The 65512-nt window shown below is 32.9% G+C and overlaps 6 protein-coding genes and 2 pseudogenes across 7 annotated transcripts; 2 read left to right on the top strand and 6 right to left on the bottom strand.

The window, feature by feature from the left end:
- Positions 1-9864: 9864 nt before the first annotated feature.
- LOC106449549 (transcription factor bHLH87) lies at positions 9865-11416 on the bottom strand. The gene has a single exon (XM_013891294.3). It carries the CDS (start codon positions 11135-11137, stop codon positions 10139-10141), a length of 999 nt encoding a protein of 332 aa, XP_013746748.1. The 5' UTR covers positions 11138-11416; the 3' UTR covers positions 9865-10138.
- A 9944-nt stretch (positions 11417-21360) lies between these two features.
- Positions 21361-25777, top strand: LOC125597703 (protein HEADING DATE 3B-like). Its single transcript, XM_048772273.1, has 5 exons — positions 21361-23356; positions 23440-23675; positions 23838-24412; positions 24496-24547; positions 24793-25777. Exons 2-5 carry the CDS (start codon positions 23466-23468, stop codon positions 25564-25566), a joined length of 1611 nt encoding a protein of 536 aa, XP_048628230.1. The 5' UTR covers positions 21361-23356; positions 23440-23465; the 3' UTR covers positions 25567-25777.
- A 12-nt stretch (positions 25778-25789) lies between these two features.
- BNAA05G36680D (glycosyltransferase BC10) lies at positions 25790-27740 on the bottom strand. Its single transcript, XM_013891296.3, has 3 exons — positions 27545-27740; positions 26747-27351; positions 25790-26657 (listed from the first exon to the last, which is right to left on the bottom strand). The coding sequence occupies exons 2-3, from the start codon at positions 27251-27253 to the stop codon at positions 26019-26021; spliced, it is 1146 nt and encodes a 381-aa protein (XP_013746750.1). The 5' UTR covers positions 27254-27351; positions 27545-27740; the 3' UTR covers positions 25790-26018.
- Positions 27741-31732: 3992 nt separating this feature from the next.
- On the top strand, positions 31733-34586 carry LOC125597698 (uncharacterized RNA methyltransferase BH0687-like). Of its 2 annotated transcripts, none has more exons than XM_048772266.1 (10): positions 31733-32188; positions 32263-32496; positions 32585-32746; positions 32819-32928; positions 33132-33240; positions 33358-33513; positions 33588-33703; positions 33802-33968; positions 34051-34181; positions 34266-34586. In XM_048772266.1, the coding sequence occupies exons 1-10, from the start codon at positions 31817-31819 to the stop codon at positions 34371-34373; spliced, it is 1665 nt and encodes a 554-aa protein (XP_048628223.1). In that variant the 5' UTR covers positions 31733-31816; the 3' UTR covers positions 34374-34586. The 2 variants fall into 2 exon arrangements, with proteins under 2 accessions (XP_048628223.1, XP_048628222.1); XM_048772265.1 differs by having other exon boundaries at positions 31735-32188; positions 32254-32496.
- On the bottom strand, positions 34534-35106 carry LOC111215663. Its single transcript, XM_022719544.2, has one exon. It carries the CDS (start codon positions 34880-34882, stop codon positions 34658-34660), a length of 225 nt encoding a protein of 74 aa, XP_022575265.1. The 5' UTR covers positions 34883-35106; the 3' UTR covers positions 34534-34657.
- Positions 35107-35386: 280 nt separating this feature from the next.
- Positions 35387-38416, bottom strand: LOC106446009 (uncharacterized protein At1g51745). Its single transcript, XM_013887675.3, has 3 exons — positions 37932-38416; positions 37044-37840; positions 35387-36551 (listed from the first exon to the last, which is right to left on the bottom strand). Exons 1-3 carry the CDS (start codon positions 38120-38122, stop codon positions 35737-35739), a joined length of 1803 nt encoding a protein of 600 aa, XP_013743129.2. The 5' UTR covers positions 38123-38416; the 3' UTR covers positions 35387-35736.
- Positions 38417-41018: 2602 nt separating this feature from the next.
- On the bottom strand, positions 41019-47344 carry LOC125597699 (annotated as a pseudogene).
- Positions 47345-57903: 10559 nt separating this feature from the next.
- LOC125597702 lies at positions 57904-59458 on the bottom strand (annotated as a pseudogene).
- Between the last annotated feature and the right edge of the window lie 6054 nt (positions 59459-65512).

Below are 65512 nucleotides of genomic sequence, written 5' to 3'. Positions count from 1 at the left end.
CTTTATTCATTTTTCATGATCTGAAGCCACAATTGGTCAAAAATTCGTCAAAAATTCCTGACGGATTTATCTAGTTCGTAGAAATCCGTCAGAAATTTTTGATGAATTCCCGACGGTTCTTGGTTTCGAAAATCCATCGGAAATCGAAAATAAACTTGGATAATTTTCTCTCCAAAATTTTAGTTACCGCTGAACTGAAAATTTCCAATGGATTCTTGACGAATATTTTATGTCAGAAATTTAATGCATATTGTGAAAAACTTATTCTTCCTCATTTTACTATATCTCTTTCTAAAAGAAAAAAACTCTCTTCTCTCACCATTCTCTCCTAAAATCGTCTCCATGTCTCAATTTATATCTAAATCATGTAAGTTTCCATTTTTGATGAGATCGTTTGATTAAAAACATGTTAGATTATCGATTTTATTGATTTGAAAGTTAATTAGGGATTTTGAGTTTAGATTTAAGATTGAAAGGTAGTTTTAAGATTTTGTTGTTTGTGTTAGGTTTTGTTAGTTTTAGGAATAGTATTTTTTGTTTATCAAATTTATAAGATGGTTTTTGAATAAACTGAATTTTACATTTTAAACTAATTATTCTAAATTTAAAAAAAAAATCAATATTAATTTTTATTGAATTAAAAAAGCAATTATCATAAAAACGTGAGATAACTGTTTTAAAAAAATTATAAACTTTCAAAAATATTTATGAATTGTCTTCAAATTTTACAAAACATTTATTTGTTTGTAAGATGTTTAAAACTATATTAAAAAACGTTTTCGATTTTTAAAAATATTTTTAATACTTTGAAGAATTTTTAGATAAGTTTTTATTAGTTTTAGAAATTTTTATTTAACTTTTAACCATCTTTTATATTTTATATATTTTGTTATTATATATAAAATAATAATTTTAAAAATGTGTTTGTTTACGATGTGTTAGTTTTATTTATAATTTTTAAGTTAGGAATTTAGTTTAGATTTTTCATGTTATTTCTATATTTAAAACCTTTTAACATTATAAACATTTTTTTTAATTTTAGTTATATTTTTATATATTTTAAAAATGTTTTATTTATTTTTAAATATACTTTTAAAAAATAAATTACTTTTTATAAATATTTAAAAATTTCCGGCGGACTTCTTTCGGTAATTTCTGACAAAATATTTTTGATGAATTGTTTTGGCGAAAATCTGTCAAAAATATTTCCGACATATTCCTGATAAAAATCCCTGATTGATTATTTTTCAATGCTCTAGACCCGACGATACATATTCGTCAGAAATCCATCGAGAATGGCCTGACGGATTCCCAACGAATACATCCGTCGAGAGTCGAATGTTTTCTTGTAGTGATAATCTTAAAACTTCAAATTCATGAGCTATATATATATATATATATATATATATATTTAAGTTCTTTTGATCGTAAATTTTCTTTAAATTCTCTGTACTTACTATTATCTTTTATAAATCATTTTGGCTTAATTTATCATGTAACTTAGATCTTTTTAAAATTGAATCTAAATAAATTTACTTGTGGATTCATTGATTCCTCCTCATCCAAGATTCACCCCAAAAATCCAATAGATTTTTGAATTATGGGAGATAGTGTACACTGTACACTACAACAATTGATTTAGCTCATAGCACACTTACTCATGAGTCATGCTTACAAATTACAATCTTACATTATACACACGGTTTAACTTTTACAGTTGGTAAACTCTAAACGAAATTAACAACAAACTTAACAACCAGCTAAAACCAAGATTTAAACAATCTCAAAGTTACCATCCAAACCAACTCCGGTTAGTTAAACCAGGATTCCGATGTACAGAACGTCTAATCTGATAACAAATTAATCTCGGGATCAAGAGTCAAGACTTATTAAAATCGAAACATTGGTCAGAAAGCTTACGAAAATTTTGGTTAGCCCAAAACAAAAAAAATGGTTTCCAATCCATTTTCTTTTGTTTTTTCATGGTAATAAATGGGTCGTAGGCCCTGGTATGGTTCAAAGTATCTAAGCTCTAAATATGTAATCAATGGGCCCGAGATGAATCATACCGTGGAGGATAAGAAGCATCTGCCAATCTATACTATTAAAGAAGTATAATTAGGTGTTCAAAAAAAAAAACTATTAAAATATAATTTTTATTAGAATTCTATCCTTATTTTTTAGATTTATTTATAATTGCATAACATTACCTTTTCTATTTTTATTAAATCTATACTATTAAAAAAGAAACATTCTGGAAAAATCTACTTATGCAAAGTTGTTGGACCTTTTCGTTAGATTTAATTTTTATTTTGGTCTTGTTTTATATATTTGTAATACTACCTTACTCAATAATATTATTACGTACATTTATCCCATTTTTACTCCTTTTGTGAGTTAACCACTATAACAACCACATATGTTTTTATCTTTAATTTAAAAGCACTACTGCAACCGTATATATTGCAATGTAATAGACATATTCTCTTATACATATTCCTTCCCTATTCTAAAACATATTATATTCTTCTTAACTCTTTGTTAACACATAATCCTTTTTAAAATATGTTGCATGCGATATATTAATTTAAAACTACGTTTTTATTACATTAATAATATAATGAACTTCTTTGATTAAAAACATATTATTGCATTCTATCAAAAGCAATAAATGACTTTTTATTGATATTCAAAATAGCAATTTATTTTATAATTCATGAATAATTGCATATAGAGTTATTAATTATTTAAAATTAAAGAATTATAGTTTATATTAACGACACACGCAGAATAATACTAAATTCACTTAAGCCTATTAATAAAATTAATATTATACATGCAGAATAATGTTATGCATTCCACATATCCTTTATAAATGACAGATGCACAATAATATTAAATTCGCTTAGACCTATTAATAAAATTAATATTATTCGTACGTCCATTTTAGAAATCATAAATTTAATTTTATTAATAGATCTAAACCCATTGTATGTTCTAAATAGAAAAAAAAAAATTATCTACGTTAAAATTGTAATGTTATTGATCACTGCAAAACCTATAACTTAAAATGCATAATATAAATACGATATATTTACTTTATATGAAAAATAAAATATTTATTTAGTTTCATGTACTATTATAAAGTATATGAAAAGTTTAATCAAATTTTAAAAGAATATTATAAGATTTTTTCTGTATTCTAACGGGTGTTGGTTTACGGGTTAATGCGGGTTTATAGGTTTTTTCGGATTCTCAATTAATAGGTTTTCTTTAAATCTGAATTTTGTGAAAATATATCATTTGATAGAACCTCTGATTAAATGTTATATGAAAAATAGAAACCAGCATTATACACGAAAACCGAATTTACCCGTTCAACCGCGGATCTGGTTCGGATATAAGAGTATTTCTTATGTCTTAATTCGTCTAACCCTAGATATGTACCCACACTAAAAAGAGTTAAATAATTTCTAAAAAAAAATAGAATGCTTTCTTTGCACCATTTAAATATATATGCACTATTAGTCATCAGGATTCATTTTTGGTTCATGTATTTTTGTTTTTGATATTTTGGTTCTAAACATTTAGGAACCGTTCTGGTATTTACAAAGTTTGTTTGATTTCAGTTGGATTATTTTGGATTTTGGTTTCGGTAAAATAGAAAAGTTGGGAAACGGCAAATATGCAAAAATAAAAAAAGGGTCCAATTCAGTTTCGTTCGATTCTGATTTTTTGGGTAATTGCAGATTTGTAGATAAAAATATAGGATAATTTTAGTTTTCAGTTTAGATATCAGGTAATTCGAGTTGTTCGTACAAAGTATCTGATAATTCAGATAATTTTGTAATACAAAATATCCAGGTAATTTGGTGATTCAGATAATTCATAATATAAAATATTATTTTATGATATTTGGTTATTTAAAAATAAAATATAATTAATAATTGTAAGCATATAATTTTATTTTTAAAATTCAGATATCCATTTGATTCCAAGTTTGGTTTCAATTTTCCGGTTTTAAAGATATATGATATGTTATGTTATTTATGAAATTCAGTTCACTTTTGATTTCAGTTTTTTCAGTTTAGTACGGTTCGGTTCGCGTCAAACCTATACAATATCTTATATAGAAATTCATTTTTAAAAAAATATTTAATTTCGAAGACAAATTTAATTTCGAAAACAAACCCGCGCTTTTCAAGAGCGGCTCAAAATCTAGTATCTACCTTTAGTTACAACCAATCAAAAGGTATTTATTATGCTAACCAATTACATGCAAACAGTATTTAACTAGATGATAACCCGCGTGCATGCGCAGAAAGAGTTCTTATAATAATGTTTTGTTTATGAAATAGTTTTAACATTTGGCAACACTACAATCTTTATCGATTATAAAATGACGAATATAAATGTTGGTCTCTTAAATATATCATCGTTGATGAATAGTTAACATATTACATCTCATTTTAATTATTTTTAAGACTTCATATGCACAAAAAGAAATTAAGTTTTGCGGCTAACACAAATCACCAAAACCAAATAGGCAACATCGATTATCAAATGTATAATGACAAAAGGGGATTAAGTTTTCTTCTATCAAGTTGTTTACTATTGGCTCTCCATAAGTGATTTCATTTTTTACCTCTATAGAATTGTTCTTTCGTTCTCGTCTTTGTTTCATTGATATGAGTTAAGTTTTTTTTTAACTTCTTTTTTGAATTCATTGAATTACATAAGTGTCAATTAAAAAAAATGGACATCTGTAAAAATTAGTTTCTCTCCATATATATATCTAAGAATCAAAATGTTGAAAAAAAATCATCGGCAAACTATATTAACAGGATAGTGTTCAAATCTAATATATCAAGTGTTATAGAATATAAGTGCAGACTCGAAATATAAATGTATGTCTAGTATATATTCACCAGCTCGGTCTAAAAGTAACAACTAAACAAATTATTTATTTCACCAGTTTGGATAATATCTGAATCCGAAAGGGTAATATCCGAACCCGAATGAATATCTGAAGATAACCAAACATAAGTATACTTAACCCTACATTTCTAGTTTATTTTTCTCATTTTATTAAAAATATTTATATTAATGATGCTTATTGCTCAAAATTAGATAATGTACATATAATTATGGATAAAATCATTTGCTACTCACTTGAAATACATATCAAGCTCTTGTTTCTTGCATTAACAAAAGTTGCATCTAAAATTTCAAAACAACAACTAAATTAATATCTTTCTATTTTTAAAGTTTTATCTCCAAACCTATTAGTAGTTTAATCTTTTAAAAATTAGAAAACCAGTTAAGTTAATATATATTTTAAATACAAAAACTTAGAAGATGAATAATTTACTTATTTTTTCTTCAAAATGTAAATATCCGAACCCAAGCAAAAATATCTGAACCCGAACATAAAATATCTGAACCCGACTCGAAGTGTAGAAATATCCAAACGGGTTCTATACCTTTATACTGAAATATCCGATACAAACCAAACTTGTATCCGAACGTCCAACCCTATGATATATGATCATTTTTATCTTGCTTGAACAAAAAAAAAAGTTAAACCATTGATCACAACATTTTTAATGTGGGACTTTTACCATTTTTTGGTAATTTGTAGTCGTTTTTAAAAATTCAAAATATAACGTATAAGAAAAAAATCTAATTTTCTTATTATATGCTTACTGTGATTGTTTAATTTCTTTTAAAAGTATAAAATTAAACAAAAAAAAGAGGTTAGAATTTTTTTATCAAATATGTATTATTCATAATCATTAATTGTTATATATATGTTAACCATATTAGGTAATTCTGTAACTTTTATTTAAGAAAATAAAAAAATATTCTTTTGTACTTTATTAATTAATTTGATATTTAGTTTAATAAAAACATAGTATACACTTATATGAACCAACTTATTTTTCTAACAATTGTAAGAATCATTCTCGTGATGACAAGTGGCTACAAAAACATGTTGTAATGCTCGAGGATTAATATATAGGGGATATATTTCCATTTTTGTCACGTTTTAATAACCAATTATATGTAAGTAATATTTAATATAACTCCAACTTAATCACATTCTTTTCTAACCAATTATATTCAAGCACTATTTAAAAAAAAATCAAACTAAACGATACACTAAATTTAAATTATTTAAAATTCACTTTACACCATAAATAAAAAGGTTGATATCCTAAATCACTCAAGTATAACTTTGACCTACACAAACCCTAAACCCTAACATACATACAATTAAATTTTAAAACTTATCATCAAATTAAATTTTAGATCTAAAATTAATAGAAATACAAACTTATCATAAATTATTAATAACAAAAAAAACTAATGGCATATCAAATTTTTTGCAATTTTCTATTATCATTATTTCATTTTTTTCAAATGACATAATAAAAATTTCATCAAAGTCTAAGAAATTACAAGTTTTTTTTTCAATCTTATGTAAGATTAAAAAGTATGAGTTATTGGTTAAAAGGATTTTAAAAATATTATCATTTTTTGGGTATTTAGCGGATCATCCGATATTGGATCGTGGGTTAATAACGAGGTTTATGATTTTTTACAAAGTTTTATCGGATTTTTAATTAACAAATTTTTATTAAAACCTAACCGGATTATACACAGTTCCCGGGTCTATCTGTTCAACCACGATTTGGGTCAGATATGAAAACATTGCTCGGAAATTAAAAAATATAATAGAATAATTTTTTTTTGAAATACTAATAGAATAAATTTTAAATTATTTGTTTGACCTAAAATTTATAAATTCAATCATATTATATCAGAATGTTAAAAATATACATGTATTTTTAAGCATAGATCAAAATCTAGTTTATATTAAAGTGATCTTCTTCTGTACGCGTTCCATTTCATGTATGAAAATTTAATGTCTGTTTATTTCAAGCCCAAATAATATCAACAATGTTCATGCATGGTCATCTAGTTACATTTTTCAGTATTGTCGTGAAATTGTTTTGGTGTTTCTAATTGTCTCAGTCACTAATAAGATAAAGCTATAATGAATATAATTGTTCTAATTATTATCTTACTACAAAGTTTACTTAATTAATTGCATATGTGCTAATGTGCATTAGTTCGATATAAAAGGTTATACTTTAATTTGGTTTATTTTAAATTATCTCATAAAATTTACTTTATGTTGGTATATTGTAGTATTTTTACCTAGTAGTATATTCTGGTAAGTGCATACAAATTTTTAGCGCAAAGATTATCAGGTTACGTGAAATGATTAAAAGAGAACTTATTTTAACATAAAGAGAACTAATATACTATTAATATTTACACCAAAAGAAAACCTATATTGCTTTGAAAAGTTGAAAAATTCAAATTGATTTTCTGAAAGAAGAACAAGTTGAGGAATAATTAATGAAATAGAAATGATGATAATGTAGGGGTATATCATATCGGTTGATGATTGTGGACAACTGGATGCTGTTTTCGTTAATTATAAGCTAAGAAGTTGCCAAGTTGATGGAGTAAGAAATATTCAGCTCTTGTCATCAAGTGTGTGTATATCCTCTGATTTGACAAGATACTTTGTTCTTGAAGTTAATTTTATTTGCCCTAATAATTATAATACTTAATAAGTGGATGGACATGTGTACTCATGAGGTTGTTTGTTTGATTTTGCGGACCATGTCTTTGTACCATAATTTTGGAGGATTTTCTCTTTTGAATTCTAATGATTAGTAGGACCAAAATCTCGGATTTATTAAGTAATTAAGGTTCTATGTTAAACTTTCCGAAAATAGGTTGCTTCAGAGGAACATCTTTGTCTAAAACGTTACACGGAAACAAACAAAAAACCATAACCGTTCAAAGAAAAAGTCAATAAACATGATCGATCTCTCTTATCTCACCAGCTAGCAAACCTCCATCGAATCCTGACTTTTCTTTTGATTATAATATAGTTTTTTTATAAAAATGATTGTGTTCTTAGAGTTTTCCGTTTGTTGGGAGTCAACTTGAATATATGATATTATAATATCTAATGTAAAAAGCATATTTTATCTACCAAATCATCCAATTTATATACTTGACTTAAAATGTTTGTCGTTATAGATAAGCCTGTTTTTCATAACAAGCTACCAAACCAAGTCGGTTGCATCTCGGACTCGGATTGTTTCATTACTTTGATGACTCAATAACCGTTATACACTTAGACTATAATTTCATCGCCGGGTTGCAATAGGCCTTAATTATGGGTCTTTTCCACATGTAACTGCATATAGTGTAGTTTTTTAACTAGGAGTTTGGGTTTGGAGTGTAGTCTCTTCTTGGTCTGGAACCAATCTATGCTAAGACAAAACATGATGTAAATTGTAAAGCATCTCTTATATCAAACACACACACTAAAAGTCCAACAATACAGTCAATACTAACTCTTGCGTTTAACCACTAGCGTACTTCATAGTTCAGTAGTAAATAGACTATATGTGTAATTAGACCGTTTGTGCTTCCGTGTTCTGTTGTTTTCAGTAACATACCTTCTGGATTGAAAGTTTGAAACCAAAGTAGCGATCCAGTCATGATATTAACACAAAGTCACAGACGACTACATGTCACAATCTTTTTCATTTATGTAGTCTACGTTTTATAAGACTGTATACATCACGACATCAGTTTTTCTAAAACATGATGGAACACATTATGTATATTAAAGACCTTATAAGTTACATGCAGAACACATGGAGTTTTCTGGATTTAAACAGATCAAAAGAGTTCCATTTAATTAGTGTAACTAAACCAGACTAGTGCATGGGTTGCGGTTTACCGGTCCAAGTGATCGAATCAGATGGGTGGTGATTATCCGATTTTGACATCCGGTATGACACTGAAAAATGTAAAAATACACCCAAGTAAAAAAGAACACATCCATAAAAGAACAATATAAATAATAATAAACGAGGAAGATGGTGTTTAGGAGATATTAGGGGGAGAAACAAGACAAAAACCAAAAGACAAAAAAGAAGAATAAAAAGAGAGGGTGATAGAGAGAAGCATGTGGTGAGCATTTTAGGGTGTTCGAGTCAGGTGCGAGTTCTATTCTCAAGGCGCACGCCTTCAACATTCTTAAGTCTTTATTAATCTCTAAACAAACTGTTAAATCTCTGTCTTTATATACAACCAAACAAAACAACACAGTTCTGTTAAGATAAATTTAATATAAAGTATATAATAAATTTCTTCCACCAACTAATTCTATTCAGCAATCAGCATATATACATACTGGCCTTTGGCTGAAATTTATCCTGGAAGTAAAAACAGATCTGAAGTCAATTTTTGTGGATCAGTGTTCCTAAGTTAATTTATCCAGGGCTTCTGGTAAAGGGCTCACGGCTGTGAGTTCTGTCACCTGGATTAGAAATTCGGCCACTGGAAAATTTACATGTAGATCTCCCAGCGTCCGAAACTGAAGACCGTTCACGGAGTGCCACATGGTGACATTCTGGCAGCGTCTTTACTCGCTTCGGTCTCTAGTCTGGACGACTACGGTGGGACCAGGATACTCGGTTATATAAAAAAAAGTGCCAATATAGTAAAGAAAAAAGCCTTTAAAATCTTGCAATATAGTTATTGATATTTATATAAAGTTTGAGCGACAGTTTATAGATTACAAGAAAAAGAGGATGAATATTTAATCAGTTATTATTCTAAAGAGTTCTCCAAGAAAAGCTAAAACTTTTTAACAAAATTGTAAAAAAAGATAATAGAGATAGAGGCACTTTCTAAACACTTTTGCTAATAATCATTTCTTCATAATTGCAAGTATCTTACGGTTTCTTTCCTCTAGTAAAATAATAAAAGGGTGAAAAAATGTTGCAGAGACAGTAAATTAACATCTTTAGGGCTCTGTTTTTCACAATTTCAACCCTCGAAATTCCACAGATACTACAAAAAAAAAAAGATAATTAAAAAAAGAACTTTGTATGAAAAGAAATGCAGAAAACAAAGACTGGAAAGTAGAAACAACACTGCCCAACACAACATTCTTGCCTTTTCTTGAGAACTGCTAAAACAATCAAGAAGCTATGATTCTGTTGATGATGATGATGATAATGATGAACTGACATGTTTAGATCTGATTAGGGTTTTGCATGGGAAGAAAAGAAGGGTGGAATAAAGGAGAGGAGAAGGAGAGATTGGTTGGGTCAAGCTTGGGTCTCAAGTTTTCTAAAGCCTTTACTTGCGCTCTAAGGAACTTAAGATAATTAGCAGCCTCATCAAGCATTGAAGCAGTGTCCATCTTAGTCCCACCTGGAACCAATGTCTGTAAAACCCTAATCTTCTCGCTTATCCTCTCCCTCCTCTGCCTCGCCGCCACCGTTTGAGGATCCGTCGATATCTTCACGTTCTTCCTCTTAGGCTTCTCCACGGTCTCCAAACCGAAGTTCACCGGTCTGAACGCAGCCGCTCTGTATATCATCTCCTTCATCTGCGCGATCGCTTCTGCATCTGGCTCGGCATTATCAGACAAAGAAGCTGAATGTCCGAAACTGATGTTGGAAGAACCACCTCCTTTCTCTGTTCTTGGTTTCTTGGATTTTGATTGATTCTCATCGTAAATGAGCTTGAAGCTTCCCTTGTCGGAATCATCTTGAGGATGATGGACAAGACGGAAGTGACTTCCTGTCTCGTCTCTGTTTCTCTTCAAAGACTTAGGCTTTGTTGTTGTCTCTGTAGTGATCTCTCTGTTCTCAGATTCTGCAGATGAGATTCCTCCACCAAAGCTCCAAAGAGTCTGACAATCTGAGAAAAGCGCAGAGATTCCTTCGTCGTCTTCCGTCGAAGTGTTCGTCGTCGCTGATAACAAACACTCCAGCGATGATGGATCTATGGAAGCAGCTCTGTTTCCGACATGTTGTTGATGTTGAATCTCAGCAATGACTCCAAGATCGGACATGAAACAGCTGCCACGATTCGGATTAATGAGCTGGTGAGAGGAAGAAGAAGAAGAACAGAGCTCTCGAGGGATCAGCCCATTGCCTCCCCAGATCAAATCTGATCCTTGATGCTCCATGGTTCGGTTCGTGCCGTACATAGCTTGCGCATAAACCGATTCTAAACCTTCCATTGGAACACAAAAGAGGAAGAAAACAAAGAGAAAGAGAACAAAGAGATGAGTGCAGAGAGGAAACTGATAACGGTTCTGCTTTATAGAGTTACAACCCCCAAAAGGGAAAGAAACAGAAAGAGGATTTGCTCAGAAAGGAAAGAAAGTAATGAAGGCTCTGTTTCTGTTCTGTTTCTATAATGAGCTCTGCTTAGAGTTATAGATGTTTTGCTATAAAGAAAGGACTTGCTACACCTCTATTCATATACCCCAGATTTGTTATGAGCTCATTTGTTATTATGCACATAGGTATATATATATATATATATATATTTTAAAAAATATATATATATATACGTATAGATATTTGTATATTATTATAATTTAAAAGGTCCCAGCTTTTGATGAGATCAATTGTTCCTCTGAATCAAGCACTAGTTCTGTATATTGGTATGGATGGTTAATTTTTAAATTAGGGTTAAGCTCGAAATAACCCATTTGAATTATAATTTTAAAAGTTAACTATATGACCGCCGTCAAAAAGGCTTTAGATAGATAAAGAACATTTGATCCCTTGACTAAACCCCAGATTAGTCTTGCATTTGCTTTGAGGTTTTTTTTTAATAACTTTTATGATAAATATTTGAACATTTGTATCATATTAAGTAGTGTTTTAGGAGAGAAATTCAGTACATTATTAGTTCATCCGTGTAATTATGTGAGTTTGAATCGCGTATGTTACCATAACTATAGAAATATATATTGAAAAAGAAATGAAAAAGACACAATATTTAAGTGGATAAACCTCAATATGAAAATTATATCCACTTTCCCCCCCGCAGATTTGAGAGATTGGGTTCTATAATTAAAAAAAACAAATTAATTAAATATTGTAGCATTAGTACATATACAAATTTTATGGTCAATAATTTGGGATATTTTATGATCAATATTGTGTATACCGGATATTTTTAGAAATATTTTAAGAGATCATAAACCAGGATTAGTCTCAATCCACCTATTTTTACAACGTTCAAATGAGTTCGTTAAATTCCCTAATACTAAATTTCAAAACACCACCGAAAACATAAACTTTTGATTTTAGAACAAGTGTGCAACAACATTCCGAACGTAAACTTGATACCTCTCGTAAACCAGATTTATTCTTTACTTGATCCGAAATTTATTTTAGTTTTCGTGAGTAGCTGATTCAAAATCAATGTTTTACACATACTTTACATCATCACCAACTCACTTTTATAATTTCCTCTAAAATAAAAAATTCTGTTATAAATGTATATTTTAAAAAATATAGGTCTTTGTAATAGATTTTCTCTATTTTTAATAAAAATATAGAGAAATTCTATTTTTCATCTAAATATAGAATCAAAATAGCATTTTCTAAAAATAGAAAAATTGTATTGACCATCTCCATAATAAAATTCTTTTATTTTAGAAAAGAAACATAGAAAAATATAGAAACAAGTCTGAAAAGCTCTAAGATAAAAATGAAATTACTAATGGAAGTTGGGAGATGATCTTAAATCTATACTACTAATACACATATGTATATATATGAGGTTGGTATGCATTATCGTTCCTGGATTCGAAGAGCATCTTTTCGTAACCCTAGAAAACATATACAATAATTGATAAAACTATAGAGAATATGATTATGCACTTGATGAAAAGGGAGATGTAATTTAAAATCTATGAGTGCTTGAGCAGAGAAAAAGGACTGACATCCTTTTAGTATCGTGCGAACTGAAAAGTTTACGGGAAATGTCGAAACGAAGTTGCGAATTAGGGTTTGATTTCATTTTCGTGAATAAAAGATTTATGTTAAAGTACATTTTATATTATATCTAATCATAGGTTTGATCATGATCAAGCTGCAAAAGTAACTTGTAAGTTATATACCATTTCTTATTCTTCTAGCTGTTGGTTTAGTTTACCTTTTCGTTATCATCATGAGTCAATAATGATCAATATAATATCTTCATATGATATCGATCTACATATACTGTACACTTTTTGCAAACGAAAATTATAAAATGTATGTTTAGAACGTAATATTAATTTTTAAAATACTAACGTTTATTCCAATTATTTGTCATGTCATGTAAATATATAACTGTACATGAAATGGTATCAAGTACATAAAAAGTGAAAAGCTTAACCAAATCAATCAAAATGGAAAGCACATTACCAAACCTTTTTGGGAATTTAGTTACTTTTAGTTACAACTTACAAGATATAACGAAAGCGAACGTATATAATGAAAATATCGTAGTTTTACAATGTCATAATATATTTCCATATTTGCGGAAATCATTTTTTTTTTTGCGGAAATAGTAATAAAATGTACAGTAATTGCCATTTTACCAATACGGAAGTGTAAATATACCAAACATCTTCCATTATATATTATCTTCAAATTTAGAATGTATATTTCAGTTTACAAATAATCCAATCAAATTAATATTACCTCAATATTCAAGTTTGAGTCCTCATGTAAAAATGAAAAAAAAAACATGGGGATTTTCTATTAGTAGAATTGAGAACAAAATAAATGGAAATATTGTAGGGGTAAGAAGACACAAATAGCAACATCAGCTGGGAATAAAAGAAGAACTCTGGTTTAGTGTAAATTATACAAAACATCGCAATCTGTAGAACGGTGAGAAAGAGAGAGCAAAGAAGGCGACATGACCTCCCTGCCCAACCACATGCCTTCCATAATCCCACGTACAGCTCATTCAATTTTTTGCTTTTGTTTTTATAATTGTCAACTTTGTTATATCGTTTTATCCCACTGGTTTGCCCTCTCTTACTCATGTTTTACACTTACCATCGATGTTTTCTTCCTCCAGATAAATAAACAAACAAAACGTTGGTGGATTTATAAGCAGGTGTTACGTACAGTTTGAGCTCTCTAATCACACATATATACACAAAAATTTATAACAATTATTTTTTATCTGCTCTCGTGATGTATAAGAGAATAAGAAAAAAAAACCCAACATAATTCAATATAAGTGATTTCGTTATGTACTATGGATGTGTAAAAATATAAGTTAAAAAAAAAGAATCATCATTAATATACTAAAATCCCTTTCTTTCATTTTATAATTATGGTACATAACTTTATTTAGCTAAATATATATGTTAGTGATCACTAGATTATTTCGTACTATCATTTTATTAGAATTAAGTTTGACAACAGTCAAATCCAAATATATATATATATATATATATATATATATATTCCCAATATTTTCAGAAAACACACATATATAAAAGAACAATTTTTTAAGAACGTAATTTATATAGATATAATACATAAAAATTTAATCTCTAATTTTTTTCTTTCTAAACCCTAAACACTCCATAACTGCGTCAAGACTTAAAATCCAAAATTTTTTGTTAAGATCCTATTCATTAAAATTTTATCAACCGTTTTAATTAATCTGAATCAAAGTTTTATACTCCTTCTGTTTCATAAAAAGTATCAATTAGACATTTTTCACATATATTAAAAAACTGATTGAAATTTATTTATGTTTTCATTAATGTCATCTATTTAACCAAAATCATTTTAGATAAATACATTTATTTATAAGATCAATGTATTTTACAATTAATATTGAGCTAATTGTATTAAAATTATAGAACGACATTTTTATGCAACAAGAAAAAAAATGTTAAAAAGTAATAGTTAATGTGAAATAGAGGGAGTAATACACAAAACCCTGGTTTATAATTTTTATATAAAACCTGGTTTAAATAAAATATAATCGAACTCGTTACTTCAAGAGTCCAAGTCTCCGATCATTTTTGTTGACATGTTATGTGTGGATGGATTATAACAATCAGTTCTGATAACAATATTATTATACATAATTATTAACTAATGTTCAATACAGCATACGATTTGATTGATAAAAAGGCGACAATATTTAGATAGAAATGCATTTATCTTCTGCAAATGTAGCTTATTTAAAATGTCTTTCTTGAAATGTCGAATGTGCAAACTAAATATAGAATAATCATCTACAGAAAAATGATCTCTGCACCAAATGCGTATAACCATAGATGGAAGGTAAATGAAGATCAACATCACATTCACAGTTGTTGACATCCTTAGGATACTCATAACGAAAGAGACATTACTTTGTCTATTCATGTGAACGCAATTTTCTTCTTAATTTTTTTTTTGAATAATCCCAAAAACATATATTAATTGGCAGACCCATAAAAAACAAAAATTCTCAAATCAATACTTCTCACACCTCAACCGGGAACCAAAAATGTCGGTCGAGAACAACTTCTCACCTTTAATTCACGAATTTGACTTCCCAAGGTCATGCATCCCATCCAATGTACCAAAATTAAAATCGACCGCGTCGGTTTACTAAGTCAACTTGGGGGAATAACTGCAACACGTATGATCATGAGAAAACATTAATAGACCGGACGTCTTAGGTACATACATAACTGAACAGAGATCATAGATTTGAGCTCTTGATGTTTCTTTCTAAAGAACCATAAGAGATTAGTGTAGAAACGTAATGTAACGTTTTGTCGGGGGCATGTCCATGATTCTGCACCCATGATAAAGAGATCAAGGTGGTCCATTATCTTATATATGTCAAAATATGAAACATTTTAAGAGCAAAACCATTACATTCTTTCTCTTTCAGCTACTTTGGCTCGGTTCGGTACGATTTCAATGGTCCAGACCGGAGCTGTACAAGTAAGCGAAGCTGAAGAAGCACTTGACTCTTATTCACTCTTCCATTATTGATGGCTCACACGTGAACACAACGTTCTCCACATGCACGTGGCTCTGTATAATTGGTTGTTATCCTAGAGGATAGTCGTCCCACGTGGGAAATCAGCATGGCGTCATAATGTAGGGACCCCAAGTTTTTTTTTTGTTTTTGTTTTTATTTATTTTTGTTTTTCCAAATTTTAACTCAATTTCTTTTTCTGATGTATCTAATATTTTCGATGTATCACCCCCGTTAATGTATTGAATATTATCCTGTAGGAATAAATGAATCTTGACAAGGATATGAGTATATTTGGTATCTTCACACACACACACACACACGTACATATATATATATATATATATATATATATATATATATATATATCTATCTATCTATTTAATTATATTCATACATGTAATTCCATATAATTTTGACAATAAACTTATATTTAAAACTATTTGAACAAAAATCGATGGATTGAAATTTAACTTATAATTGTGAATGGAGTTTTATTTTTCAGGTATGTTCACGTTATATTGTTGTGTCGAATAATAACGGTCATTAACCAATGTTAAGCTTGGTTTTTTCTTTCTATTAACACAAAATATTTTTATTAATATATCTGACTATTTAAACTCATAATTGGTCATGAATATGAATGATTAGCTTTCTCCAGTAAAAATATAGAAAATGTAGTTTATTATATATAGAGATTACATAAAAGAGACTAGGTGAGGTCCCATACTTTGTGCGGATATATCTAACGAATTATAATTTTAATGTCAGTATTGTATTTATATAAATTATTAAATTTGACAAAAAATATTAAATCAATATTTTTATTTGTTGAGAGTTTTATTGGCCTTTATTTAACCAAAATTTAATTCCTTGTTGTGTGAATTTTTTTTTCTTATGGTTTATGCAGGATTCTTCATTTTGAAAATATTAATTTTCACTTCAGTGAGTACAAACATTGACTTTTGCGAAGTTTTTTTAAGATTGCAGAGTGGTAGTGTTTGTCTGTTTTTGATTGGTTTGACTCTAGTTATGAAATTTCAGAGCTTTTAGGTCAAATTCATATTAAAAAAAAATATACATAACCATGATACAAAGAATTATGAAGCCATTAAGGTAGAAACAACGGATATGTATAGAAAAAGAAGTTAAGATCACCATAAGTTGTAAGCGAATGAGCTAAGAAATTTTTTATTATCTTGGTGAAACAAAAGTAGGATCTGAGAAATTTCACTCCACATATAGATATCAAAATTGATATTTTAAATAGAGACATTTTCAATTTTCCTTCATATTGTATCAAATAAGATTTTACAGTCTCCGTCGACCATAATTGATTTGAATCTTATGTTGCATGTGTACGTGTCATCAATAAACCTTTAGCCTCAGTTTCCAGTGGTGTGCTTGAGAAACTTGTTTTTTTTCCTGAACCCCAATAAAGAGGTTTCCCTTCGTGGTTGCATATCTATGTCTTGTATCTTTGTTGAACCTACATCGAAATTTCATTTAGCAAAGTTTTTTGTAACCAATGGTTCTCGAGATCTTGATTTGAGGTGTACTGTCTTTTGCTGATCCTATTGAAGATACATTAGCTTGAATGCAGTTTACATGATTTTTATGTTCACTAGAGTCTGAATACGTAGCCACAAAGCAAACAATATCATCCTGAAGTTTCTTGAAATCATCTGAATTTATAAATATATTTATATAACTAAGAGGTGTGTCTTTTTGGACACATAACTTTCGATTGATGAATTCATTTTAACATAACTTCGAACAATATATAACCCATTTTTACCTAAAGAAATATATATTTATATTTTAATGAATGCAAGAAAAAATTCCCTTTTAATAATAATAAATAAGATTATATCATATATTAATGTATACTATACATTCTAATTATTATATTTTTTTTTCAAAACTGTTTATTATTAAAATATATAAGTATTATGAAAATATATATTAAAATTATAAAACTATTGTTTATTCCTAAATTATGGAGAAACTAACAAATAAACAAAACTAATTCTTAAATTATATCATAAGAAAATATATGGATATTTTAATGACATGCAGAAAAAGAAAAGTTCACTTTTAAATAATAATAAACTAGATTTTCACCCGCACAACTGTGCAGGAATATATTTTCACATTTATATATATATAGATATTTGTTTTTACATAATTACTATATATTTTTAATATTACTCACATATTTAAATCATATATATGTTGCTTATTATATATTTGTCCTATTGAATTTGTGTTTGATTACTAAACTAAATTTTTTAATGCATGAAACAACATATATAAAAATAATTTTGTATTTAATTTATTATAATCATGATCCGTAACTCAAATCGCTAGATTTTGTTAGTAATTTTTTAATGTTTATTAATTTTATATAATAAATTACTGTATAATAAAAAGTTTAAGATAAGATAAATTTTTATACATGTATTATATAGTTTACTAATATTAACCCGTTCAACCAACATATTATATTTTTAGCATAAATATTTAATATTTATGAAAATAAAATATGTTAACTTATCAATTTAAAATAATTTTATCATATTTTGTTCAATATAACGTTTTTATTTTAAAATGATAAATATTATTATAAAATTGATAAAATAGGATATAATTTTATTCTTTTAGTAACATTTCATTACTAATTACAAAATTAGTTGAAAATATTTATATTCAATTTATGACAATTAAGATCTTATTATAATTTTTTTAAGAGATTTGTTAGAATTTTAATTTTTTTAAAAAAAATTAAAAGATATAAAAGATATTATGATTAAACTAGTTAAAAATATTATATATATTAGCATTAGTGATATACATTTAATAGAAAATTTAAATGATGGTCCAAATAAAAATATCATTCATCAAAAACATCATAATTTTTATTTTATTAGAAAACAAATTTGAAAAAATTAAAATAGAAATAAATATTATTTCTAACAAAATCTTTAAAAATTATTAGTAAATGTATTTTTGAAATTATTTAATTTATTTTTATTTAAATTTTTGTTTATAAACCAAAACTATATTCAATTTTAATTTCTAATTATATTTTATGATAATTTAAATAAAAGCTAACTAATTTTCAAAAGTAAATTTAAAAAGATTCTAAGAAGATTTTCAAAAGATTTTGTTAGAACATTTTAAATATATTCATTTGTATTTCAAATAAAAAGATAAAAATATTAAAAGATATAATAATGAACTTATGTAAAAAATGATATTTTCTAGGAATGGTCCACACTAGATATAATAATGAACTTATGTAAAATATGATATCACACATGAAAAGAAGTCATGACTTCTGTTTTAATATATTAGATAAGACAGTGTCAAATATTTATGCGGATTATACATATAATTATCATAAAAATTCCAAAATTTGTGATAATAAATTATATAAATATTATAAAAACTATTTATTAAAATTATTAGGACTACTGATTATTTTTAAAATCATGGAAAAGATGAATTTTAAAAAAAAATCACTTCTCCAATAATAATAAAATTATATTTTAATGGCATGCAAGAAAGAAAATTTCACTTTTAAATAATAATAATAAATAAGATAATATTTAATACTTATGTGGATTATACACAAAATTATCATAATCTTTTCAAAATTTTAATATTAAATTATAAGAAATATTTTTTTAAATTATTAGGATTATTGATTATTCCTAAAATTATAAAGAAGATCACAAGTAAGCAAAATCATTTCTTACATAATAATAAAATCATGGAGAAAATGACAATTAAAAATAATCACTTCTCAAATAAAATAATAAAAATATATTATATTTTAATGGCATGCAAGAAAAGCTCACTTAAAAAAATAATAAATATGTTAATATTTAATATTTATGTGGATTATACATGTAATTATCATAATGTTTTCAAAACTTTTAATATTAAATTATGAAAATGGCATGAAAGAAAGAAAATTTCACTTTTAAATAATAATAATAAAAATATATTATATTTTAATGGCATGCAAGAAAGGAAAATTTAACTTTTAAATAATAATAATAAATAAGATAATATTTAATATTTAATTATCATAAAAATTCCAAACTTTGTGATAATAAATTATATAAATATTATAAAAACTATTTATTAAAATTATTAGGACTACTGATTATTTCTAAAATCATGGAGAAGATTATTTTTTAAAAAAAATCACTTCTCGAATAATAATAAAATATAGTATATTATAATGGCATGCAAGAAAGAAATTTTCACTTTTAAATAATAATAAATAAGATAATATTTAATATTTATGTGGATTATACATAAAATTATCATAATCTTTTCAAAACTTTTAATATTAAATTATAAGAACTCTTTTTTAAATTATTAGGATTATTGATTATTCCTAAAATTATAAAGAAGATGAAAAGTAAGCAAAATTATTTCTCACATAATAATAAAATCATGGAGAAGATGACAATTAAAAATAATCACTTCTCAAATAAGATAATAAAAACATATTATATTTTAATGGCATGCAAGAAAAGTTCACTTTAAAAAAATAATAAATAAGTTAATATTTAATATTTATGTGGATTATACATGTAATTATCATAATGTTTTCACATAATGGTGTTTTTAGATTAGAATAGATTTTCGTGAATTTGTATTATCTCTTTTAAAAAAAAAATTATTACCTCTTTTCAATTATTCTTTTTGTAAAGTAAATAAATAATTTATTTATTTTCTAAATCATATAGCCTCATTATTTATTTTCTTTTCTTTCAAATTAAAAAGAAAATAATAGTGATACATACAAAATTGGACAATTTTCTTAAATAACCATTTTTAAGTTTTTGTCACAGAAAACATTTAAAGAGGAAATGACCAAAAACAATTTCATTAAAAGGTCAAAAGACTATTTTACCCCTTGCTTTATAGATATATATGTTATAAAAATAAAAAATAATATGTTTCTTTTATAATTTTGGATTATATGTTTTCGAATTTGAACTTTTGTATATTTCTTTTATAATTTCGGATTATATGTTATCAAAAATAAAATAAAATCGATTTTTTTTTCAAAATATTTTTTTCGAATTTTCTTTTTAAAATTTGAAAATGCTTTTTTCAAAATATTTTTTTCGAATTTTCTTTTTAAAATTTGAAAATGCTTTTTGAAAATATTTTTTTTTAATATTAAAATTTATTAATATTTATAAATGTAATTATTAAAATTTTACATTAAAAAATGATAATATTTATAAAAATAATTATATATTTTAAAAATGTAAAAGTATATAAATGTAAAGAATTATAGTTTTGGACATTTTATATATTAAAACTGAAGTCACGACCTTAATTCATGTGTGATTTTTTTTAAATGGATCTAATGGACATATTACTATAAAGTTATGTTACATTTAATATGTAATCTTATCATTATTATATTTCTAAATAACTCACTTTCTAGATTATAGGAGCTAAATAATATGTTTATAACACAATATTGCTATATTATAGGAACCAAATAACTATCAATTATTTCCAAGAATAAAATGTGATTTGGAAATTCTGTTATCAATTTTTACTTCCATATCTTGTACCATCGTGTTTGAAAGAGACTGCAAGGAGCAAAAATATTTCTCGAGACTTCTACACGTAATCAAGTACATTTTTAAAACTAAACTGTTTTCATATTAATTTGTGTTTTTTATATAGTTCATTTACAAAATAAATTTAAATGTTTTATAAATTCTTTATAAAATTTATACACAAAGCGTTAAGTTTAGTTTTTGTTAACTTTCTTATTTTGTGAAATGTTTGATTATCTTTGGAGATGATAATATTTTAATATTTTCAAAATTATATTTCTATTTATCTATTCAATAATGAAATACTAATCCAAAAAAACAAAAAAAAAATATATAAGAAGAAATAACACATATGAAAGTTTGAAACAATCTACTTGATGAAGAACAATTATACTCTAATATTATTATGTTTGAACAACCTTAGTGTACTCGATAATATAAATTTATGAAGCTAAAAGTTTATTTTTTTAATAACTTGTGAAATTTTGAAATAACCAATTTAATAAAAAAAATATACGGTAAAATTATTATGTTCTAAAAATTAATAGATACACCTCATATATATTATAATATATACCAATTTAGAAATAAAACAAAATGTTTATATAAAAATAAATGAAAATAAACACCCGCGCGGTTGTGCGGGTCGAGATCTAGTATATGGATTTAAGGTGCAATAGATATTTGGTAGAATGATATTTTTGTTTTCTAGTTTTTTATCACATGGATTTTGAAAATCACATGGATACATATAATATTTTGAAAGTTGAGTCTTATGAGTAAAAATGAATAGAATTCATCTCCCAAATAACATTAGATTTAGTTAGAATTATTGAATTAAAAATAACTAACCTTTTTTAATAACAATAGATTTTGAAAATTCTTAAACCAATAACAATGGATTCTACTAAGATTTTTGAAATCGAAGAACCAATAACAATGGAATCTCAAAATTTTCAAAGTTCATGAAAATTCACTTACCAATAATCCCCCTTTAATGTGCAATCTGATGTGATCAAAAGCAACATTCTCTATCTTAGTTCTATACAAAAAGAAAAATTATTTAAAAACCCGTATGAAGTTCTCCCATTGGAGGAAGAAAAATTTATTTGCACTAACAAAGGTTCTTAACAAATCAAATCATCTTATTAACCACTAATTTAATCATAAAAACTCATTAGAGGTACTAATGGATGGACTTGCTCTTACATACGCGCGTTAAATTTGAGAACGCACGAGCGGTTGACTCGCGCGTGGACTAATCGTCCTTTGGTTTTGTGCTAAACCTCGCTTCTGGTCTGTCCCGATCCCAAACCGGGAAAATAGGCTCGTTCCGACCGAACACGCTTCTTCTCTCTCACTTCTGTGTCAGATGATTGCGATCAGAAACAGATATTTCGTTAAAGATAATCCCAAAATAGGAAAAGTTTTGGAAATGATGGAAGTTTTAAGTTAGCCACGCGAGAGATATTGAAAACATGTGGCTAGTGTTGTGCAAAGAGACCGAGTCACCCGAGCATCTTCTCCCTCACGCCCACTCCGACCTAACCAACCAAACCTCGCCACGTTATCTATAATCCGAGTTCCCGTGAGTTAGGGATCTTTACTTGAATGAACCAGACATGACCGCAGAGTCACACACACCCACACACACACAAGTTTTGTCGTCCCCTCGTATGGAATCCATTGTGGGGCGACACAAACATAATATCTTCTTTTGCTTCTGCTCTTCTTGATCTTCTGTCAAGATTCGTTTTAGCTCCCCAAATATATTTAAAAAGAAAAGGTTATAATCATTTGGACGTGGGATTGATCTAAAGTGTTGTTAGATCTTTGATATTCAGAAGGTAAATTCTTCAATAACTACCAATCTTTATTTCTTGAGATTACTTGCAGTGGAAGAAATTGATAGGGTTTGTTGGAAATGTAGGTACACAAAAGAAAGAAGATCTAAAGATGGGAGGAATGAAAGATGAGGCAAACAGGATAACAATTCCTCCATTGTTCCCAAGAGTTCATGTCAATGATACTGGAAGAGGAGGCTTGCCTCAGCCATTTGATGGCAAATCAAAACGTTACCCTCTTCCTTCTCCGACCAACAAGATCTGCGATTCTCCTTCCACACTCTCTCTGTCTCTTGCTCCCCAAGCCAACAACACCCGTCGCGTGAGTTTTCCTTTTCTCCTTAAGTCACTTCTTGATTTTGTGTGTTGTTCCATTGCATACTCTTGGTGTGACACAAAACATTCATGAAAATAAAATAAAAATACAAGGTTTGAATATCACTTTATACTTATTGCCCAATACTTTTTTCCTTGTTTTGAACAGCATGGTCGACCTGAAAAGAGTCAGTTTACACAAATCTGCAACACTTCTCCAGCATCAAAGTTTGAGGGGAAGGTGAATCATCCAAGTGCCAGGGGATCATCAGTTACTAATACTAAGCCTAGTTCAATAATACAAAATGAGTACCATTTCAAGAACCTTACCAACTTGGATTCTCTTAAGGCTCCTCTTGTTAGACGCTCAGAAACAAATCCACAAGCAAACACAGATTTATCACTCCAGTTTTGTACTAGTAGTAGCAGCATAGCTGGAGGAGGTGGAGAAGCTGCTGGTTCCAAGGTTGCCCTGGACAATCTTCAAATTCGAGAATTACTTTTGCAAGATGAAAGCAAGAACAGGTCTCTCAATATGATGAAAACTCAGTTGTATAGAAGAAGAGCCGTTGATGTATCTAACGTTGAAACTCAAAAGAAGCTCAAAACCGTGCCTCCACGTGAACAAGATGTCTTAGACCGTTCTGCCATAGACTCTTTGTCTGGTATGAGTGCTTCATCTAATGATGTTGCAAGAGTGATAGGTGACAAGATGTTTTGGAAGATGAGAACTTATATGATCAAGTATGTATCCTTTCACTTACTTGTCAGTCTCAAGTATATAAACTTTGCCTTGTTTCTTACTTTTGTTCTGCTGATATGTTCAGCCAGCAGAAGATCTTTGCAGCACAAGTATTTGAGCTTCATAGGCTGATAATGGTAAGCTGCTAACAACTAACTTCCTATGTTTTTCAGCTTTCATTTGATCTGACCATTGACAGGCCAGCCCTGATTTTTTTTGGAAGGGGCCGGAGGTGATTTAGTAATGGTTTCAATTTTTTTCTTTACAAAACTAGTGGTGTATGTCTATATAATTTTCTTTAAAATTTTTGGGGGCTATAGGTGAATGTTTCATTTGGCTATGCCTAGGACCGGTCCTGACCATGAACCTTAACATGATACAGGTTCAAAAGATGGTTGCAAAATCACCAAACCTGGTTCTTGAAAGTAAGCTTAATGGCCTAAGAAGTGGTTCAATGGTTGCTTCAAAGGTTAAGAAACCAAACACAGAGAATCACAAACCTGTAACTGAAGAATATCCAGAACATATGAAACCAAAGCTTCCTCTACCTGCCATAACCAAAGAGCTCATGAAGCCAATTTGGCAACAACAGCTACTTCCTCCTCCTGGAAACCAATGGTTAGTTCCTGTAATGTCTCCTTCAGAAGGTCTGGTCTATAAACCATACGCAGGACCATGTCCTCCTCCTCCTTCAGCCTTCATGGTTCCAATCTATGGACAAGATTCGCTTGACACATCAGCATTCAAGTTCCCTGTTTCTACTCAGTTTAGCCACAACTACTTCCCACAGCCGAACGCTAGGACAACAGTACTTGACCAGACAAACCCGTTTGGTCAGCTTCAAAGATGGTCTAGCACATCGAGCCACATGACTCAAGCCATTCCATTTTCTTTAAAGAAGTCTCAGGAATCTAATGACAGTGATGTACATGGAAGTACAGCTTCAAGTCCACCAGAGAAGCATAAATTCGATGTACTTCCTCTATTTCCTACAGAGCCTACTCATCACAATGATGAGCATGAGCAGAAACAGCAACCTCTGCACCGTGCCATTAAAGCCATTCCTCATAATTCAACATCTGCCTCTGAATCTGCTGCAAGAATTTTCCGTTCCATTCAAGAAGAAAGGAGGGACTCAGATCATATGATTAGGTAGTTTTTCTTTACTTTCAACATTCCACATTCTTTTTGCTCTATAATTGCTTCTTTAAATCTAGTTAAGTTTTCCAGTGTATTCTATTTAATCTTCATGTGAAGATGTAACATAAACACACACACACACACACACACACATATACATTGATATTGTATTTGACAAACAGCTAATAAAAGAGAGAAGTTTTTGTTCCATTAATAACAATTCAGTTTTGAAATGTTATGCAAATGCCAAAACAGTATAACAAGATGACTCTGATACTAAAAATATATCAATTCTCTTTTATTCAGTTATCTATAAAGTTAAATTTCATTAGTCATTGAAGTATCTATATTTTTTTGTTTTTGAACGACAAAATAAACATCTATATATAAATGCGGAAGTGGACAATAATGATCAGTTGTGTCCATGCTAAAGCAAAGCTACACTCAAAAGTTCAAAAAGCACATCCATTAGAACCCAAGAACCTTTGGTGCAAGTTTGAGTAATGGCTCCAATGCACTTGGAGCAAACTTTCTTGCAAAGAGATAACACACTTGAGATGTCTGATCATTGTATAAGCAGGACTGACCTTCCTGAATCATCTTGAGAAACATCTCTGTTATAACAGACTTCCCAAAAGTAGTTGGATGAGGACCACCTTTTGACCAATCTGTCCAAGTTAATGTCCTCTTCGCCAGCAAATGAGAATATCTAATAGATAGCATCGTTGGGAAGTAATGTTCGTCCACATAACAAGGAGGTCTACAAAACTCTTTGAATTTGTGATAGTAAATGATGTCTTCAACAATGTAAAGAGCAAGTTCTCTGTTGATTTCAAACCACTGAGACCCTTTTCTCCACTGGCTTAGTTGGACTTCTGGTCCCATTGCATAGCTGTATCTGCCTCTTCCGTAAGGCCCGTCCTCATCAGCAGAACCCATGAAACTATATCTTGATTTGGAGACATAATTGTAGATGAACTCGAAACCGCGTAGAGGAATGCAAGCTTCAGAGAGCAAAACAAACCATTCATTAGAGATATCGAGTAACGCGTTAGCCAAAAGCCTTCTCTCAGCTTCACACATACTCATCTCTCCCCAAGCCACATGCTACATAAAAATAGAGAAACTAAATGAAGACACAAGAAGCAACATTACTAAAGAGAAGTTTTGCTCAGTTAAAAGATTAATGAAAGTACCTGACTTGGGATCTGTCTTCTGTAAAACACAGATGAGCTTGGGAAATCCGATTTATAATCTGGCAATGTGTGAACGTATATTAAGTAAAACCCTTCATGCCCTTTGAAAAACCTTTCCCAAAGTGGAGCAAATGGTAATGGACCTTTGGTGAGAAACATGAATGCCATTTTCGGAACCCTTTTAAAAGGATATTCATATCTCCGTGGCTCAATAGATGCACGCCAAAGAAGCTCGCTGTCATTCATGGAGTGCCAAACACTCGATGGAGGCTTGATAAAGCTCTCCAATGTAGTTATCTCATCACTCGTAGAGATAAATGTGGTAGGTGCTAAAGTTTGAACCTTCAAGTACTTGATCATGTGCATGCTAACGACTGAGATTCCAAGAGCCAAAACAACGAGCATCAAGAAAACCTGAAGCACCCGCATTGGTAAAAGAGTCCTACATTGGTTTGTAGGTTTTAAATTAGAAGCTGGTGTATCTTTGACCCCTTCCTCCTTCCCCATTAGCCTGAGTTTATGGTTTTAGCAAATGGGTTATTTTTTTCCAGAAATGCAAGCAAGCCAAAACGTACGAGAAGTTTCAAACTCCAACCTAGTAGTTCCTGTTAGTCTCCGAAGAACACAGAGAGAGAGAGAGAGACATAAATATCCGACAAACCGTTTTTGTGGTAATATGAGTACATTTTTTTGATTAAAATCTAAAACAAAGCTTCGAGAGTGAGAGTATGGCGAATTCAAGTGTTACTGATTGAAAAAGAACACTAAAAAGATGGAAACTTTGAATAGAAAACGCACCAGAAAAAAGACAAAATTAGTATTTTGTATCTTCTCTGTTACCCATTTGGTTCAGCTGTTGGATTAGTCCATATGTTAGGAGGACATGTTAATGGAGCTTAAATCTTGTCTCATGATCTTAGCCGAGGGATGTTGTCTGAAACTCTCATTTACTTACGAAAACAGAGAGCTTAAATATAAGAAAACTCGGAGAAAGAACATAATAAAAAGCATTAAAACATAAGTACGTTGGTAACTGCTGGTCTTTCTTTGTAACTGATGGTCTTAGTTAGAGACGTTTATTACAATACAAAACGTTTATGACAACTCTGAACGTACGTGTAATGCAGTTTCATGAGCTTTTCATGCCGTCAGAAAAAACGTCTGACGGCGTAGTTCATGAGCTTATCACGCAACAATCCTGGTCTTGAGACTGTCTTGAAGCCTATTGTTCCCTGCGATATCCAATTCAATTACCGAAATAAGATTGTAAAATATGTATAAGAATGTGTTTGTTTATAACAAAAAAAAATTATATGTTTTAAAAGTTATCTTTTAATATAAAGATGTGTTTTTCATTTTAAAAGTTGCATATATTTTAAAGGATTCTCATAATAGGACATATCTTTTTTCTCTTATTTTAGTTCATTTTCGTATCTATTTGATATACATTTAAAGAATATTAAATTTGTCTATAAATATTCAGGTAATTTGAGTTTTGGTAATTTAATTATTTTAAAACATTATATATGTATAAACTATTACAACTATTGGTGATTGTAGTCTTTAGAGACGAACTACTACAACTATGATAAACCATTTCAGTTATGATACTTATTAACCATTGTAATGCTTGGTTACTAACCATTGTAATGGTTGATTATTAAGCATTGTAACCTTTAACTCTCTGTATAAAGATATTATTTTAGATTCGAGATTCAGTAAAAACAAAAGGCAGAAAATATTTCTAATAACACATATCTCTTTTATTAGAAATCATTTACAGGATCTCTTACATACTTACTTGATTCGAATTACACAACTGAACACATATTGATTCTTAATTTATCCACCTTGCTTGACTCAACACCTGTTGATTAATTATCTCAGTTTACTCAGCTATGAAACCCCAAAACTTTTGTGTTTTCCTCTTAGAATTACAATGTCAAAAACTCTAACCTAGTTAGAGGATTAACCGAGATATATATCAAATAATATTTTTCTATTATCTAATATAATATTTTTTTTTATTTTAGCATTATCAAATCTTCTAAATTGTTATCAAATAATGTTTCCTTAATGCTTATCACGTCAAACAAACATATAGAAATGCTTCACATCAGTACATCTTGACGTTTCTTTCCATTCTTTGAAGTGTGTGTTGCTGTGGGGCGTGCATGGTTCCTCCAAATTCATGATGTTGCTGGTGCTTGCGGACCTGAGTATTGATAAGTTTGATCTCTTCCTGTTGCCGTGAACACATTCTGCACGTTTATTTGCGTCACTGAAATTGGTGTCCACAGCATCTTGCCTCACATGTTTAGGAAGGTCTTCAAAAAACTTTTTCATTGTATTAGAGATTTTTATTTATTAATTAAATAGACCTCTGAGTATAACTGAAAAGAAGAGACTTAGGTGGCGATTGGTTTTCCCGCTACCACCCGCAAACGCAGCTTTTGCGGTCGGTAGCGGTTGTCGGCGGTTTGCAACAATCACTCAAATCGTCCTAAACCGCTTCAAACCGCTCCGAATCTCATAAATTCAAAAGCTGGCTCCAGCTAGCGTTTGCGGTTGCGGGCGGTTGCGGGAGGGTAAAATTTTTTTCTTTTTTTTAAAACAATATATATACAAAGAAATAAATATTTAATAAAAAATTTAAAATTAAAATTATGAAAATATTAAAATATATCTATTTTATTTTAATTAATATTATAAAATTTTATAATAAAACAATTTCAATAAATTTTCAAAAATTAAAATTATAACTTTCTAAATATAAATTTTATAATTAAATATTTTGATTTGATTTTTTATAATTATATTAAATATATTGTTAATTTATTATTTGACTGTTACCGCATTTGGTAGTTAACCAGTCATAAGTCACCCGCAAACGCACAAATTTTTAACCGCAGTACCAGTCGTACAAATCTCTTAAAACCGCTAGAAACCGCAACCGCCCGCATCCACAAACTCCCGCAACCGCAACCGCAACCGCTGCGTTTGAACCAGTCAGGCCCTTAGTTGAGATGACGTGACAACATGACAAAAATATGATTGGATGAAATATTTCATCTGACGTGGATAGCTTGAGAAATCTTTAAAATTATTCCTTTTATTAGATTATCTTAACAAAAAAGATAAATATGATCGATTCCGGTTAAATTTTGATGAAGTTTGAGTATCATGAATCTTTGTTGGATCCTAAAATGTCCAAATATGTATCCAAAATTTATAGCTATTTTATAGGTATTTTAACTATAGATGCAAACTGACCCGAACCTAAACAGAATCAACAAACTCAAATATAAAATCTGATTTTTACTTTACACTAGGGGCATTGCCTCCGTGCAAACGCGGGGTTATAGACATAGTTTTTGTTTTATTTCAATATTTGTTAGGGTTATTGTAGCTGTGAATTTTGCGTTTTGGGTTGATCATTGTTTTTCAAGTTTTTTATTGTTATAGGGTTAGAATTGTGATGATAAACTCTGTATGCACTGTTTTCTACTCATGAAAGACTAAATTGTGTTAGTAATGTGATTGATATAGTACGTGGTGTTGCTTGTTGTGTCACTCAGACTTTGTTTGTTTGTCTTTTGTTACTTGTACTGTTGAGATTATATAAATTATATTAAGGTTGTTGAGAGTACCTTTTGTTTCCGGATATTTTTTATCCAGTTTAGTTGTGTAAGTTGTGTACGTATTAAGTAATATATTTTCTTATTCTTATTATGTTGGTTATATGTTTTTTTTAAACTTGTTGCTTTTAATGGACCTTTAAAACAAATACATGAAGACTTATAAAAATAACTATAAAATGAGTGACAATTAGTATTTGGGCCTTAATGGATTATAAACGAATATATGTATTTTTCATAAGAAGACAATATCATTGGCCTGTTGACATTGAGCATGTAAGCTATTTTCATAAGACAAGAGAAGTGAGCAGGTGGAGATGTTGTTGCCGCCTTTGTGTATGTTGGGATTGTCTCTTGTATCTCCTGGTGTGGCTGTGTTTGTTTCTCTTTTATTTGATGGATAATATGTAAACAAAAATCATTATTAGTTATATTTATCAGAGTTTGTAACTTACTCTGCTTTTTTTGTTTATGTAATTTCACTGATTTTGGTTGTCGTCTTCGTCTTCTTCGTAAGCATCTGCGAAAGTAAGTTTGTAAATTGTTAAATAGCTGGCCGTGTAGTTTGTATTTCTTTAGATGGCTCAATGTATGTGTCGTTGAGTTTTAGTTGAGTTGATTGGTTTGGTATATTTTTTTAAAAGTTTATTTGTAAGATTAGATAAAAAGAGAGGTGATCATTAATGATTCGTCTTTTTTGGGATTCTAGTTTTTGGTGTTTTGATTGTTTGGGTTATTGTGGTTTCTTTTAAGCTGTAAAATAAAGATTTATGTAAAATTAGATTGATAGGTGAGGAAGATAAATAGATGACCACAAATCTTAGGTAGGAAATATTTTTGATTATTGATGTTAGCACAATATAAACAGTAATATGTTCAAAACGATGTCGTATTATCTTGTTAACGGTTGACTAACTTCTGTTAGAGTCAACGTAGATTTAGACGTGTTTTAAAAAGTTTGGGTAATTTTTCTTAAATTATAATTGAGTTGAGGTCGTTTTTGGCACTGGCCATTTGTTCGGGTCCTATTTGGCACGACTGAGAGTGTTGAAGTTGAAATCGGCACTTTCCTTGTATATCAAAACGACGTCGTTTTATCTCGTTAACGGTTGATTAACTTCTGTTAGAGTCAATGTAGATTTAGGCATGTTTTAAGAAGTTCAGGTAGTTTTTTTAAATTATAATTGAGTTGAGGTCGTATTTGACATTGATCAATTGTTCGGATCGTATTTGGCACGACTGAAATTGTTGGGGTCGAAATCGCCACTTTTCCCGTAAGAAGACGAAGAAGATAGTTTTCTGACGGCGTGAAACGCTGTCGTTTTAAACGCTGATGAAGATGACCAATTCACCCTTTATCACAACTTCTGAGAAAGTCATTTTTCTTCCTCTTTCGAGCTCTCTCCTCACTAAAACCCACACATCGACTCCAATGTTAGCCACCACGCCTGCCCATGCCCTCAGGCTCAGGTACGTGGTCCCCACGCGCGCATGGCTTCATAAGTTCCGATGCTCCTCCTCCTCCTCCGCGGTTCCTCTCGCTCACCTCTCTGCTTCTCAGCTCTCCGGCGGTAACAACAACACACTGAAGGCGAACAAAGAAGAGAACAACAGCGAGAAGAAAACGGCGCCGTATTACCCGAAACGAGGGCAGACGGTGGAGCTCGTCTGCGAGAGTTTGGGGTTCAAGGGAAAAGGAATCTGCAAGGTTGATGGCACTGGCTTCGTCGTCATGTGCGACCGTGCTCTTCCCGGCGAGCGTTTCCTCGGCCGCGTCACTCGCCGCAAAGGCAGCTACGCTGAGGTTTCATTAAAAATCTCTCCTTTTTTGTTTTTTTTTGTTCGTATTTGCTTATTGTTGTTGTTTAGGTGACAAAGATCAAGACTTTAACTCCACACCGTGACTTAGTAGAAGCTCCATGTGAGTACGCTTCCTACTGTGGTGGTTGCAAAGCTCAGAATCTCTCCTACGAAGCTCAGCTTCGAGCTAAAGAGGAACAAGTTCATGAGCTCATCACTCATGTCGGAAGGTTCTCTGATAACAATCCAGGTCTTGAGACTGTCTTGAAGCCTATTGTTCCTTGTGATATCCAGTTCAGTTACCGTAACAAGGTTTTGTTTTGTTTTTGTTATCAACTGTCCCTTTTGGTTGATTTGGTCTCTCAGCTTATATTACTTTCATTTTTTTTTTGTAATATAGATGGAGTTTTCATTTGGTCCACAAAGATGGCTTCCGGTTGAAATGTTGCACGAGAGAGAAGATGGTCCTGTGAGCTTTGCGTTGGGGCTACACGCTCCTGGATTTTTTGACAAGGTTTTGAATGTTGATAAGTGCTTGTTACAAAGCGAGCCTGCTAACATGGTACGGTGAAAGCAGTTTTGTTCAGAGTTGGTATCTGCTTCTTTGAGTATCATTTTGTTATAATCTATATAGGTTCTTGCTGCTGTTCAAGATTGCTGGAGAGATCCTCAACTAAGTCTTTCGCCCTATAATGCTCGTTCACATGCTGGGTTTCTTAAACATTTGATGCTGAGAACTGGAAGGTATTGAAGGTACTTGAATCATAGTGTCAAATAGAATAGACAACTTGTTCTCCTAATATAAAGACTAGTGTGTTTGTCATGCTGAAATAGAGTTTGATGGAAGTGAAAATTTTTTGTTGTATCTGCGCATGATCATTAGCAGTAGTTCTTATGTCACCTCCTAAGTTTTGCTAATGCGTTCTTATGATCAAACCTGACCATAGGAATGTGGAGACTGGTTCACAAGAACTCATGGTCAATTTTGTGACGTCGTCTTATAAGCCAGAGCTGTTGAAGCCCCTTGTTGATAAAGTTTCGTCAATTCCTGAAGTGGTTCGTAATGAAATCTTACTTGCTTCATTCCTAAAGCCTTAATAGATTGAGCACATTCTTTTCCTGCATTGTAATTTTAATACTTTGCATACTTTTCTTTGGGTCATGAAAATGCAGGTAAGCATCATGAATAATGTAAATTCCTCTGTTGGAAATACATCGGTTGGGGAACAGGAATATACACTTTACGGTAAAGAAACAATCGCAGAGGTCTTGAGAGGCCTTACATTTCAAATATCAGCCAACTCTTTCTTTCAGACTAACACTCATCAGGTATCTTGATTCCTCTTACACTTCAAACATTAAGCAAATACTTGTGGGAAACTACAATGGTCTGCACTGTGCAGGCTGAAGTTTTATATAAGCTTATTGAGGAATGTGCTGGACTTAAAGGAGATGGCTCAGAAGTTGTGCTTGATCTTTTCTGCGGAACTGGTACCATTGGTCTTACACTTGCCAGAAGGTAGAAAACTTGAGCCTAAAATATTGCCAAAGAATAATGGATATTAGCAGTTCTGATCGTTTGCTGAAGTGTTCGGTTTTATTCTCCTCTTTCTCTAGGGCGAAGCATGTGTATGGTTATGAAGTAGTACCACAAGCAGTAACAGATGCACACAAGAATGCTCAAATAAACGGCATAGAGAATGCAACATTCATCCAAGGGGATCTTAATAAAATAGGAGAAGATTTTGGGAGCAATTTCCCTAAACCTGATATCGTTATCTCTGGTTATAAGCTTTTTCATCTTGATTCTAATACTTTTTACCAGTTTTTTATTGCTTACTCATTAGAGAAGTGTTTTTTTTACAGATCCCAATCGGCCTGGTATGCACATGAAGTTGATCAAGTTTCTGCTAAACCTTAAATCTCCACGGATCATTTATGTTTCATGTAATCCTGCAACCTGCGCTAGGGATCTTGATTACCTTTGTCATGGCGTGGTTAGTAGCTAATCCTTTTTCCTGAATCTTTTATATAAATTTTGTAAAGGTATTCAACAAAAACTTGGTGGTTTTGAAACGTAGGAGGAGAAGAATATAAAGGGGTGCTACAAACTGATGAGTGTGCAGCCGGTGGATATGTTCCCTCACACTCCTCACATTGAATGTGTCTGCTTGCTTGAGCTTTCTTGATCTCTCTTGTGACTATGACTGCTCTCATTTGGTCTCTAAGCAGATGATAAACAAAATGAAAACATAGATTTTTAGATTGAGGGAGTTATGTTTTTCCCAATAGAGTTAAGTCTATTCAAGCCTTTTTTGGGATCAACAAGTCTCAGTAACAACTTTCTCCTTTCATGAACCGACTTGAAATATTATTTGAATAAAACTTGCTTATTTACAAAAGGACAAAAAAAGAAAGTAGTTGACTTCAACAAGAACAAGATCAATCTTCCAAAAAGCTTTCATCATCTGTCTTAATTACGTTTTCTTGAGCTAAGTTGACGAGCGTAAGCCGCAACACGCTTCGCCCACTTCACAATACCTTCCTTGAGCTTTTTAGAATCCATACGACTCAAAGACGATGGTTTCTTCTTCCCATCCGTTGATGACTCCATGAACGAGAATGACAAGCATCGATAATAACTCGACTTGTTGCTTCCATTGTTCTTTCTCTCTGAAGCCTGTCTCTTCACAGACATGTCAGAGATCTTGAAATGGAAAATTAAGAATTGCTATAATCGTTGAGTTGTGAAAGGACTTTATAATAGAGCTTAGGCGCAGACATAAGAAAGATAGTCTTACAAGTTATTGGACATATTATGGTTTGCTTTGGCTTTAAGGTAAAAGACGTGTAAGCGAAGGATCATGTCTTGTTTCATTGCGTTTGACTTTGTCAACGCATATTCTTCTCTTCCTGTCACTTCCCAAATGGAATCTAGATGTTTTTCTTATTTTCTCTGTTCTAGTTAAAGAACTTGTAATATGACTTTTCTATGATCCGGTTTTGCCAAACCATTGACCAAACACATTTAAGAATAGAGTTGGGTCCACAAAGATGCAATAAACATAGCCAGCCACACACCCAAGTAGAGATGGTGTGTCTGAATATAATGCAGACATAAAAAGAACCAAATAGCTATAAATAGTTTCTTTTCCATCTGAGTTTGACAAGAACCTTTAAGAGCTACAACAAACAATCTGAGTTTATCTGGAAAAAGACTAAAGCAATCCTTGAAATGTTAAGTTGAGTAAATGAGCAACAATGTCTTCTTCCACCTATTCTGAGTTTATCTTTTTTTTTTTGTTTCTTTTAATATTACACCTCCCACCACCAATTGCTATGTCTAATATAATTACATATACACACATCCACTTCCACATTCTTTTCTCTCTTTCTGTCTCACAAGGACTAAGATATCTCTGTACTATACAGTAATACCCATCCAGCTCGCTAAAACCGGGCTAGTTTCATCTTAAACCTGAGTCAATAAGAAAAAAAGAAAAGACGAGAAATAGAGGCGAAATCAAACCAGGGAGGACCAAACTCATCTCATCAGGTAGTATTATTGCCTGAAGATGGCAATGCTCTATGTACTTGTCTCGCTGACCCCTTCACTGCTTCGTTTATCCTACTGAAGACTACTTTCAGAGGGATGCAAGACACAATCCCCTCTTTCATCTTCTCAATCATCACTTTCTTCTTGCTACTCACTGTCAGCTTCTGGCCACTTAGAGCAGAGAGGCACCTTGTCTTTACGGATAGGGACGAAGCTTTCTTTGACTTTGATGATTTGTGCGGAGGAATGTGTGGTTTCTTTTTCTTGGATTTATTCTTCCAAGATGGCTTCGGCTTCACATCACCAGCAACCATTGGAACAACAAGCGACTTGATATGACTGCACAAAATGCGGTCACACGATCCATCTTGAAGCACTTCAACGGTTAGAGGATGACCGACGATAGCTTCACCGTCCAGTTTACTCATAAGGGAAATCATCGGGACGTTTCTGGGTTTGTAGCTACCTTTTTCCTCGATCTTCACGTCATACAGTTGAGAGTTTCTTCCCATACCGCTGAAATGACCATGCGGATTTTGATCAGAGAGAGAACAGTGAGGCAGAGAATTGTTGTTGGCTTCTTCGGCGTAAGCAAGTCTTCTTTCCTCTTGTTTTTTACTCATCTGCCTTGGGTTCCTTTTCCCTTTTATCTGCCACTTGGAAGTGATATCCTCAATCCCATTGATAAGTAAAGCAGATGGACTTACACAAACAAATCCATTACATCCTTCCGTTTTCACCACATCATCACATTGCCTCGTTGGTTCAGAAACAAGAGCTAGAGCTTTCGTGTGTGAAGATGTGAAAGCTCCTGGGAACAACAATGCACGTCAGTTTAAGTCATGTTAATTACAAACTGGAAAAAGAAACTACCAAAGGCGATCTAACTGATCAAGTGTTTGATCCAAACAAGCACAGAAGAAACTATAGCAGATAAACAATCTTAAGGCAATACCAGAAACAATTAGTCATACAAAAATAATAGGAAGCATCTGTAATGTTAAGTCACTGAGTTGAATAAAAGGAAAGCATCCATTGCCCAAGCAAAGAGTCATTAGTATTCTATCTGGATGAGTTGTCTAGACATTAGTGATATAAGTACTTTAATCCATCATGTGACAAATCCAACTGATGATTTATCCACGCTGTTATGTTTCCTCTCTTCCTAAAAGTGGAGGCATTCAGATTATTCCAACCAAGTGTTAACACAAAAATAGACACAGAAACTGCAAATGTCCCTCAGATCAAAAGAGAGAACATTCAATCACCAGAAATTTTTATAAAGGAGTTTAGCCATCTATACCTGCAGAGTATTTATCTTCTCCAAGTAGCGGAACATCAAATACTTCATCCTTTGCCGAAACTGATATGCTGGAGATTTCAGTCTCTTTTGCATTGTTATGTATCATCACTTCAGCAACATTCTCAGAAGCATTTAATGAAACATCATCATTGTCACATGAAACCCCATTGCTGTCCAAGTTATCATTGTTGACTACAGCAGAATCTTTGTTTTCAGAGACAGCAACAGAAGCCATAGCAGTTACAGCTGGTGACCTTTTACCTTTCATCGCCGGAGAGCTACCCCTGCTAGTACCATTTGCAAGAACCCCATTCGGCATAGAATCACTGATGTCTTCTTCATCACTAACCAATCCATTTTCCTGCTTATTAGCCTCTCCGTTTGATCCTATTGTACCAACTCCAAGATCCTCAAGCCCTCTCATTCGTTTGTTCCCTTCATCACTCCCATCAACTTCCGAGTCATTAGGTGTTCTTTTCCTCCTCTTTCCTGACAAAGGCTGCACCTTTGAAGACTCGCCATTACTAGTCTTTTCGCAAGACACACTAGACTGCAAGGCACCTTCAGTCTTTGCCACATCAGTCGAGTCAGAAGACGTGCTTGGCTTCTCATCTTTTCCAACAAGGAGGGCACTCTCGATCTCGAGAGCATGGACAATGGCGTCTTCACGTCGAGCGTACTTGACAGGCTTCTTACTAGCACCAGTGGCAGTAGCCTTAGCAGTCTCAATACAAGCATCATACTCCCCACAACGAAACGCCTTCACCCTCTTGGACTTTTCAAGATTATACCAATCCCTGCCAAGATTAAATCAAAACAACAAATATTAACTCTCGACAATGACTAAGAGAAGACTGAATCAATCAAAAAGGAAGAGACTTTACTTACACGCCAGCATCGTCACGACCTAGAAGCTTAATAGGTGTGCCTGATTTGGGAGAAACGATGGTATCATCAGGAACCTCGTGATGAGCCATGATCCGACCCGGCCACCATGACCCGTTGCGGCGTCGGACCCAAACCAAACCTCCAACGGAGGCATCAATCGCCTTACTGTTTCGCTCATCGCTACTCCCCATCACACACTTGATCTACAGATTCCAAGAGAGGTTCATGAGACTGATTGCGAGAGGGTGTTTATCTAATCTACCACGACAACAAGGACAACAAGGACAACGTCGTCGGAGAGTTCCCCCGATCTCCGATCAAACCCGCTGTTTTTTATTTTTGCTCTTTGAGGGTTTTGGTTTGTCTTCCTCCGAGAGAGAGAGAGAGAGAGAGAGAGAGAGAGAGAGAGAGAGAGAGAGAGAGAGAGTTTTCTTTTTCTTTACTTTAGGGCAAAGAGGCGGTTCTGAATAATTTTGTCTTCCAGTTATATATCTCAGTTTGTGTTTTAGATTCTAGATTTTATTCAGACATAAATTTCCGATTTTGATTCCAGACAATTATTTCTAGTCTAGTTTAGGAGATAAACTTCAGATTTCTTTTTGTTTTGTTTTTAAGAGTTTCTTCTTTCATTCAATATATCACCGAAGCTTTGTCGGACGTCCGATTTTCCGTTTTATAATCGGAATCGGAAGCTTTTCGAAGTTTTCGTAATCTCGTTTCTAAAATGTTTCTAAAATAACTTATTTAAAAATACGTTGGATGTTTACATTTTAAATCCCAACTAAATTTCAACGCGCGCTTTACAAATGCGAGATTACTATTTAATTAAAAATATTTATTTAATAAAAAACTGTAGTTTATTTATTTATTATTTTATTTTAATAGTCTTATTTATATTTATGTCGTTAATTGTTTTCTTTATATGGGTAAAGTTTTTTTGCTTTTAAGGAACTCCAAAAAATTATTGACTATGCACTCTATATGACAATTTTATCCTTGGACATAAAGTTTTGTTTATAATTTTCCATCGATTTGGTCATTTACGGTTCATAAAGCCAAGCTCTATCTTTTCAAACATAACAACCATTCATAAGAAGGAAAAAACCTAAAGACCGAGAGATCTAAAGGGATGATTGGTAAAACGACTAACTTGACCAATCATATCTACAATAACAAAATTTTATTTAATTTAGGTGAAAAAAATCTAAAATTTGGACATGTATTTACTACAGTAATGAGAATCAGTCTCTCACACAAGACACTTATAAAAACGTTAGATATAGCAAGACAAAAAGCGGAAACTAAAATAAGAAAATTGAATAAAAGTATCATATTCCTCGATGTAAGACCATTTCGAATAGCATTCTATTTTCTTCTTCGTTTTCTTTTAAAATAGAATAATTCTATTATAAAATAATATTTGTTTTATTGGTTGATTCTAGAATTTATTAGGCCAAGATTATAGAAGTCAATCAAATTTAAACATGGAGAGGTAATACAATTGAAGATACAAAATAACATGCATATGTAAGTAAATATATGAAAACTAACTATAAATATATTTCTATATCAATAAAAGTTTTATATGTTTTCCTTGTGAATTTATAAAATTTTAGAAGATAAAAAAACCATGCATATGTTAGAAAAGTCCAAAATATTAATTTTCAAATACGAAAATAAAATTAAAAACATCACTTTTAAAAATGTAAGTATATATATATATATATATTAAAAAAATTCGATTACGATATTTAAAGAAGATATTAAAGAAAACAAATAAAAAATATTAAACCATATTCTAAAATATTTATATTTCGTTTAAAATGAAAGAAATTAATTAAATGGTTTATATATGTAATTTAATAAGGAGAAGAAAAACTCAATTTTTATTGGTCCTCATCATGTTTTAACTTCCTTTTATCAACATTTAATGACTATTATTGATCATAATGCATATTAGTGCAATCTAGTATGCATTATTAATGCACTGCGATGAAAACTTGGTCCTCACACAAATATGCATTTCAAAATATGCAATTAACATTACATATCGGTGTTATGTACATTAGTATTCAATTTCATGTCTTGTAAAAATGAAATAAACATTGCATATCGGCTCAATATAAACATGGTATTATATTTTATACCATTATATAGTATTACCATGTCTTGTATGCGAGAGTGATTGAATATCTGATCATATGATTTATAAGTAGACTTAAATCCTGTTTGAATAACATAGAGTATTTTCGAAATTAGTAATAGATTTATAGGGAAATTCAATGTTAAAATGCGTTAAAAGAATTAAACCATAAAAGATTTTGGAATACAAAGTACTTTGTATAAAAATAGTTAAGAAAATTTCATAAATAAAAAAATGGTACCATCGTAAATACTAAGAAAAATCAAGAAAATCTCAAAAAAGGATTATGTTTTAATAATAATATTAATATAATAAATAAATAAAAATATACAATCATGGTTTATGTTTTATTTTATATTCAAATCTCTAAAATTAGTAGTATTAAAATAGAAAGAATAAAATATGAAAATATTATAACTAATAGCATGAATTATATTGTATTAATTATTTGTGATATATTAAAAACATTAATTTGATTAATTGGATAATTTTTTATATATGTAATTTTGTTAGAAATTTTATAGCATAATGTGAAGTCGATTGACAGGATATAAATTATTAGAATGAAAAATTACTTTTTGAATCTTATAAATTTTAGTTGTAAGTTTTATTAAATTATTTATATTTTTAATATATATATATTAACTTTAGATATGTTTTCAATACGTACAGTATCTTAATTTTCTAAAAAAGATTTGTTTCCACATTTTCATTCTGATTCCATGGAACATAGTTTTTGTTCGGTAAGTTCTCAAGTGTTCCGGCACCATAATTTACAGTCAGAAATTTGTAACTCGCATGCTTCTCCACCGCTGATCGGTCTTTCCGTTGCCAATGAGTCGTTTCTTGAGTTGGACTCATCTGCTAAGAGTTGGATGAAGCTTTCTTCTACAAGATAGATTTGTGGAAATCAATGGGAAGGCGACACATAAACAAAAGTTAAATCAAGCAGAGCCAAATAGAATCTAAATTGATCTTGAAAATATGTACATATACTGCTACTGGTATGGACTGGTCAAAGGTCAGCAACCAAAATAAAGCCATAAAATCTACGAAATGTCTCCTTAAGGAACAACTCACACAAAACTGGGCCTATAAATCATTTCTAATTTCATATGAAGAAAACACAGGTAAATAATTAATCAACAAGATGACTTGACTCCAAAGGAGAAATGCACATCCATCCTCCTCTTTTCACAGCATGAGGTCCATCGTCTATAGAGAGTTTTGATTCCAGTTGCATCAATCTTTCCCGTGAGATGATGCATAGTCTTTCATTCTTTCTTTCAGTTGCTGCAAGAGATAATCAACATTCATAGTTATTATTACAAAACAGCTCAGAGCAAGATGAAAACCAAAACTGTGGGAGCTTTGTAACTCACCTTCAATTCTTCATGGAGAACAATAAACACTTTCTTCAAACGTTTGTGCCTCTGCAGATTAACATATATAAGAAAATCATCATCAAGTATAATGTGCAATTAAAGTGTAAGCAAATCTGGCAATCTTGTATCATGATGATTACTCGAAGTACCAAGATGAGCTTTTTTGACTCCTTTAACCCACTACATAATGCGATATGTTTTTCATAATTTTCGGAATCGTACACACAAGCAAACAAACTCATCATTCGTCAACCTCTTCAAACGATAGGCCCGTTTCCAAATTTCACTCTATATCTAAATCCAGATAAATAAGATGGAAAATAATCTGATTCCCTAGAAAATTTCAGTAAATAACTTGAGTTCAATCTTCAAGAACATGTCAAAAACGCTGTCCATAAGAAATGACTATGTATAAAGTGGTTAGAGATAGAATATCACCTCTCCATATTTGCGATAAGATTCGTTCAAGTCCTCCACAATTTTGTTATATCTCACCATGTCTCTTCCTTTTGCAAGCTTAAGGTCTTCCCCCAACTTTTGAAAGTCATTTCTGGGAATAAGGGAAATATATATAAATATTTCAAGAAAGCTGATAAACTAGAACAACACAAATGAACCGAGATTTCTATGAACGAAGAATTCATATAGGTACCTGTAGCTCTCTAATATCTTGTTAATGGAGCAGTAATCATCGTATTTATCCAAATATTCCTGCATGTATGCTTTATACCTGAAATAGAAGAAAGCAACATCTCAGTCTTTTTCGAGCCACAAATACTAAGCGATTAGATTTCCAAACATTATAGTTTCAGTTTACTCACTGCAAATGATCCCTAATAGGTCCCTTTTGGTCGGGAGAGGCTTTCTCGTATTTCAAATAAGAAGAGTCTTCTTCATCGAAAGTTGCATCTTTGTGTCCATTCATAGAAGTTGCATTTTTGTGTCTTTTGCTCTCCCTTGATGAGCGGGATGTGGATGGTCGTTTGGAGCCCTGCTTTATAACGGGCGTTTTTTTGTTCGTCTCTCCATAACCTTCCACACTGCTTCCTACTCTTCCTCTACTATCTCTCTGTCTTGATTTATAAGCTGCATCCTCTAAATTATTGTTATGTGAGCCGTTTTCAGTGTCTGTACCTGTATGGTTCTGTTCATGTGACTGCAAAGCCAACTTTTGGGATCTTTCTGAATCATCAACAACTTGTTGGGGCAATTCTTTTGTACCATTGCCAGCATGTGTAAGAGCTGGCTTTTTTGAAGATTTTTTAGACCTCCGTTTATCTGAGTCAATACCCAAGTTTTCTGAAGTGCTTGGTTTTAAATTTGACTGCCTAAACGAAGTTTTATCTTCGAGTTGCTTCAGTGCTGTATCTACCTCCAATGACTCAGGGAGTTCGCCCAACTCCAAGTCCGAAACTTGTTTTTGGAGCATAGATCCATTTCCCTTGGGTAATTTTGCTCTCTGGCTATCCAATGGAGAGGAACCCATGCCAAAGCCTGAAACATTCTTGGGATCCTTCTCACTTCCATCCAGTTCACCGTGTTTTCTGTTGGCTCTGTCAGAAGGAAATGAAGGTCCAATGGATGACTCACCATCTTTTTTATTCCTTGCAAACTTATTTTTTGAATGAACAGCATCCCTATGATTGTCTCTGAAGGCCTTTCCTGACCGACTAGAAAGGGTTTCATGCGGAAAATGGTCATCTTCGTCAGATTTACGAACATCACCCAAGGCATCAGAATGTTTGTTTGATTTACCTGAACTATCACCAAGCTTCATTTGACCATGTCTACTCAACTTTTCAGTAGATGACTTCTGAAGTCCTTTTAGTGGATCCATCATTTGACTAGCAGAAGCGTTCAGATGTTGTAAATCATTCTTGCGCTCTGAAGGCTGTGAATCTTTACCTATGGCAGGCAATTGCTGGGATTTTATGTTTCTCTCCCGTGCTGATTGCTGACTGTAGTGCTCCAAAGCAGGGGATATTTGGTTCTGGTCTGTGGCCAGCCTCTCAGAGATGCCAGGCTGGTCACTTTTTAAGCTATCCTTCGTAGTATTATCTGTGTCATCAAACAACTGTCCAATAAAATTTTGGCGCTCTCGTAGCTTGTCGTGACCAGAAGGTAGTTGTTCCAGCTCTGAAATGCCAACTTCATTCTTCCTGTCAGCTTCAGAACCATGACCCTCATCTGAACTGTGACCATCGATGTCCACCGCATCAGAATCATGACCATCGATGTCGACAGCATCAGAATCATTACCCTCGATGTCAATTGTCTGTCGGGGCTCTTTGTCACCATCGCTCATTATATCCACATCCTCATCAGAAACTTCCTTGCTGTTAGAAGAAGCCTCGCTATCACTGCTGCTCCCGCTATCACTGCTGCTCCCACTATTATCACTATCACTGTCGCTACTAGAGCTACGAGCCTGGCCATTTCTGTTCTCAGATCGCTTTTCCTCATGAAGAATGCCAGGTGAATGATGCTCAATGTCAACATTTTCTTGTGTACTCAGATGCTCTCCCAGAGGCAAAGGTGAACACTCTTGTAAACCTTCTCCTTTCCGCTCGCACACAGAGAAGGTCTCCATGTTGCTAACCCCTGGAACAGGTAACTGGTCGCGATTGCACTCAGTGATTGGAAGCAGTTGCTGGTGTTCAGGTGAACTGAAAAATAAAAGTTTTACTAAACCAGATACGACAATACAGGATAAGAAAGTATAGTAGATGCATGCGTTATAGTAAATAGCTTCTAAATTCATTCTACCCTAAGTTGGATAATAATGATTATTCAATTAGAGTTCACTGGCCACTAAACAAACGCCTTTGCTATTGCTTGATTTTCTATTCTTATCATAGATTTTATCCTCATGCAAACTACTTGACATTATAAATCACTTGCATTATTTGTGCCAATCCTACTTCCTAGGGTGTCATATTCTACAATGACAAAAAAGCTATCATTTCGGGTACACGTACCTTCTGCTATCCAAATCTGCTTCTGGTTTTAAGAAATACCTTGGAGCTTGGAAATTTGCAATCTGGTTATCAACAACAATTAGGGACACAATAATACATAATGCACCTCATAAAACCACACCAAAGTTTTCATGACTTACTTTTTTCAAAAATTGGCTCAATCTTCTTTGACGCATTAGGGGTTCTATCTCCAACAGCTTTCTCTAAAGCCTAGAGAGAAACAGAGAGAGTGGAATCAAACGTGGTGGAAACACATATTGGATATGAAAATAGCTATATAGCTGAAGTTTGATCTATGTATTACCTTCAAGCTCATTGGAGCCTCTTTTAGGAGATCAACTAGCAGTGCCTGCAAGTCAATTTCTTTATTAACATTGGTTTCTTGGCGTTCAGATGTGTCCCTTAAAGCATTTCTTTCCCAGGTTGATAAATCCTTTTCGCTAGCAACAATGCTCTCTCTGCCCTTTGTGTTGACTGGTGTGACATTCACGTTATCTGCATGAGTTTTAGCAATATTCCCAGTCCCATATGAAGAAGGGGTATTGTATTGATTAGATGGAGATGGTCCAGGTGAAGCCGAAAGCCTATTCTTCACAGAAGTGGTTGAAACCGCTGGTCTGAAAGAAGGCTTTGGACCTCCGATTGGAACTACAATAAACGACAAGTGATACTCTTAGAATTGACAAAACAGTAAGGGAGTATAATAGCAACTAAGAGTCTTTGAAACCCTAATGTGTTACACAGGCCGACAGGCTCATTGCAATGTTTTTCCTATATACCTGGAGGTGGATCGACTTTCCGCTTCTTAGGCGGAGGTTCCTTCTTCTGGTTATTTGACATTCTCCATGGACTTGCTGCAAGGACAGGGAATGCGTTAGATAATTACTAGTCGTACCCAAACATAAGTACAAGCAAGATATTCAAAGGTTTTGAACCCAAGAGACAAAAAAACTGACCATACAGTAAAATTATAGCATGGGATTCAGTTTCGAACAAGAATAGTTATCTAAGCTCATGTTAAAGTTCTAAAACCGCTTACTTAAAAGGAAAAGAGAACATATAAGAGGTGGAAACAAGGTTTAACAAAAGTTTCATATTAGCAGCCAAAAAATTCAAATAGATAGATAGAAGTTGTTCCCATGGAGACCAAGTAATAGACGGGAAGTTACCTTCAGCACGAGCTAATTGCTTCTTCAATGATGGATTCCCAGGATCTAAAACAATTGCCCTGACATGACCAAATATGTAGTTTCAGGCAAAATCGCTTTGACGAGAATAAAGTTAAATACGAACACAAAACGATGCAATTTGTTACGCAGTGAGAAACACTCTTGAGTCTCAGTGTCACAAAAACAGCTACGCCAAAAAGGACCCACACCAGCCTAACCGCAATAAGATGAACAATGTGTATACGGATACTTTGTTCACAGCTCTGCTAAAGGTTTATATGTTATCGTGCTAAGAGTCATGAGACTACCCTACCGAAAGAAGACTGCAAAACTAGAAAAACAAAGATAACAGACAGACGACACCTTTGCAGCAGCGGACAGACTATGCTGGGAAAAGTTACAGATATCAGATGTAATTAAAATGTTAGGTGGGAATATGTACTTGCGCGATTTGGTCCTCTGTTCAGCTTCGACTGAGCGCATCTTCATCTGGCTTGTGGTTGACTCATCTAGAGTTCGCTGGACGTTCAATTTTCTCCAAGCAGATCCAGCCTCAATCAGCACACCATTTTCATCTTCACCACTTTGGTGTTCCTCATAGATATCACATAAATCACCACGCTCCCCTGACCAGGTAAATTTGAACTCCTTTCCACCAACATCGATTATCTGTTCAAAAGTTACAGATATTGAGATACAATTAAAGTGTTAGTTCAAAACCGGTAGTGTCACGACTTTAAACCAATAGCCCAAAACGCAGTAGGAAATAAATGAGAAAAGGGTATGCAGCGGGGTTAGTAGATCCAATTGACAACCACTTCCAGTGACAAAACCACAGCTCAAGAGATCATGAAATGAGAAGCAACTAACCATACAATACATTCTCAACCAATAAGCAAGTCCAGAATTAATGTGATCCAATTGCAATTCAAGTAGCAATCGGATCTTCACTAACAAATCTAAGCAACAGATACTCTTCTCCAAGGCCATAGCTTAGAAACATGATAATAACAGCTACAGAGATGCCAGAAACAATTGGCTTATGCAGAACTAAACCATCTTCTTCTCCAATGTTATAGTAAGCTATTTTGTCCCAATTTCACTAATCTAGGTTACCTTGATTGAAAACTAATTAACAATTTCAAGACGTGCAACTAGGGTTCGATGAATTTGAAAGTAGGAGACGACTCACATTTCCAGTGCTATTGTTCGGAAAGGCATCGAACTTGATCTTGGCGGCTCCACCTTCTGCCTCCACGCGCTTGATCTCATCCACCAAGTCAGGAGTTAACCGTATTATCATCCCAAAAGCCGGTGGACTCTCCCTCGGAACTAGGCTAAACTTTTCCTCAACCGCACGAGAAGAAGACGCCGCCGCCGCCTTGACGCTGGTAGTATTCCTCTGTCGCGGGGCGGCGGAGGAGCCACCACCACCGGTGGACATCCTCCCGATGGGGAAGGATGTCGGTTGGTGAGAGGCGGGAACGAATTGCGGTTTCGACCCGGTCCACCGCCGCCGCCGCCTCCTACTCCTCCACCCCTACCGCGACCGGGTTTCGACGATCCTCCGTAACTCATCGGGTCTAATTGCGCCGTCGTCACTGCGATAGATTTACAACCATGTATTGATTTAACTGATTGAGACGCGCGAGCGAGGAGAACAGAAGGGATAGAGAGAGAGGCGATGATTAGAAGAGAGAGAGAGAGAGAGAGAGAGAGAGAGAGAGGGACCCAAGGGTGCTGCTTCTGTTCTTCTCTTCCCCTTCTTCCCTAAAAAAAAATAGTGTTATTGAAAACGCTGCGTTTAGGTTTCTGTACCCACCGGTGAAAAAAACCCCCACTTGAACCACCCGGTCGAGCCCATCGGACTGAAATTGGGCGGGGAGGCTGACATGTTATAAACGAATGAAGGAAATTTTATTTTTTGTTAGCCTTCTCTACAAGTAAGAAATCATTCTCGCTCTCTCTTTCCGCATCAAAACATGTTAACAAGTGAACTTTTTGTTGTAGCTTACATAGTTAGTGCATTCATGTGTGTATGTATGTTGTTTCGGACATACTTCAATGGCAGTCTAACTTATAAACATGAAACCTAGCTAGATATGTGAATCTCTTGATTGTGTTTTTCCTTGTTGATAGAGGGCGGAAGCTAAGTAACTCAAAGATCAAGGGTTTGATCTTTGATTAGGTTTCTTGCCGTCGAAGTTAATTCGAAAGCAAGATGGATAGAACGCGAATACTCTTCGCAGTGCTCGTTAAAGCTCTTAAGGGCGCGAATACTCTTCGCAGTGCTTAGGAAAGCTCTTTAAATCTTCGAAATCTTATTCAATAAATTCAGTGTCTTTTACAAAAACCAAAGCCGCTATTTATGCAAATCAAACTAGGGCTAACCCTTAACTAAAAAGGAGATTTAACACTTATCTAATCCTAATAAGGAAAGGAAACTTAATAACTTATAACGCAAGTAAAGCCTGAAACCCAAAAGCCCATGATAATGGCGGTGGAGATGGTGATACGCTGCATCAGGTTCCCTCGGGGTGAAGAGGATTCGTCCACGAATCTGGAGTCGTATTATCACCATGAAATTGCGAAAGATGTTTAACGTTGAAAACGTCCGACGTACGTAGATGAGTTGGAAGACGAACGCGATAAGCATTAGGATTGATACACTCCAAAACTTCAACTGGTCCAATTTTCTTGGACTTAAGCTTATTGTACTCTCGCAATGGAAGCCGCTCCTTGGTCAAATAAACCCAAACGAGATCGCCAGGTGCGAAGAGCACCTCGCGACGCTTTTTATCTGCTGCCGCTTTATACTTTGCTGATGAAGCTTCGAGATTAGACTGAGCTTGCGCGTGGATATCCTGTATGTCTGAGACGAAGTCAACTGCTTCTCCATGGTGACGCGTTTTATCGGGAACGGTAGAGAGATCGAGAGGACCACGCGGAATGAGTCCGTACACAACTCGAAAAGGCGAGAAACCCAAACTGCGGTTAAGAGCATGGTTGTGAGCAAACTCCGCCTGCCCCAGTTTACCGTCCTATGAACGAATATTATCTCCAACAAGGCAATGCAGAAGGTTACCTAAAGAACGATTGGTGACCTCTGTTTGACCATCTGATTGAGGGTGATATGCAGTACTCATATCAAGAGACGTACCCAAAAGTTTCCATAAAGAGCGCCAAAAGTGACTAAGAAAGCGAGTGTCTCGATCGGAAACTATGGAAGTAGGTAAACCATGAAGGCGATAGATTTCACGAAAGAAGAGAACGGCCACATTGACAGCGTCTGTTGTTTTCTTACACGCCACAAAATGTGCCATTTTTGAAAAACGATCGACTACTACGAAGATAGAATCATGACCTTTCTGCGTTCGTGGCAAACCCAAAACGAAATCCATGCTCACGTGGGTCCATGGCTGTGTTGGAACTGGCAAAGGGAGGTAGAGACCTGCGTTAGTTGCTTTTCCTTTAGCAGTTTGACAAACTCTGCAGCGAGCCACAAAACGTTCAACATCCCTACGAAGGGTTGGCCAAAAGTACGAAGTGGAAACCAAGTGAAGAGTTCGATCCCTTCCCACATGCCCCTCGTTATGGAGTTCACTGATGATTTGTTGACGGAGACTACAATCAGGTACACACAAGCGAAGACCGTGAAACAAGAAGCCGTCTAGTAATGAATATGTATCAAGAAGACCATGTTGGACGTCGACATAAATCTTGCTAAAGAAGGCGTCTGTCGGATATAAATCAGCAAACGTCTCGAACCCCAAAACTCGTGTGTGCATTGTAGTTAGCACAGCATGGCGACGACTAAGAGCATCAGCGACTCGGTTAGTTGCACCAGATTGATGACGAATGGAGAAGGTGAATTGCTGGAGGTAAGAGATCCATCCCGCATGCCTGGAAGAGACCTTTGCCTGGCTGTCTAGATGGCGCAAAGCATCATGGTCTGTGAAAAGCACGAAATCCCGATGAACAAGATAGTGACGCCAATGTTTAATAGCCTGAACAATGGCGTAAAACTCCACATCGTATGTACTATAGCGACCGCGAGCACCGGCTAGTTTCTCACTAAAATATGCCACAGGGCGTCCTTGCTGACTGAGGACGGCGCCTATTCCCAACTTCGATGCATCACAATGAAGTTCGAAGGTAGTAGAGAAGTCGGGGAGGACAAGTATTGGAGCTGTAGTAAGTTTTTCTTTAATTAACTCGAAAGCTGCAGAAGCTTCTGGCGTCCAAGCAAACCTGCCCTCTTTCATACAAGAAGTAATTGGCGCCATTATAGTACTAAAATGTGCGACGAAACGGCGATAGAAAGAGGCGAGACCATGGAAACTACGAACTTCAGAGACTGTCTTAGGTTGAGGCCAGGAGCGAACAGCTTCTATTTTAGACATATCTACGGAAAGACCCTTGTCAGATACGATGTAGCCCAAGAAAAGAACCTGAGACACTCCAAATTCACACTTCTGAGCCGCTGCGAAAAGCTTCTCCCTTCGTAAGACAGAGAGTACTTGGCGCAGATGATCTTCATGTTCGGATATAGAGGAGCTAAAGATGAGTATGTCGTCAAAATAAACGACAACAAATCGTCCGATGAATTCTCGTAAAGCTTGATTCATAATCCTCATAAAGGTGCTAGGAGCATTAGATAAGCCGAAAGGCATGACTAACCATTCAAACAGACCTTCACGAGTTTTAAAAGCTGTTTTCCATTCATCTCCAGGGCGAATACGAATCTGATGATATCCACTTTTTAGATCGATCTTGGAAAATATTTTTGCTGCTCCAATTTGATCCAACAGGTCATCTAATCGTGGAATTGGAAATCTGTAGCGGATCGTTATTTTGTTTATGGCGCGACTGTCCACACACATGCGCCAAGAACCGTCTTTCTTGGGAATTAAAAGAGCCGGAACCGCACAAGGGCTCAAACTCTCCTTAATGTGTCCCTTTTGTAAGAGATCTTCTACTTGGCGACGCAATTCCTCGTGCTCACTTGGGCTCATGCGGTAGTGTGGCCGGTTGGGGAGAGTTGCGCCTGGAATGAGATCGATCTGATGTTGTATATCACGTAGTGGAGGTAATCCTTCTGGCAAATTGGCCGGGAAGATGTCTGAAAATTCGTCTAACACGGCTGATAACTTAGGAGATGATGTTGTCGTGAGTGCCGGAAGTTGTGATGCCGGGACCAGGGCGAATGCATAACCCTCTGTTTTGAACTCCGAGAGAAAGGTCGAGTAAGAACAGATCATAGTGGTGGGTCGTGGTTGAGGAGTGATGGTCGTGGACTGGTTTGGTGGAGGAGAACGCGCAGGTGGTGTTGGTTGCTCGCGAGACGGGAGAAGTACAATCTGTTGGGAGTTCCAAGTAAAACTGTAGGTATTTTTAGCACCGTCATGCAAGATTTTGCGATCATACTCCCATGGTCTTCCAAGGATAAGGTGGCTTATGTCCATTGGCGCGACATCGCAATACATACGTTCCTTGTAAATTGGTCCTACTGAGAAAGAAACCAAAGCGCGGTGTGTAATGCGGACGTTTACTCCCTCCGATAACCATCCTAGAGCGTACGGTGAGGGATGGGGTTCTTTGGTAATGCCAAGCTTACGTATGGCTTCCTCGGATATTACGTTGCGAGAACTACCAGAATCGATAATAAAGCTGCAAATTCGATCTTTAATGGTACAAGTCGACCTGAAGATATTTGTCCGTAGCCACTTGTCGTCTTGTTGAGGTGGTGTAAGGCACGAGCGATGTAGGACCAGTAAGCGACCACTATCACCCTCTGTAAGGTGGTCCGTAGCGTCTGCTGATTGGTCGATATCCTCCTGCGAATCATATACGTCTTCCTCATCGACTAGATCATCAATGACCAGACCGCGACGTGTTGCGTGAGGACAAGCTGTCTGTCTATGGCCTTGTTCCCCGCAAGAATAACATCTTAAGGCGTTTGGTCGGGTAGACCGACGCAGTTGCTGTTCTTCTTGTGTTGCAGGTTTATTGATCGTGGTGGAAGCTTCCCCCGTTTCTTTTGATCCTGCTGTCGGTGTGTTGCTGGAGGCCTGGTCCTGAGAGCGTGGACGGGAGGACGAAGAATTCCAGTTAGATGACCGAGATTGTTGTTCAAAAGATGCGGCACGACGCTGAGCCTCTCCGATCGTAGAGGGATCAAATTGAGACATTGCCGTTTGAAGTTGTGGGCGTAGACCCCAATGAATCGTGACACCAGTTGGACTTGGCTGTCATTAATTTCATTACGAGTTAAGAGCATTGCAAACTCTTCTGCATATTCGTCCACAGTACGAGATCCTTGGCGGAGATTCTGTAGTTTCGTATACATGGTACGTTCATAATTGTGAGGTAAGAACGTCTGACGTAGATGTTTGGTAAGCTTGTCCCATGACTGGATGGGAGCTTTTCCAGTACGGGAACGAGTAGTTTTGAGTTGTTTCCACCACGTAGCAGCGTGTCCGCGAAAGCGCATAGCAACGAGAGGGACTCGCCGGGTGGGAGGTACCTGTTTAAAATCGAGGATTTCTTCGACTGAGACCAACCAATCAATGAGATCATCACCCTTAAGACCCCCGTGAAATTCGGGTATGTCTACTTTGAAACTGTTTTCCCAGCGATTGTTGATGTAATCATGTTGTCTTAGATCCTCACGAAAGACTCGCCTATGATCTTCTTCTTCGTGTATGTCGCGATCTCGATCCTCATTAAATTGGTGATGTTGATGTCGCTGTTGGTGTTGTCGAGGAGGTGGAAGGTGTTGCTGTATCTGACGTTGATCTTGGTGAAGCGGTGGTGGATGCTGCTGCGCGGGTTGCAGTGGAGCATTAACGATCGGCTGGTTTTGAGGGTCCAAGCGAGTTGTTAAAGCGTTTGTCAAGGCCTCGAGGCGAGCTGTTATTGCTGCCAGTGCTGTCGTGAATGCTTCGCTTTGTTGTTGAATGGAAGCTTGTGTCGCAGACTGCATCTCAATGAGTACTCGTAAATCAGTCATGTCCGAAGGGGTTCCCTCTGCCGTTTTCTTTGCCATGATAACGAGAGAAGAACTCCAGAAACGTACTGATTCTGATACCAACTGATAGAGGGCGGAAGCTAAGTAACTCAAAGATCAAGGGTTTGATCTTTGATTAGGTTTCTTGCCGTCGAAGTTAATTCGAAAGCAAGATGGATAGAACGCGAATACTCTTCGCAGTGCTCGTTAAAGCTCTTAAGGGCGCGAATACTCTTCGCAGTGCTTAGGAAAGCTCTTTAAATCTTCGAAATCTTATTCAATAAATTCAGTGTCTTTTACAAAAACCAAAGCCGCTATTTATGCAAATCAAACTAGGGCTAACCCTTAACTAAAAAGGAGATTTAACTAAAAAGGGCTAACCCTTTACTTATCTAATCCTAATAAGGAAAGGAAACTTAATAACTTATAACGCAAGTAAAGCCTGAAACCCAAAAGCCCATGATAATGGCGGTGGAGATGGTGATACGCTGCATCACTTTTACTTTGTCTTGCATAGAAGAACTGATGTGTGTTTATTAAACAAGCTATTTTTTGTTTCTGTAGGTTGCATTGCCAAAAAAGTAACAAAGAAAGTTCAGAGACAGAATCTGTCTACTCTCTGAAATAGTGAAATATCATATATCACATGAGGTCAGCCACTTGCATGAAGGGTTGAAACATATGAGCAATTCAACCCATTGACACAGTTACTCAGAAATATAATTGAATCTACTTTCTCTTTTGTGAAATGAAATCCAAACTTGTGGTACATTATCTTGCACTCAGATTTTTATTTACCATACAACTTTGTCTGTTGTTACTGTTGTCCATGTGACATTATATCTAAGATAAGTTCATATGAAAAAGAGTTCAAATTCTTCTGGATTGTTGTAGGGACTGAAAGGAGAACTTTAAAAAACATCTCCTGCCCTAGGACGTACAGTGATTTACATCAAGGATTCTCTTATATATTAGTTGCCAAGGTGATTAGTCTCTTCTTATTATTTGTTCTTCACTACTTAGTTCCCTTCAGTTTTTTTGATAAGCTTTATAACCAACATCTTCCAGAGGAAAAACTACTTTAGTTCTAATATGTTTTCTCTGACAAGAAGCTTCTTAAACTTTTCTTATTGATATTGAAGGTACTTGACTGTTCAGCTTGTGAGATTCTTTTAGAAAAGGGAGAGTTATAAGAAAGCAAAAACTCTCCGGGTATGGAAGCTTTCTGTTTTAGTGGGTTATCCATTGGAGTTGGATATCTTTGACCTTTGTTCCGAGGATTGTCGAAAGAAATTTGAAGCTCCTCGCCAGGTAGGTATACAGTTTGTGGCCTTATTATGTGAGGTGGTTCACCACATCAATTGACAAGCTGTGGTCAAAATATTGGTCTACAAACCCAGTGCAAAGAGCAGCTCAAACGGCGACGGTGTGAAATGACTGATGTTGAGGTACACGTTTTTAGTTTATCTGTTAACTCTGCTCTAAATACGATCCTGTAACTTCTTTTTTTCTCTATTTCTCTGGATCATCAAGCGGAACTGGCAAATCATCCACAAGCGACCAACACGGAGGTATATTATCTGAAGAACACTTTTTCAACATCTTTCTTGTCTAGCTTGGAATGCGCTGTAATAGGTTTGTATGTTGTATTTAAGCGCCGGTTACATATAATGTGTAAATTTACTTGTGACTGTAGTATAACAGAAATAAAGGAGCAAATTTAGAAGATATTAAAAAGATGGTTACTTGCAAATGAAGCCTAAACAATGGTAGTAGGCACGAGAACGTGTATATATGTTACTCTTGGCTAGCGTAGTCTTTGATGGTTGGTATCATTAATCTCTTTTCTTTTCCTGATTCACTTCTTGAAATATCTAGATCGTTTTAAATTTTTATATAGACCAACTTCATGATGCTCTTTATCTGAATTTTCATTCCTGGAAATTTTCACAATATTATGCTGTTTTTATTGACAATGTTATAAGACCAGAAAACTCAAAAAACGTGTATGTGTTTTTTCAAAGGTTTTCTTTTGAGCTCCCATTATGGATATCGTGAATCCACTAATAAATATCTTACAAGTTTATTTCAAAGAGAAGACAATAATAAGCAGAATAGTTTGGAGTGATAGGGATGTCACATGTTGAACAGTGAGATGAATAGCAGTCATTGCACTTGAAGTAATTTATCAGAACATTAAATACTCGAACTGATATTTATTTTGTGGGTCAACAACCAATTGAAATAAGCGATTGAGGTAAAGAACAATTACACAATAAAACAATTTTAATATTAAAAGAAATTGACAATAGAGGAAAAAAAGAAAACACTTAACCCCAATATAAATCCAAAAAGAAAAAAAAATTACCTTCGGAAAAGAATATATCAAAACCAAAACTTTGAAACAATATCGCACAATAAACAAGATAGCCCCCACAGGACATGTGAAATTAGCTAACATTTACCAAAACAGTCATCTAAGTATTGAAACAGTGAGCCCATCACAAAGAGGAATTTCAGAAATGATAGCTGAACATATTTGGTTAAACACTGTCAATTCAACTTTAAACCAATATTGATTATACATTTCATATCTTTTGCCCTGATTAGCTCCTTAGAAGTGGACCATTATCAAAATTCGGTATCTTAGCGCTATATAGTATAATAGCCACATGGACCACCATTTAATCTGCCAGCCCTTTTCTTTTTGACTTTTTAAAAATGATCTACATTCAAACCTTTTTTGGAGTCAAATCTACATTAAAACTTATTTCATGGTATATATGGGTAGAGCCATCTACCTCTTCTATCACATGTAGGCACTAGATTAGTATTGTTGGTCTTCTATACATTAACGTTTGAAAGTATAGAATTTGACTTTTCTAATTCAACATATAATAATATATCATTTATGTATCTTTCTATTAAAAGTAACTACTCTTAATCTGAGAGTTTGATTGGACTTACAAACCTAACTTATCAGCGGCTAATTTTAGCCTTGGTGCATTTGATCATACAGTTTGATTGGACATTGCATGCAATCACGCCTGTGATGCATTCTATTCACATTTAGAAAGAAAGCAAAAAAAAAAGTGTAAACTCTAATTTGTCAGAAAACATAAAACAAAACGATAAATAAGTGAATAAATAACATAAAATGCAACTTGTAGTTCTTTGTCCCCTTGGTCAAATACAAAATATCTCAAACAGGGAGAGCAAATCTTTGTAACCACATTGGATCTCTCGTATATCTATCTTCCCATTTCCTAAACAAATTTATCGAGCCACTAAAATCCAAAAGCTTAATTTATGTTGAGGTGAAACAATTCGTTTTTATAGGTAGTGGATAAGAGAATGATGCATGGCATACATGTCAATAGATTTTGAGAAAATTAAGCGTATTAATATAACAAGAAGGTATAATCAAAGTGTTATACAAAAAAAGGAACCCTTATTTTACAAAGTATTTATATTTCTCTACATACTCTCAGCATAAATTCGGAACTAAGCCTGCCTTCGATGGAACCTTCTCAAAAAAGTTCAGCCGGAACACTTAACCTAGACCGATAACCACCTAAAGAATTGTGCTGTGGACTATAGATTAATCCATGAGAGAACTGTAGCCACAACATTGATTATATTCTTCAAAGACAATAACGTTAACCACTCCTCTTGTGAATGTCATTCGGATTGTTAACTGTTTTTAATGATAAAAGAACATGGTAGTAGTAGTAGTTAAGTAACAAAACGATAAGTCTAGTTAGAAAAAACCCATCAAATACAAAACAGCATAAGTTACTTATTTTTCCATTTCTTTTGAAGATGTATAAAATAAAATATAAAGTTGTTATTATCTTAACGACTTATTCTTTTGGCTTCTTTGTCTAAATAATTGACAATTAAACCGTTTGATCGCTAATATAGATCATGACAATTAAAAACGCCACACGGTTCAAGAAAAACCGGCGACTACTAGTACCGAGTCAATATCATGATGCTAGAACTTAGGAACGTCTTAAAGTAACTAAACATCTATATTATTAAAAAGAAGTACCAAATAAAAATACCCCTTAATTTTATCATTTATTTATATTAGAATGCCAATGAGATATTTATTGAATATATATTTAAATATGTTTGTATTTTCTTAATTTAAATTATAGATTTAAGCATTTAATGTCTTTTTCTAATTTAAATGATAGATTTCTTTAATCAAATCTTAATCAAAATAGATTTTCTAATATATTTTTATTAACATATTAAATACTTTTAATATTTGTTAGTAATAATAATAAAATAAAAAAATCACATATCATAATCAATTTATATAACATATAAATAAAATATAAACAGTTATTCATATATTATTAGTATAATGCTTTCATAATATAAGTCCAATTAGTTATAAATATTGGATTTTTTATATGATACATTGTGATATAATAATTAAACAATTAAAATCACAAAATATAAATATTCAAAGTAATAAATAAAATTGTTATGTTTTAAAATGTTATATTATCAATTGTATAATACATTTTAATTTGCAAATATATATATTATACCATTAGTACAAAGAAAAAAATTAAAGTGAAAGCAAATATTTATACGGTTACAGGTCAAGCTCTAGAAATAAACAACTACAACGCAATATTATTTTTCTTTGACAAATTTATTTTAATATAAATTATAGTTCCAAATATGTTTATATATTTTATGTATTTATAAATTTATTTTCTTTGTTTTTAAGGGATGCTAAGATTTTGAAATTGGAAAACAATTATGATCCACCTCTCTATTATTTTAATTAGAAAATTTTAAAATTTATGTCAGAATATTTTATTAAACTTTTAATTTTAATTTTTATTATAACTGCAAAGATTAATTTTCAATATAAATTTATGTTTAAATGTTAAAATACATTATTTGATATAAACAAAAAACTATAAACATAAGTTAAATATTCGTCCGTTCGGGTGGGTCAAGGTCTAATGCATAATTAAAATACGATCGAAGACCACATGCCGTAAGAATGTTGCTAATCTATGTCGGTTCATGCACAATTATTTTATTCCGTCATTGGGTTAAAAGAGCCCATTCTGCGCATATATGCATGTAAAAGAGCTTAAGTTTATATATTAGTTTTCATTCAAACTTACCTTTCAAACTAATGACATAGGATGATAGGAATGTAACTAAAATTGTCGGTTCAACCTAAAAATAATGTCGTGGCTAAGAATTCATTCAACGTCACGAGTTTTGCGAGTCTCGTTCTAGAAATTCTTCAATAACACAAACATTTTTTTTGTTTCTCACTAATGTTAAAGATAACAATAAACTGAAAATCTCCTCCTATTACATAAGTCTAATTATATTTAACAAACCGATTTATAGATTAAAAAAGGAGTAGGAATAGCCGAATAGATTTACCAAAATGACATAAACATAGAAATTGTTTGTCTACGTGATGACTCAAGACACCTTGAAATCAGTTTTAGCAGCTCCATATTAATTGACCAAACTACCCCTCTCCGTGTTCTGCTCCTCCTCCTTCAGTTTTTCTCCACTTTGTTCCTAGGAAGATCGGTCCACGGGTTACAACCACCTTCGTCACCCGCTTCACTCCTCTTTAGTCCCATACCCGGATCCCAACCCGACCCGTCTAGGATGATCCCACCAAGACCCAGCTGCATATTCGACGCCAAAGCGAGCTAAAACTCCCACCACCACCACCCATCTCCATACCTTTCACGTCTTGGTCTCCGATCGGAAACCCGTACAGCATCCGGGTCGGATCCGTATCCGGTTAGGATCCGGGTGTTTGGTCTTCTTCTTGTGTGTGTTGGGAGGAGAAGACGCAGAGGTTGGTCGTTTAGCGTTCTTGCGAGAACCGCCGCCGACGGGAACGTTGCGGAGAGCCCCGCCTTTGGTCCAGTAACGACGGCAGCTTTTGCAAAAGTGACGGGGCTGTGACAGGTTGTAGTTGTTGTAGTAACAGAATTTTGTGTTCGGTGAGTCACAGCGAGGACACTTTAGTTGTTCTTGCTCTGGAAACTGCTGTGGTTGTTGTGGTTGTTGTTGTTGTTGTTGTTGTGTCGCCATCATCGAGTTGTAATAAGCTGATGGATCCTGCATTTCTTCTTTTGAAAAACAGAGTCTTTTCCTTAAATTATAAATCTTTTGGTTACCATATATGAAAAAACCTAAAAAGATCGAATCTTGGAGATGTCAAGAGAGATATATAATTATAAATATATGAGAGTGAATGATTTTGAGGCTTTTATAGATAGAGATGAAGTGGTTCTTGACGCATTAGATAAGACAAATATAACACTTTCTCTCTCTACATATGAGAGACAAGGAGAGAGAGGAGTGGAGCAGAGCAGAGAAGGGAAGAGGGCTGAAGTCTAAGACGAGAAGACAAGCTTCTGTGAGATGTGACCGGTCTTAAAGGGTTACACAATAACAAAAGATTAGTACTTCCCTAATCTTCTTCCTTTTGATTAGAATTTTTAATATTATGCTAATTATTAATTGGTATATATATACTCTAATTATCATTTCAACTATAAAAGACAAGAGCGTGGGTGTTGAACTTTTTCATTGACTTATTTAACTAATAAGTATCAATATATCATCATCATAAGAGTTGTTTTTGTGTTGATGTCATTTTGTCGAATGGGTTAAAACTTAAAAGTGTTTACTTTTTATTTGTTTACATGATATCCTAACAAGATCGATAGCTTTTGATTATTATTTTTAAATACGGTACGGTTTCATGATTATAAACTCTACAAATCTAGAAAAATTCACAGGCATTGTGAATTATTGTAAACGAAAATAAGGTTTTAAAATGTGTTTTGTATATATCGAAGGGGTAATAACTGTTTCCAACATATTTGGATACGCCTGTCTTGGTGCTATGGTAGTTGTTTTGGCTTCGTATGTTTAGGCCAATATCGACTATAAGTATCTTTTTGTTTTCTTATGTGTGTTCTTACCTTTGCACCAAAAACAAACACAATGGCCTTTTCCTTCTGATGGCTAAAAGTCTCTCTGCTCTTTTTAATAAATATTTATCTAATCTTCTTTTTTGATAAAAACATATATTTTCTAATCTTTATATGCAGAAATTGTATTTGTATTGTTATCAAAGTTCAGATTCTCTCATAAAGACGAGTTTGATCATTTGGCATCGATTCTTAGCTTTGGCCTAGGAAATTTGGTGATTGGAGATCACTAACTTCTTTTTGACCTTCCGGCACTGGACAAGCAAAGCTCGCCTGAAAGCTAGATTTGCCTAAACTGCTTTTTTTTGCCAGTTCAGTAATGACCTTAAAATCTAGTTCTCATATTGTTAAATGTTAACGAAGAGTTAGTAACCATTCTCTGTATTAAACCCTGGTTAATCCACGTCATTCTCAATACCTTTTATTCTGTTATTATAAGAGAATTCTTATTTAAAATCTTGATTAAAACATAATCAAGAAGACGTCAAGCAAAAGATAACAAAAACAGTTGTTCTTTCCCACTCATTGTCACATGAGTTTTCTCATGCATGCAGAGACCTTGCATGTACAGCTCAAATTCTTTTCGCAATAAAATATAAAGAAAATTGTAATTTAACTAATCCAGTTGGCTGTAAAATCAGAAGTGATGACCATCAAATATTATTATATTTAACTGAATATAAAAATATTGAGTAACAAAAGAAAACAATGAGCCATCATCATTCACTGCCATGATTTCTAAAACCCACTCTGGCTCAAGAATCAGGAGACAATAGGTCATTAGCGTTCTTTTGAAGCAACTAGCAAGTATGTATGCACTTGATGAGATCATTACACTTAAAAATCGAATTGCAGCCGTTGAGTTTTGCACTGCAGGGACTAATGAATCAGAGCCGTCCGTGTGTCGAGGAAGCAGACTAAGGATATTTTCGTAGCGTTAAGCTGCCGTAAGAGCTGACCATTTGGCCTTCCGTGTGTTCTGTTTTGCCAACACGTGGGGACAAACACTCCACTTCCTCTTCTTGATTCCCCCATCATCGCGTCTCTTCTACGGCTACGATTTGTGGCTACTGCTTGACGCATGGACGGTGCAGATTAAACCTGGATCTTTCGAATATTTTCACAACCAGGCCATATTGGAGAGTGACAAGAAGACATGTTACCAGAGTTGTCAAGTTACGTACAGAAAATAGCCACTCAAGATTAATCAAAATAAGAATAACGTTGTATATAATTGATTTTGGAGCCTTTGGTTGTGTGTTTTGAAGGCATGTATCAACAACAAAAATAATATGAATTTTGTTTTTATAATTTCAAAAATATTTCCAAAATAAACAACTCTCACCAAAAGTTGTGCGTGAGAACAGGCCTGGTCCTGAACCCATACCTAAGAAACATTCGTATGGGGCCCATAATTTGTACAGCTTTTGAGACTTTTTTTTTGTTAGCAGAAAAAGTATCAAATGGATTATAAAATGTGTTTCAAACATATTACAAAATAAATTTTGAATATTGTTTCTTATCTGTATAAAAATAAATTATACATGTATTACTTTTTAAGAAGTTGTATTTTTTTAATTGTAAATTAAATACTTTTATCAATTTTTATTATTATTTAAAGCCTATTTTTTTCGTATTGGATCGAGGACCGGTAGATGGTCACGAAAACGTACTCATCAGCTAGCACTGAGTCTACTGATGCAACTCTCTCCCTCAAAGTACAAGAAACTGACCTTTGGTCTTAAATATTCGTGGAACTTGAAAGTTGAAACTGGACCCGAGTCCATGTTGATATCCCATAACTGGCATGTACAAACATAACCATGATTTCAGTCCATGACTGGTTTTTTCGTTACAATCCGCAAACGAAGCTTTTGCGGTTGGTAGCGGTTGTTGGCATTTTGCAACAATCATTCAAATCGTTATAAATCACTCGTTTTAAACTTCTTAAATTCAAAAACTGGTTGTAGCTAGCGTTTTCGGTTGCAAGCGGTTAGGAGAGTAAATGTTTTTTCCTTTTTCAAAAACAACATAAATACAAAAGTAAAATAAAATAAAATTTAAATTGAAATAATAGAAATGATAAAATATATCTATTATATTTTAATATATATTATAAAAATTTAAAATAAAAAATTTTTCTATAATTTTTAAAAATTTAAAATAAAACTTTATATATAAATTTTTATATTTATTATAATATTATGATATTTAGTTTTTTTATAATTATATAAAATGTAAATATTGTTAATTTATTATTTAACCGCTATTGTATTTGGTGGTTAACCAATCATAAGTATCCCGCAAACGCATCAATTTCTAACGATAGTACCAATCGTACAAATCTCTTAAAACCGCTTGAAACCGCAACCACTCACATCTGTAAATTTCCGCAACCGTAACCGCTGCGGTTACACCAGTCAGGCCCTTAGCTTAAAACTAATCACTAAATAAACAATGCAAATTGAAAAAAAACAGATGTTGCCAAATGCGACTCTCACGAATTAATAAGACATAATGCACACGGAAAATTCGATTAAAACATGGACCTTAAGAGTCATACTAGATTTTGATCCGTCGTTTCAGCGCAGAATTTGTTTTTCTTTAATATTTCACTTAAATATATAAATTTTGTTAATTATAATATCATATGTTTTCATAAGAAAAATAAGACTATATGTTTTAATATTTGATAAGCTGATATATTTACAATTATGTGTCGATTTTTTATGTTTGCAAAATATTTCTACTTGTATAAACAATTTTTAAAAAATTATATTTTTAACAGTTTTATTGTATTAAATGTTTAAATTTACTTTTAACAATTATATTTACAAATATAATAAAAAAATATTTTCATTATATATTTTAATATTTGTTGAGACCAAAAATGAAAATGTGATTCTAATATTCATATTTTACTTTTAATTTTAAAACAAAGAAGTATAGTGGGCTACATGGATTTTATAATATTTTCAACCAAAAAATTAATCACCAAACTGTTTTTAACGTACGAGTCTAGAATAATAGGATAAAACCTATTTTTACTTGAATAGTTTCTCACATTCCTATAGTTAATGGCCTGTAATCTTTTAATAGTTACAAATATTGGGTAGTTAATGATTTACTACGTATTGCACAAGTTATTCATCTTCTTACAGCTAAGAAAGTTCTAAAATTTTCGAGGAAATTAAAGCACAAAATAGGTAATGTTAACTAAATATTCTTACCAAATTATTAAGTTCTTAAGGATGATATTATAAAAACACAGCAACTATGAGAGTATAAACGTTATGTCGAAAATATTGTTTGGATAACCATTTTATTATTCCAAAAATTAGGACAATAGTTATTATTAAAGTTAGATATATATATATATATATATATATATATATATATACTATTAAATCGATTATGCTGTTTTAAAAATATACTAAAAAATCTTAATCAATGTTTAAAGCCGTATTTGTTAATATATTAAATTACTGAGTCTTTTATACTACATACATGATTTAGGGTTTATGTTTTGGAAGTTAGTGTTTAATTTTAAAGTAATGGTTTTATGTTTAATTCAGGTCTTGTAGTGAGTTTAGTGTATGCGCATGAACTAATAAAGATGTTCCATACGAACTTATAAATTATTTGACAGTGTAAAGGTAGAAAACTATGATCTTGTCAATATATCTTTTTTTTTTTAATCTACATCTTGTCAACATACCATGGTATATAATCATTAGTTGACTTAACTATCAAACTCATCTTTTACAACTTGCAAGTGGAACGGTCGAACATGATCCAAAATTTTAGAGAATTTGTAATTTCTTTTGTTTTAGTAATAGTTATAAATTTAAAATCATATATTTATAAAAAAGTCAGAATAACTATATTTGAATTTAAATTTGTATTTATAACCAATAAATATGAATAAAAATTCATTATTTTGTTTATATAATCAACTGAAAATGCAATAAATTAGAAAGTAATTAGTATTTATATCACTTATATATTTTGGAAAGTAAGAAATAGTTGTTGATGTGTGTTTGAATATTTAATGGTAGTATAGAAAGTTAGTATTCTAATTTAATTATGTTTAGGAAACAATTATCAATTAGTGACTATAAATAGGCAGAAGAAGATATATTTTATTGCCTACCAAAAAAAAGAAGATACATTTTATTCACAATTTTCTAATAAAAAATAGCAAACATAAAGAAAAAAAAACTAGCCTACAATTTCTGTCGACAAGCAAAAAGAGCGTCTTGTCTAATCAAAGAGTATATAGATTTTTGTCTAACTACTAACCAGATTTTGCTCTATTATATTTATAGATTATAATTTCTCATTGTGGATTTAATAAACGTAAAAAAAAACTGAAAAAACTAGAAGAATGATCAAATTTGATGATTTGATCGATGAATTTGCATTGAAAAATGTCAAATGATCAAGTTCAATGATTTGATCAATGATTTGCATTAAAAACTTAAAAATTGTGTTATTTAGATATAAAATAATTATATTTATGTATTTATTTTATATTACAATGATATATTGTAAAAAAATCTAAACTATTTCAGATTATTAAAAAAGGTCTTGTTTTCTTTTTTTGAACAGAGTTTGTATAAAGTTTGAGATGACCCTGTGAACAATTATAGTATACTCACAAAAACTATGGTTCTAAAGAAACGTTATATTATCATTAGTGGAAGGTTAGTTTAATTTAGAGAAAGAGAGGAACATTCATTAATTTCAGTTTTTATTTCCGTTTTCTTTTTTATTTAAGTGGGCATACCATATATATATTTTTTTATAAAATAGTTCGGTGAATTATTTAGACAGAATACCACTTGGATTTATCTTTTTAAAGGTCAAAAAAATAATGGCATACCATTGTAAATAAGTCTAAAAATTAAGGGCATTTTAATAGTACTGACATTTTTTTTTTCAAATTTAGTGTCTGAAATTGAAGCAATTATCTCTGTGAAAAATGATTTAGAAGTTAGTTTCTCTATGTCCTCAAACCTACAAAAACAAGCAATGTTAGACTTACCTTGATGCAACAAGTAATAAAACGCTAGAAGAGAATTTGGTTTCTTTTGTGTTTGCTATACAATTATGCAGTGCCGTGTGAAGAGTTTTAGGGACTTAAGGCAAGTTTTAAAAATAAATTTATTTACAACCGTAATGAAAATAATTTTTTAATATGATATATTATTTTCACCAAATACACAAGTCTAATACTGTAAAAGAATAAGTTTATAACGTAAATATATTATATTATGTCATATAGAAAAAATACATGAATTCAAAAGAAGAATTAATTAATTTTCGTAGAAATTTTTTTTTCAAAAAAGTCTAAATCACTATGCTGGAAATTATTTTAAATTTTGGGACCTTAAAAACAGTCATATTAATCGGGGACCTGAGGCGAATGTCTTTTTCAATACACTGTAGGCACGCCTCTGCAATTATGGTATCCTCAACATTAGTAGTTAACACCTCGTTCACTTTATTCTAAAAAGTGTTACTTTAGAACTAGTGATTTACTGTGTTGATACGAGAGATGTTAGATTCTGAGAGATTAGTTCAGATATTTTTTTTTGTCAGCTATTTAACACCTCGTTCATATTAGTTCAGATATTTATACATATCTAGATCCTCCTTTCTATAAATTTCATTACTGAGTAGGTCTACTATGCTCAAGACTTACAATTTTGGAATGTGAGTCACATAAAGCTGACTGACGCAGATCAATCAGGTGAATTGAGCCTTTCAAACTGCTATACGCTAAGGTATTGCAATTGTAGGATGTAATTCAGCTGATGTTATAACCTCTGCAACAAGGAATAGAATAAATATTCCAGCTCTAATAAACTCCCCATCAACTAAT

This window comes from Brassica napus, unplaced genomic scaffold (assembly GCF_020379485.1).
Source record: "Brassica napus cultivar Da-Ae unplaced genomic scaffold, Da-Ae ScsIHWf_1518;HRSCAF=2116, whole genome shotgun sequence".
In the NCBI taxonomy this organism is placed as follows: Eukaryota; Viridiplantae; Streptophyta; class Magnoliopsida; order Brassicales; family Brassicaceae; genus Brassica; species Brassica napus.
Note: the sequence above shows the minus strand (reverse complement) of the source record. Positions and strands in the feature narration are given on the sequence as shown.

Excerpts from the sequence above, each read along its gene's own strand:
- LOC106446009 (XM_013887675.3), bottom strand. The coding sequence starts at position 38,122 with ATGGGGAGTAGCGATGAGCGAAACAGTAAGGCGATTGATGCCTCCGTT. Across the intron at positions 37,841-37,931 it reads GGTCGTGACGATGCTGGCGT|GGATTGGTATAATCTTGAAA; the intron begins GTAAGTAAAGTC and ends TAATCTTGGCAG. Across the intron at positions 36,552-37,043 it reads AGAAGATAAATACTCTGCAG|GAGCTTTCACATCTTCACAC; the intron begins GTATAGATGGCT and ends TGTTGTTCCCAG.
- BNAA05G36680D (XM_013891296.3), bottom strand. The coding sequence starts at position 27,253 with ATGGGGAAGGAGGAAGGGGTCAAAGATACACCAGCTTCTAATTTAAAA. Across the intron at positions 26,658-26,746 it reads GAAGACAGATCCCAAGTCAG|CATGTGGCTTGGGGAGAGAT; the intron begins GTACTTTCATTA and ends ATTTTTATGTAG.
- LOC125597703 (XM_048772273.1), top strand. The coding sequence starts at position 23,466 with ATGGGAGGAATGAAAGATGAGGCAAACAGGATAACAATTCCTCCATTG. Across the intron at positions 23,676-23,837 it reads AAGCCAACAACACCCGTCGC|CATGGTCGACCTGAAAAGAG; the intron begins GTGAGTTTTCCT and ends TGTTTTGAACAG. Across the intron at positions 24,548-24,792 it reads AGCTTCATAGGCTGATAATG|GTTCAAAAGATGGTTGCAAA; the intron begins GTAAGCTGCTAA and ends AACATGATACAG.
- LOC111215663 (XM_022719544.2), bottom strand. The coding sequence starts at position 34,882 with ATGTCTGTGAAGAGACAGGCTTCAGAGAGAAAGAACAATGGAAGCAAC.
- LOC106449549 (XM_013891294.3), bottom strand. The coding sequence starts at position 11,137 with ATGGAAGGTTTAGAATCGGTTTATGCGCAAGCTATGTACGGCACGAAC.
- LOC125597698 (XM_048772265.1), top strand. The coding sequence starts at position 31,817 with ATGTTAGCCACCACGCCTGCCCATGCCCTCAGGCTCAGGTACGTGGTC. Across the intron at positions 32,929-33,131 it reads TTGATGCTGAGAACTGGAAG|GAATGTGGAGACTGGTTCAC; the intron begins GTATTGAAGGTA and ends ACCTGACCATAG. Across the intron at positions 33,514-33,587 it reads TTCAGACTAACACTCATCAG|GCTGAAGTTTTATATAAGCT; the intron begins GTATCTTGATTC and ends TGCACTGTGCAG.